Source organism: Semicossyphus pulcher, unplaced genomic scaffold (genome assembly GCF_022749685.1).
Source record: "Semicossyphus pulcher isolate SPU_LCO1_2020_fin unplaced genomic scaffold, fSemPul1.0.p SCAF_3, whole genome shotgun sequence".
Classification (NCBI taxonomy): Eukaryota; Metazoa; Chordata; class Actinopteri; order Labriformes; family Labridae; genus Semicossyphus; species Semicossyphus pulcher.
The window spans coordinates 8,861,221-8,928,540 of record NW_027211704.1 but is presented as its reverse complement, the minus strand read 5'-3'; the positions used below and the strand labels follow the sequence as shown (position 1 = coordinate 8,928,540).

The 67,320-nt window shown below is 41.1% G+C and overlaps 1 protein-coding gene across 1 annotated transcript; it reads right to left on the bottom strand.

The window, feature by feature from the left end:
• Positions 1-8,639: 8,639 nt before the first annotated feature.
• raly (RALY heterogeneous nuclear ribonucleoprotein) lies at positions 8,640-63,705 on the bottom strand. Its single transcript, XM_069678598.1, has 8 exons — positions 63,435-63,705; positions 58,064-58,136; positions 54,952-54,999; positions 45,227-45,390; positions 36,675-36,794; positions 31,003-31,214; positions 24,565-24,612; positions 8,640-8,707 (listed from the first exon to the last, which is right to left on the bottom strand). Exons 1-7 carry the CDS (start codon positions 63,688-63,690, stop codon positions 24,568-24,570), a joined length of 918 nt encoding a protein of 305 aa, XP_069534699.1. The 5' UTR covers positions 63,691-63,705; the 3' UTR covers positions 8,640-8,707; positions 24,565-24,567.
• Positions 63,706-67,320: the final 3,615 nt, after the last annotated feature.

Below are 67,320 nucleotides of genomic sequence, written 5' to 3'. Positions count from 1 at the left end.
GGATAAAACATTTCAATTCAAGTCCAGAGAGATGCTCCAGAAGCTCACCTGGTGGAGCTCACACCATCTGGACTGAGTCCTTCCTGCAGCTGCCAAGGTCAATTTCCGTCTGGGTCCTTTGCTGCTCGTCTCTCCCCCACCTTTCCTGTCTCTCTTTTCAGGCTTTACCTTTCAAATAAAGGCAGATGCTCGCCAAAAAATCAAGCCCAGAGAGACCAAGTTTCAAACCATTATTTGTGGGTCTAAATGGTACAGTAAGGATATGCAGAGGTCAGAGTTGAGTAATCTCTTAATTTTGGTATTATTAGACCTGAGTGCAGCTTTCGACACGGTTGATTGCAACATTCTACTGGACAGACTAGAAAACTACATTGGCCTATCAGGACCTGTTCTTCAGTGGTTCACATCCTACTTAAATGAAAGAACATTCTCCGTCTCACTTGGCAACTTCACATCTGAAGAATTCAGCATTCACTGCAGGGTGCCACAAGGGTCAGTTCTAGGTCCACTGTTATTCAGTCAGTACATGCTCCCTCTTGGTACCACCATGCAGAAACACAACGTTTCATACCATTCCTATACCGATGATACTCAGCTTTATGTCTCACTTTCCCACGACAACCACAGTCCTGTAATTGAGCTGGGCAGATGCATTGATGACATTAGCCACTGGATGTCTCAAAACGTTCTCCAACTCAACAAGGATAAAACAGAGATTTTGATTGTAGGACCACAAAGGCAAGAGCTCATCTCCAGGTCATCATGTCCTCTTCAGCACAGTGAGCATGTTGGGTGTTATAATTGATTTAAACCTCAACTTCCAGCACCACATAACAGCTATAACAAAGACTGCCTTCTACCGTTTAAAAAACATTTCCAAACTGAGGTGCCTCATGTCCCAATCCGACTCTGAACAACTAGTCCATGCATTCATCTCCGGCTGACTCGATTACTGTAATGCCCTCTATGCTGGACTCCCCGATAAGTCTATACACTGGCAGCAGCGTTCTGGATGAGCTGAAGCCTGAGTGCTACCCGGGACCAACATAAAAGGAACACATAACACTTGAATTGAAACATTTTCCTTGGCTTCGAGTCCAGTACAGAATTAACTTTAAAGTACTACTTCTTGTTTACAAAGCTCTAAATGGTAAGGCACCCCAATATCTTTCTGACCTGCTCACTGGCTATAGCCCAACTAGATCCCTCAGATCATCAGGTATGAGCCTCCTGCATGGATATAAAATTAAAACCAGAGCAGGTGAAGGTGCGTTCAGTAACTATGGTGACCTGAGATCTGTGGAAACTTTATGTTCTTTTAAAAGCAGACTTAAAACTTGGCTTTTCTCTCGTGCCTTTGACTGTTAGCGTGTTTTTGTTTGTGTTTGTGTGTGTGTGTGGATTCCCTTGTGTGTGCCTGATGTAAACGTGTGTGTGTGCTCTTATAGGGATAGGTCAGGGAGCATAAGGCCGATACTTTGAGTATATGTGTGTGTTGTATGGGTTAGTATAAGGTCATTTTCTTAATATGTTTTGAATTTTTAATTTGTGCTTCTGGATTAATTTGTTTATGTGTATTTTATTAATGTGTGTGTTTGTTTGTTCTTATCTTTATAAAGCACATTGAGTTTACGTCTGTATGAAATGTGCTTTACAAAGAAAATTGAATTTTATTGAATTAATGGTAACATTTCTTTTTCTTCAAGTTGAAGTTTTTATGCCAGTAATAAGTTTGCTAACAAAGATCTCGGGTCAAAGTCCCACCAGTCCACAGCAGTTCATTGTGGGCATCTAATAAGTTACAGGGGTACCCTAAAGTGTATTTAATGATATTAAAAGGTTAAGCTGAAGAAGAGCTGAATAGATAAAGCAGCTATAGAGACCAAAACTGTGTTCATATCTAAATTCAGCTGTAAAATTTGGCAGTTTAACATGGGGCCTAATGGGGACTGACTCACTTTTGGATCCAGCCTCAAGTGGCCACTCAGGGAACTGCATTTTTTGGCCCTTTTATAGTGGCTTTATTTCTCAGAGGTTGCCACATCTTTTCCAAATATGGTATTACATTGTTCGTGTCAATGTGTGTGACCAAGACATCGAGGTCTATCTATGTGCCACTTAGGAAGCAGCAGGTACAATCAGATTGGTCTGATTATGAGCTCTTCAGCCATTGCCTTAAGTGGGATCCTGTAGTTCCAAAAATACAACTCAACAGCTTTTTTCATTGGACACCCCCATGCCTGGTCAATATCTCCTTCAAAGTCAATACCTAGCAGACCTCACACCTAAGGTTGTCTGTTAAACATCTGCAGGTTGGACACCAGGGGTGAGACACCCAGATAACATCAAGGATCTTTTCAGAGACTTTATAGAGCTCCTCCAGACCAACATGTTCTCACTCGCCACACAAAAAGGTACCCTTGTTTAGTTTGTTACAGCTATATGTCTTCCCTGCAATCTTGTTGCCTCTCTGACAGGGAGTTTTGTGTCTTGATATTTTTGTCCTTAGTCTTTATTTGTTGTATTTGTTAATCATTTGGTTCTTTGTGTGTCTGTTAAAAAATTCCATGGACGAATGACTGTGTATCGTCTTCGGAAGATTGAGCATTTGATTAAACTGTCTAAAAAGGTTCAGAGATCTTTGTTACCTAACTCAGAGACACCTGACACATGTTGTGAAAGGCTGCCCTTTGGTTTAGTTTGGGCACCAAATTGTTTTTGGTAGTGTATTAAATAAATGTGTTGTTGTTTGCGGTTTTGAAAAACTTTTGAGTTAAAACAAGTTCAAGAATGTTTTTTTCGAAACCCAGAAAAAGCATGCCTGATTTGTGTCTTTTTTATTATTATATTTTTTAAGGTTCAGCACTTGCATAACCTCTGAGCTTAGGTTTGAGAAATTATAGGGGTATAAATCATTAGCAAATGCTGCAAGAAATGAAGCACAAAACGCAAAGTACTGATGAAGACACTGTACTGAAGATCAAAGAGTTCAAACTACTCTTTATGACACTGTGTGTCTAATAGAACTATTGACCAGGCAGAGAGCATGCTGTTTTCTTTTGGAACTGTTATTTTATTTACTGTTTCTGGGACTCACTGTGCAGCTTTGACGATCAGAAATGCATTCCTGATGCAGTTTGGAAAAATAAAAGAGGTGAGACGAGACGGAGAGGGGAAGTTTTCCAGAGCTCAAAAGTGCAAAGACATAAAGTGAGAGACGTTCGACTCGTGGACGAGGCCGAGAAGGAAATATTTATGAGCTGTGATCACAAAGGGCCTCAGACGAAGGGTCAGAAGTTCCAACATTTTATTTGGATTATTTACATGTGTGGTAAGAGGCCTCTGGCACCCTGTCAGGGCAGACAGAGGAGACAGCCTCGCCACCATCATCGCACAGTATGCACAAGTCATTAAAAATAACAGCATAGCTTATTAAACATCCGCATGTAGAAATCAGACAGGAACGAGAGGGGGGAAACGGGAAAGGTGAGGAGACAAGAGGAGAAACGGGAGGATAGGAGGACGAGGAGAGAGAGAGAGAGAAAGAGCATACATTCTCCTCTGAAGGTAAACAGCTCCGTCAACAATATAAATCTGATCATCTGACACGTCTCGCTCCAGCTCTCAAAAACATCATAGTTTTCCCTTTTTGTTGTAGGATGTAGCTCACCTTTACATAAACGCATTAACCTGCTGTGATGGCTGATTATTCATGGGAATATAACAAGTATATACAAGGATGTGTGATGTATGTTACAGTCTATGTAATGGTGAACTTCATAACACATTAAACACACATGAACCAAAAAGTTGTCTTGTTTTCAATCCCAAACCAGGAAAACTTTTAGTGGTGGCAGGCTGTGTTCTTGTAGGGATACTCTTATCTTGAAAATCCGCTCGTTTACAGACTCGGTTTTGATAAAGTTGTTGTGATTTAATTTAGCTATTTGTCTTCATCTTTCACAGGAGAGGTTCAGGAAGAGGAAATACAAGGACGGAAAAAAAGGAATTAAAAAAGAGGAATAAAGAATAAACAAATAAAAGAGAAGAGGAAAACAAGACGCAAAAGAAGTCTAAAAAAAGAAAAGGGGGCGGTAAAAGATGGAATAAAACAAGGAATAAGTTGTGATGAAGGGGTAATTCAAAAAGGGTAAAAGGGGACAGACAAATGAAAGTAGAGACAGGGAAACAAGGTATTTAAAAAAAGGAAGGATTAAAAAACAGGAAGTAAAGAAAAAAAAAAGGTTGGCAGAAAGGGAAGGTGGCAGGTAAATACCTTTGAAGTGAAAAAGGAAGGTTAGGATGAATTGGGGAGATACCGTCAAGGCAAGGAAGGAGAAAAAAGTTCAGAAGGTCAAAGGAGAGAGGGATGAGTGGAGAGTAACACAGCTCCTTTCATCTGTTTCTCTATTCTTACTCAGATAACATGATGGCAACACACCGACAACACACCGAGGACTTCAAAACGTACAATATCTTCTTTACCGCCCACTAACTGTGATACATAATTTAATCAATACATAAAGTTATGTTTTGATGGGTTGTTCCATAATTCCTGTTTTTTTAATCTGGGGGGTCTCAAACATTATCTTTAAAAGCCACCAAAACCTTTTTTTCTTCATGATTATCTTCAATCTTTGCACATTTAGTAATGAGTACTTCATGTTATACAAATATATTTTACATCATATTGTTAGGGGCTTTAACTTGTGGAAACGTTTTCTGAGTCACTGTAGTACAATCACATAAAACAAATGTAAAAAAAGAAAGAAAGAAAAACACATTTTCAGGAGGCCGATGTTTTCTGGTTGTTCATTTTCGAACAACAATGTTCATCACCAACAAGGAGCTAAATTTCACAGCATCAACCTAACAATCTTTAACACAGCTCTGAATAAAAACAGAGTTGTTTCAATCAGTGTTAAAATAACCTCACAGTTAATAACTTAATAAATAAAAATAAACATCTCTCACATCTTTGTGCCAGTGACTTTCAGAGTTTACTCAAATGATCTGTTCCTGGAATAAGTGCAGTATTTGATTAAAATAATCAGCAGTAATGTGAAGTTTAATCTTTTGTTTCAGTAGTCGAATCTCTACTGTGCAAATGACAGAAGCTAATTTGGAAAAATGTCTTTGGTAGTGAGAAACATCTGCTGCACGACCTTTTTAAATCCACACAGAGAATAATAATAAATAATAATAATAATTATAGCAGTAACTCTTGAGAGTAAAAATAACATTCCTGAACAGCAGTAACTCTCTTAACTCTTCTCGTGAGGATCGTTTGGCTGCAACTGCTTCTGATTCTGACTGAAAAACCAGAGATTTATCTTAGCGGGTCAAAGGTCACTCTGCGGGGCTCAGAGCGGTTAAATAATTATGTGTTGGATAAATGAGAGTGAAAGCCCCTTCCGAGTTTGACCTTTGTTGCTGTGTTTTAATGTTAGGTGGATTCACGTGTCATAAACCAGACATGATATCAGTCCATAACTCACTGTTAAAAAATGTACTATGTAATGAACTAATTACTGGAAAAACAAAAAAACCTTTTTATGACCCTATATTTTTCCTACCTTCTCAGTTCTGATTATAGATTTCCATAATAAATTAAAACCATTAAATAAGACTTTTACATAATTTAAATGGTATGATGAAAACAGGTTTTATTAACATGTCTAACATTGTAAAAAGATATATTGTTTGGAGGAGTTGTGCTGTTTTTTTAACATTAAATTGGAGCAGGGCAATTATTTCATATTTTAACAGATGTTCAGAATCAGTCCAAAACTTCTTTTGTAAAAGGTTGAATTAAAAGTAGAAATAGAAGTTTAAGGCTGTCGTGAAAACAGTGGAATATAATTAATTGTACTGAGAGATAAAACTTTTCCTGTCTTTCATTTATGAATAATTTAGCAGAATAATTACAATTAATCTTCCTGATATAACTGGCTTTTGTTCTTGTTCATGTTTGACCTGGGATCATAGTCACTACTGTGACACATTACATTTTAAATAACAGTTACTATCAGCTTTTTTAGCTGAATTTCGTAATGTGTTACTAAACAAAAATGTATTCTCTGGAACAAAAAATTAAATTAATTGAATTGAATTTATTTATTTTAATGTAAAGGGTGGTGCATTTTGGACTTTGCATTGCATCTGTAGACAGGTTTCATATTTTTGCGTGTTCATCTGAGCTGCTGTGTTTTCAATAATAATTCTAGTGCTATTGTAATTACTTTCAAATTATTTTCATTTAAATTTAACTAAAAAATGTAAGTTAGGAAATTATGGAGAAATTCCAAAACCTAAAGGTAAAGTTTTTTTTAAATCATATTTTTTATGATTTAATCTAAACTAGACATATTGTGTTTTATACACACTGCTGAGTTTGAAATGCCTGTTACTAGAGCTTGATTGAGCACAGTCAGATGACTCAGAGGACATTGTTATATTTAATAATACCAATAATAATGGTCTCAATGCGTTAACATTATGTTAACGCAGAAAAACAGAGCAACATGTAAATAACATGAGAAATCACCGGTCAGTGGTAACAGAGGCTTTGCATTAAAATCTGTGCAGATTTAAAGAGGATCTGTTTCCTTTTTAAATCAGGTAAACATCACGGCAATCATTTCTGCTGTTCTTAAAACTTAAAATGATCCACTTCTAAATAATTTTCCAGAGGCTTAAAATATAAATTATTCTTTCCGATATAACCCGTCAATATCCTTTTGTTTGTGTTCATGCTTAAACAGGAATCATCGTCACAACTGTGCACAGTCAATTTTAAACAGTTATTTTAAGCTACATTTCATTGTGTGATACTAAAACTAAACATTTTCTTTAACAGAAACAATCAGTAAATTTGTCGGTGGAAAATCTCGATATAAAGGGTGTTGCAATATATTTTTACCTGTAGACAGGTTTCACATTTGTGCATGTTCACCTGAGCTGCACTGTAATGACTGATGGACTCTATTATCATCTATAACTGGAGGCTGAATCAGAATTCTAGTTCAGCTGCCGTTTCTGTAAAATTTCACATCTCTTTTCATAAAGTTCCTACAAGTAAAAACACATATAAATATTTAAAAAGTCCATAACCTAAAATTGAAATGTCTAACATTTTGATCATAATTTGTTCTGATTAAATCTAAATTTGCCATATTGTAGAATATAATATAATATAAATATAAATAATATAAACACCAGTGTTCAGTTTGGAAATGCCTGTTCCTAAAGCTTGATTCAGCACAGTCAGTACTTTTTTAATTTAATAATGGTCTTAGTAATTAATATGTTTTAGAAAGTCTTCTTTACAAAAAGATGTTTTGCAAAAAAAAAAGAAGAAGCAAACTACAACTGACAACTAAAATATTATGAGCAACATGTACATAAAATGAGAAATCACCATTTATTGCTCAAAGAAGCTTAGCATTAATTTCTGTGCAGATTTAAAGAGGAACTGTTTTCTTTTTAAATCAAGTTCACATAACGGCAATTCATTTCTGCTGTTCTTAAACTTCAAAGTTAAATAAACCTTAATTAACCGGGGTAACTGCTGGGACTGGATTATGGAATATCAACATATTCAATCCATCCACAGAGTGAATGCAGCGTTCCCAGAGAAAAACTGATTTCCAGAATATTCAGGGCCCAGTTACACTGTTGTTATTTAGCAATGACCTGGATGGGGTTACCTCCACTTTCCTGGAATGAAAAACAAATTCAAAATCAAAGTGTATTGGGGCGCTGGTTTAGCTCAGCTGGTAGAGCAGGCAGCCCATGTATAGAAGCAACAGTCCTCGACCCACTAATCGCAGGTTTGCCTCCCGGTCTGCCGACCATTTGGTGCATGTCATCCCCCCACTCTCTGCTCCCCACATGTCCTGTTACTCTCCAGCTGTCCTACGTAATGAATTCAAAAGCCAAAAAAAATTATCTTTAAAAAAAAAAAGTGTATTTTGGGGAAAAAATGGTTGCAAAATAATTTTTCAATACAACACTAATGAGAGCACTGGGGACTAAATGTTTGTTAAAAATGCCGTAATTAAAGGAAAGAAAAAAACATCAGTATGACAGGTGATTACACATTTCTACCATACCGTATTCTTATCAACTTTTCTTCTCATTTTATGTTGAAAAATCGGTACATAAAAGTTTTCTAAAGAACAACCAGCTGTGCCTCAGCGTGTCCCCTGTACGTTCATGATCTTTTAAAATCATTACCAGCAGCAGAAGATGTCCTGATGAGCTGATTTCCCAATCATGGCTGCCGTTAACTGCACAACTCTTCCGTGTGTGTGTGTGTGTGTGTGGGTAAACCCCGGTAGCTTAAGATGCATCTGGACGGCGTCCTGCTGCTTTACTAGCGCTCTGTGGCTCTGACACAGCAATGAGTCTGGTCCGTCGCTGTATGTTTTCCTCTACTGTGTGTTAGTGTGTGTAACTCATCAGTTTATGATGTGTTCTGGCAGAACCCTGCTGTTTAAGTATCTTCCTGTGTCAAGTTTGTCTTCCCGCTCGTGTGTGTTTTTTATGATTGGATGTGTGAGTGAAAGTGAGAGTGTGTCTGTGTGTGTGTGTTCGGCTCCCTGCTGTTTGATGGCCCATCTGTGCTGTAATCCAGTTATCTGTCTCTCTCTCTCTGGCGCGCGCGCTGTCTGTCGTCTGTCTCGTCCTCCGAGGTTCACTCCACCTGAAACACAGAGGGCAGATCATGAGGAGCATTGCTAATAGATCACAGTAATCACTCACAAATCAAGATTAGAGAGACTTGTATGAACTCAGTAGTTTTTGTTACATAACTTCATCCAGACCTTTTACCTGATTTTTTTTAAATAGAAATTTTTAAGGTGCTAATTTGTTCTCTAAATACGACTACTTTTGGCAAATGTAGTCATTGGAGTGGCTTAAGAAAGAATAATTTTGTAAAATAATAATAAAAAATAAAATAAAAACACACACACACACACACACACACACACACACATACACATATGTATACATATAAATGTGGAAAGAAAAAAAATGTTCAGAAGTAAATACTATATTTAAGAATTTATTAATAAATACATAACAAATACATAAATCTACATACATTTTTTTAAAGAGAAATAACTTGAGGATATATAAAGAGAAAAGAGACTTTTATGAGCCTTTTTGATTATTATCATATTAGTTTGTGACTGTTTGTTTTACTTTGTTTGTTACTGTTTGTTTGGCTAAAATCATGTTAATAAAAGTATATTAATACTAAATACATTTAAAAATCATAATAGTAGATACTAAAACTTCCTGGCAATGCGTCCAATATTGCCACCCTTCAAACCATGCTACTGAACTTCTCTAACACCAGTAAAAACAATAAAACATTTGTAACTCTTGAGTTTCCTCGCTGACGGTCACTTTCCTTTTTAGACTGTTCTTTGGATTTTCACTTATTTTTGAAGTTGTATCTGTAGTCATCCATCTTTTCTTTGTTTGTTCAGCCATAGTAGATTACTGTTTACTCGCAACACTTGCAGAGAGCGGAAAAACAGCCGCTTAGCTCCGCCTACCCTCTCTGGCAGACCAACCACTGCTGGCTGATGGAAAACGCGTCACTAACTGGGCGCAGCTCGTGATCTTTTTCCGCGACACACACCCAGCCCATAATAATACTATATACTGCAAATTCAAAGGCTTTCATCAGTGGGCCATAGGCTCAATCACCATTGTGTTAACTCATTCGGTGATCGATAGTAACAGACATTAATTTACAAGAAAATCTTCGAGATTATCACTTTAAGGCTTATTTTCCAATCGGGCAAAGGGTTCAAACGCCCCAGGGCCCCTGAAAGCACCAGGATTACTGAGGGTCAAAGGGTCAAAGCTTGAGTAAGAGCTCAAAATAATTTGTAGTGATCATAAATATTTACCTCTAATTCACAACATAAACCTACACAGTTATGGCCTTGAGATGGGTGCTGCGTTAATACTTGATTTCAGGAAAGGGTCCCAAACTAATTTTAAAACATTGCTTCAGGTTTGTAGTCACTTGTTGCACATGAAACATCTGAAATATGTGTTTAATAAAATGACCCATACCAAAGGCCGTCAGCAAGAAGAACTGCTGCCTTGCAGATGGAGTCAGGTTAATAGAGGCCCAATCTGGGAACCCATCAGTTGTTTGACAACCGTATATCCTCTTGGAGCGTTTTCAGGGCATTTGGTGTAGCCATCAGTTATTTAAGCAAGCGATAAAAACTCCCTGTTGTGTGCGCTTGTCATTGTTTACAGTCCAACTACCAACTTGAGATGCATAAATTGAGTTGAAGCGGACAGATGAGGTTATAACCCAACTGTAAACACTTTTATGCATATGTCTTTATAGAGATTACGAAAAAGCTAAATGATTTTCAGTTGATAGCCAATGAGTCGGCAGTTTTCATTACAGCCGATGCTTCCACCTCACTCGATACACTGATTGTTTTCCTGCATACAACCGAAGCCCGCAGACACGATATATGACACTACAACTCGAACCAAACACAGAAACCACAATGTTTCTGACTCCCAAAATCTTGTTCCACGTCCACAGATTCTGTGTTCATCTGCAGAATCTTTTCATTAAGTCAAATAGGGGCCCGGTATCTCATTTGTATTGTCATAGGACAGGAACACAAACGAAATATAAAATGGAAATGAGCCTAACAGCCAAATTACAACAATAGCTCAGAGATAATCACATCTGGAGAGCACTGTGGCAGTACGCTAAGGATAAGCGCCACCAGAGCAGAACCGATCAAATATTTCCCCCGCAGCAGCAGCACCAACAACGAGAGCTCAGAGGGAGTCTGAACACAATATGTTTTTACCCAGCAGAACAGCCTGGTGGGCGCCAGGGCCTGCTCAGGGTTACTGACGTTAAGTTTCCTAAAATGTGGACAAGATTGCACAGAGATTCACTAAAAGATCACAACTACTGATGAGTGAAAAATATGAAAAGATCGGACAGCCATGGAAGCTCTGCGGGGGAAAAGCAGATGGCGTCTTCTGCTTTGCATGCACAATGTTGGACAAACCAGGAAAATTCACTCAGCAAAGAAGGCTTCAGCAGCTGGAAGAATTTAGGAGGTCAGCTTAAAGAGCATGAGTTCTCAAAGCCACATGCAGACAACTTGAGAGGCTGGCATGGTTTGAAAAGGCAGAACGGCGATCAATCAAGTCCAACAAGATTTGATGCAGCCTGAGGGGAAGCGCTGGGGGGGTGCAGAGGTGTCATCAGAAAAATCATCACCATCATTTGCCATCTAACCGTCAGGAATTAAGCTCCAATGGATAATTTAGACGTCTTGCATGACAGAATTAATCAAATATTTTAAGCCCGGGCTGAAAGCTTGATCCCTTCATGAATGACCACTTGCAAAGAATCCAGAACCAGGCTCAGATCTCAGCTGACATATGCTCATCAAGCTCATTGCACATGTCAGAGACACTGTAGCCGATGAGATAATCAAGGCCGGTAACCAAGCCCAAATATCCTCTGTCAGAATAGATTGCACTCCTGATATAATCCACGCAGAGCAGCTCTGTGTTGTAGTGGATAATATCAAACATCCATTGGTGCATCTGTCTGTGGACACCTTGGTGGTTTCTTGCTGTACGAGATTGAACAGGACAAGGCCTGGATGATAGGCTGCTGGAAGAACTGTAAAAGCACTACCTAAAATGTCTCAGACTCACGGCCAACCCTACGTCACTGAGAGCAACATGATGGAATACAATCAGGCTTTAGACAAGAACACTGGTTGAACAACATGACGGTGTTTGTACCAGCAGCAGTCACACTTCGAATCTTGTGGCAGCTGCAGCAAAACCTCTTGTGCTTATCGAAGCCCTACTACGACCCACTTTTGGGTCCTGACCCACCAGTTGAGAACCACGGATCTAGACAACCTGGTTTGGATTACAAAAAGCAGTTATGTAGCAGAGGTAAATTACAAACATAAGTCGCTATGTTCATTAAAAACATTATTAGGGCATTGTTTCTGTGGTGCTCAGATGTAATTTTAGCACGTGGGTACTAAGAAGTCATTTAAATGATCTGAGACCAAGACATTTCTGAAACACTTCTGCAGATGTAACAGGCCCAGGTACACTGGGCGTGCAGACAGATTATAATCCTCCAGAAATAATGAGCAGAGAAAACTTGCTGCCGTTCGTCTGGTCAGTCTTGCCAGAATTTATTAATAAACACACATTTGCTTTGTTTTCCCTTTTTTTCTACTTTTCAGTTATTCCAAAGTCTCTTGTTTCCATCTTAACAAATTCATAAAAAATAAACAAATTCCATAAAAAAAAGGACAGTAAAACACATTTTTCAATAATTCGATAGGGAAATAAATCCACATGCTAGACAATCAATATTATGACTTATTATGTAGGAATATAAACCCTTTTAAAAAAAATAAAATTAGTTCTGTACTTACAGTCCTGTTAAATGTTTGCACTTTAAAAGCAATGCTCTGTGTGTTTCCATTTATATGAATGACCTCAGACCAACACAACACATTTTAAACACAGAATTCCAATAAAACACTTTAAATGCATACCTAACCAAGTGCACGGGAACTGTAAACATAAACTTGGAGCGCTACATTCATCAGGAAGCTGGGGTCTAAGCCCAAAGAAAAATAGCATCCGCCACTACCAACGGCATCAACGAGGCCTTCTCTAAGGCGGAGCCTGAGTAGCTAGCATTAGCGCAACAAACTACAAAGGGAATCCTTAACAGAGCTGAAATATTTAAGAAACAATGCTGTGTTCTGCTTATTTATACACATTTGTACACATTACCAACCTGTGAAACAGGAGAAATAATGAGCACAGACAACTTGCTGCCGTTCGTCTGGTCAGTCTTGCCAGAATGACAAGCATCCGACAGCTTCTTCATCATGACAGTCCCGTTCAACATGCTCTCTGCTGCCCCCTGCTGTCAATACAAAAGCCTTGGATGACTTAGTTCAATCAGCATTACCCTAATGTAAACAGTGTTACTTATACAAAATAACAGAAAATGTGACCACATATTTTGAGGGGGGGGGGGTCACACAGAAACAGTTCAACATTATATATGTATATATGTATGTGTATATATATATTATTGTTGTTATTTGAATTCTTACTTCTTTATTTCTTATTATCATTGCTATTATTGTTTGCATTCATATTTTTTGGAGCTGTTGTCACAACTAAATGTCCCCCAGTGGGGGATCAATAAAGATGATCTTATCTTATAAAGTTAAAAGGAAAAATCACAATACTTGTGTCACTTTCTGACGGTTGGAAAACAAAGCTGTAGGTCATTCATTCTTTTGTCCAACCAATCACAGTCATCAAACATACATCCAACCAAGCTAAGCTACGTGGTGCTCGTGCTACATGCAAAACTGAGGCCAGTTGATCCTGGAGAACACATTCTCACAACGAACACTCAAATACTGCAACTTGGTCTGTGGCCAAAAATATGAAGATCAATCAGAATCAGAAAACTTTATTAATACCCGGGGGGGAATTCGGGGGTTGCACTTGCTCTTCTACAGAGTAGAAGCATAAAGAAATATAGGAAAATAGATAGAAATAGAAGAAGTAAGATATAATATATGGAGAAAGGTACCCCTGGGTACATATACCTTATCAGTTTGGCACATGGTTATACTTTAAAAATAAAGCGCTGTGCTAGTGTTTATAAGTAAGCAACAAACGTCTTTATGACTGGACTAGCAATAATCATTAACATGCTGTTAACGTTCCAAAACTACTTGGTTTAATAAGTATCAACATATGAGCCTAGTTTTGTAACTAACTAATATGTACACATATTACGTAACAAACACAGCGTATGACGTAACTAATGTACGAATGTAGCACAACCAAACCTGTCTCCTGGATGAAAGTCCTGTGTTGGTTGGATGCATCCGTCGGCCACAAAACCACAATCTGAGTGGACTTTTGCATTCTTTAAATAACCCACCGACTTCACTGAACACAAAAAAATGAGCTACAGGACAGCATCCAAGAACGACTAACGTTCCATTGACAAAGCTGCTTTTTTTAACAATTTGCTGGTGAGAACAAGCTTTTTCGGGGGATTGGGTGTCAGGGATCTTCAGGAAAATAATTCTCCAAAATGTGTAAAAAAAAAAAACGTCTCAAAAGTGCTCTTGGATGCCTCCATGGTAGAAAAAACATGATTAAGTTCCCGTCCAGTGTGAGAAGTATCAGGAGGTGTTATATAGGATGAGCTACATGTTTAACCATTAAATAATTAAGTCGTTTTTGTTCCCTGCGTGTTTGTGGAGTAGTCATTCTTCATCCACTCCTCTGCGCCCTGGAGCACATTTATTTCCTCAGCCCTGCCCCTCAGACAGCCTGAGTCCGCCGCTGCTTTGACGTATTTCTTCTTTATGACAACCATGCAGAAAGAGCCTTATTCCCATCAGCTCGTCCAACTGACAGAGCGGCGTAAACACAGATGCTCAGCACGCACAGTGATGCTGACACAGACCGACTGGCCAAAAGAATGCAGTGCACACTCAGTAGATCATCCGAGATGAAAGGCCGCTCTCATCCATCAATTTAATCGATGTACCACAAACACATAAACAAAAAGGGTGATTATAATGAAGTCTGACCCCTCACATTTGGCCCGCTGCCTCGGCCAGTCTCTGGCAAAAAACAAGGATGTTTCAAAGTAAGTTTAAGTTTAATACCCTCTGATAAACTCTCGCAGAAGATACCTGAACACAGGTAAACTAGTAGTAGGTAGTTTCTTTTCTTACATTGACAGCTGCTTGTTTTATGCGTCCCCATGATGTTCCCACGTGTGACCTTGATGACAGATTTTGGAGGCTGATTGATCCGTAATGTTGCTCTCTCCAACCCCGTTATTTCTGCAACTTTAATACAAGTTTCCTCCTTCAAATTGCTCATAATTGATCATCACAATTGGAAATGAGATAAAATCTAATAAAAGAAGAATCATTGAGACAAAAAAGAATAAAAATAGATGTGTGACGTGTCAGGGGGTTAAGCAATCGCTCCGATCAGCCTTTGTTTTCCATAAAGTTGTCCGTGTTTCCAGCAGATTTTGATGCTTGATAAAAGAGATAGTAGGCTCCCACATGAAACACTGGCTCAGGGCCGTCTTTCTGCACCATTGTGATTGTATAATAGTTAAAAGGGTTCCAAAAAAAGAGGCAAACTATTGTGGGTTTTGGTTTTGTTCAACAGAGCCTCCTTAAGCATCTGGATTCAAATGTTGATGCACCAACACCAACATGGCGTCTCCAAAATCTGCTAATGGATCACAACTGAAAAAGCGTAATAACTCTATTTTCTATCAGTCAGTGTTCTAGTCAAAGAATGCAGGTCGAGTCTTCAAGACACCATGTTCTTCCAAAGAATCCCATCAAGCTCGAACAGTCCTCCTGAGATGAATGTGGTGAAGCCCCTTGAGCAGAAGCATCCTGTGAACACTGTGTAACTGCAGCTCTGACATGTGTTTATAACTACCAACACACATGTCATCAACATGATTCACACTGCGTATTATCAACACAAAGTAGAATCCCAAAGAGCTGCCTTCGCTTTTAATTCTTCCAAACCCTCAGTCCAGTAGGAATGCACAGATGTCAGACACATTGAAAAACACTCCTTAAGACTTGTTCTTCAACATCATTTTTATATTTAGAAGTTTATTTCTAATACTGCACACAAACAACGAAACATCTGTTTTACATCAGTCCTGATCCTCGCAAGGAGTCCCAACTAACCAGAGATTTCACCCAGCGACGTTCTCGTCTGCCAGCTTCGGGTCATACAACTGCATTTTGAAGTTGCAAAAGTAAAAGTATTATAACCTAATGTTTAAGATTCAACCTGCAGGAGACCTCTCACCTTATTACAAAGACACTCTTAGATTTCAGCTCCTTGAACCTTTACTGCTGCACGGCTACAACCGCGATGATTTTTGCTGATAACTTAATAAATTAACCATCAAATCTTTGTTTTGTTTTGCCATTGTTAGCTTTGTACATTACAACAGTTTAATCTGTGAAATATTTGGAGGAAAAAAATCAAAGCTGGAAAAAAAACAGTTGCAAAAGGAATTCATTTTTCTTTGAATTTCCCCCGTAGTGATCGATAAAGGATTATCTTGTTGTCTGTTTTTTTTTGTGATCAAAAACTTTTTCATCTCTTTTCACTGATGAAAAAAGAATAATAAGAAAATCATCCAACAAAACACTGCAAAAACTTTTAGGTTCTAAACACAGAAGAAAAAAAAGAACGTCCCTGAGACGGTCATGAAAAGCTTCTTTGTGTAAAAACACGCCCTTCGAGATGAAATACCTTGTTTTAGAGAGTCTTAACATTGCAAAGCCAATGCTGATATAAATTAGTGCAGTTTGGACATCATATTTCATGCATTGTATCTAAAAACTAAAGCTTAACGCCCTTTTATCAACGTCCCAGACTAACTCCTGCCTCACACATCCACAGCCCAAGCCTGTCATCCACTTCCCAGCAATATTTATCACTTGTATTGTAGCCTCCTGGCAGAGGATGTTTTAGAGTGTATGCGTGTGGTTGTTTCCCTTTGTTGTTTTATTTTTAATTTTTATGTCCGTATGCTCGTGCTTTGAAGCCTTTGACAAGTTTCCACTCGAGTGGGCTGTAAAGACGTCTCTTCTGATCCAAGGTCACGCTGCAAACTGCAGGCTGAGAGTGCTGAGTCACGTTTACGAAATGAACACAAATATAAGTTTTAAAAAAGGGCCTCAGATGCACAAATATGTCTATGAATTACATTCTAAACAAGTAAGATATTAAGCAATAACATAAATGCATATTCAACGTGAGATAAATTGTGAAGTAATCCAAAGGAAGAGACTGAATAGACCAGCTCTGTACTGGGATGCCCCCTGGACCCTGTAGAGGTGGTAGGTGACAGGTGGATGATGGCAAAGCTGTCATGTCTCATGGAGCACAGTTCCCACCCCCTGCTCAGCACAGTGACAGCACTGGGGAGCGCCTTCAGCGACAGGCTGTGACGGGGAGATACCGCAAATCCTTCCTCCCCGCTGCAGTCAGGCTCTTCAACCTGCCTGCTCCCAGGAGAACAATAAAAACACACGCCCGAACTGAAAGTATTTCTGTGATGTTATTCTGCGCAGTACATGTAAAGAAGCACAATACTCATGTGCAATAATACTTGCAATGTGCAATAACATGTCCAACCATTTTTAAATTAGGCTGAAAAAACTTTATATATATATTATTAAATTGTAATGATAGAAATTATGATAGTGGTTGTAGTGAATTACACTTTTATGTTTTAGAGCAGCATGGCTCTTCGGCTGACATTGTGGATGTCTAGGTCACCCACATTCAGTTGTCTCTGACTACTGAATGGATTGTAAGGAAATTTGGTGCAGACATTGATGTTACCCCCCAGGCTAAGCTGTGATACCTTTGGAGAGGTTGTATCTTCCGTTATAATCTGATCAAAAATGTACTCGTCTATAGTTTAGGTAGATTAACGTCTTTACTGTCCTTAAAGGTTCAGTAAGTAACATTATTAAAACTAACTTTTTGTCACATTTGTTCAAACTGTCATTTTAAACATGCAGTAGTACATAAGAGAGATAATCATCACATTCCTCTGGCTCCTCCTACTGCTCCTGATGGCATTTGTAAGAATCCAACGCTCCTGAAACACAACAACCAATCAGAGTCGAGCAGTCTCTCAGGCTGCTGTCAATCACAGAGAGTCAGATGGGGGAGATATAACGGAGGAGGAATCGGATGGGGATGAGGTAGATGACTCGCATTTTCACCCAGATGATGAGTGTGCAAAATGTCAAACAAAAAAGATCTTCCTGAAATGTCTACGTGCAGTGTGAAGTGCTGATCGTGTGTAGTGTGCGCGTATGTGTGTGTGGCGTTTTGATGTAAATATTGATTTTCAGGTTTTCTTTATGTATTGTTCGTTCTATATTTTTCTTAAAATTAAAAAAATATATATATTGTTATTATTATTATTATTATAAATGTTGTGCTTGTGTGAACGTGTGGTGCGCATGTGTGAGCGACTGAGAGAAAGTGAGCGAGTGAGCGCTCCGGTCACAACTTAAGCCTGTTTATCCAAAATACGTATTTAAATTTAAATTTATGTTCTTCTACAGTAATCAAAATGTTAAATTGTGTTTATTATTCTGTTGTTTGTTTGTTGTATTTAATTGAGGAATTGTAATGTAGATTTTAAAATAAGCCTTTTTCAATCTGTTCATCAATCTGTTATAAAATGAAGCATTGTTACATTATTAAAACCCATAAACTTATTGTCTCAAGTCTTACTTATTATTGAAAAAATGTATGAAAATTAACAACCAATCTGCTTTAAGTATTTGCGTGTACTGATGCTTTTGCGGCAGGGGGTAAAAATGACCCCCCCCCGGCGGTTCTAGGAGGATTGGAATGTTAGCGGTTCTAGTGTTAAATGGTCTCCAGATATGAGGCAGGCTTCAGTTAGCATTTATGAGTACTTTAACTTATGAATATTAAAGCACGCTCAGCCTGAACATGAAGTGAGTCTGCAGCGAGCCTGTAAATAAAAAGTGAAAGCCGTGGACCACGGAGCAGAAGTGAACATTGTAGCGTGCCAGGGAGCCCGAGACAGTCCGATCATGAGACACACAGCACACTGTGACATAATGCTTCGCAGAGCGGAGGACGCCGCCCGGCCTAATGCGTCAACTGCACCGCCTTTGGTCTTTAATTAAATTGAAGGAAGAAACTCTGAGAGAATAAATCTCGCCTTTAAACTCCACAGGAGTCAGTCCTTGCGAGAGCTGAGACAGCTTATCAGACTGGAAACGTGATTAATGATGATTAAGATTTGTTTAAAATGTCAGATGTCTACATTACAGCTTTCAAACCAGATTAAAGTGATTGTATTTCAGTGCACAGCACAGTGGGGCCACACGACACTGACATATTACAGTAGTGACAACGTGCGTTAAAGTGTTCGCTGCACTTTTGGAAACTCTTTTATGGCCGCCTCGAGGGAGAGGCCACAGCAATCAACTTATCTGATGTGTCATTTGATTTGTGTCATAGTTACAGAGCTGCTTACATGAACCTCGAACCAGACTGGAACTTCAAAGCTCTTCCCTTACAGACACGTGAAACTACTGTGGGCAGTTTTTGGTATCATTACATCTCAAACGTTTCTCATTACAGAGCAGTAATATATCTCTCACATTATATTTAATGTCTTTTACAGAATGTGAACCCATTTCACAAACGCCCCTTATCTTGGGAAGACGTTAAATCAAACGCAGAAAAAAAAGAGTCTGCCCAGGTGAGGATATGGAGTCCATTTTTCATCATTAATACGTCACGGAGAGGGAAATGCTGAGAAGGAACTAAAGGCTGGTGCAGGTTTCATGTTAGTGGAGGTTGTAGATTTAATCTTCAAAGGTAAAACCCAAAGATCAGCTGATTTTTAAACACATAGCCCCTCGTTTTTTTGTTCTTAGAGACAATATTTTTGGGCCACAAAAGGCCCAAATTTTGTCTCCTTTTTGGTAGAGTGGTTCCTTTTGTCAACTTGCACCCAAAAGCATGCCATTGGGTATGCTAACAGCTAAATCTGGCCACAGTGCAAAAGACTATATACATTGATCAGCCATAACATGACCACCTGCCTAATATTGTGTAGGTCCCCTTTTTCTGCCAAAACAGCCCTGACCCGTCGAGGTATGGACTCCACTAGACCTCTGAAGGTGTGCTGAGGTATCTGGCACCACGACGTGAGCAGCAGATCCTTTAAGTCCTGTAAGTTGCGAGGTGGGGCCTCCATGGACCAGACTTGTTTGTCCAGCACATCCCGCAGACGCTCGATTGGATTGAGATCTGGAATTTGGAAAGCCAAGTCAACACCTTGAATTCATTGTCGTGTTCCTCAAACCATTCCTGAACCATGTTTGCAGTGTGGCAGGGCGCATTATCCTGCTGGAAGAGGCAACTGCTATTAGGGAATAGTCTTTCTATGAAGGGGTGTACTGTGTACTTCCTTAGGTAGGTGGTACGTGTCAAATTGTCAATTGTTTCAATTGTGATCAATCAATCGTTTGATCACAATTTGGTCCTTGTAAAAGTCGCTCACATCCTAACACTTGCTGATTTTTTCCTGCTTCCAAACTCATTCTCAAATTTTTTGCAACTAACTTGAGCTTTTGTTTCAGATGAAAAGCTTAATGAGGTAATTATATTTTATTTCCTCGTACAGTTCTTAAATCTGGAGATATTAATGAAAGCGATGACGTCCCGCTCCATTAAAGCAGCAGGTCTTCAGAGAACAGAGATAAATGTCACTCCGGGGAGCAATGTGAACTAATCTTTGTTTTAACTACGAGGATTACATTCACCAGCTGGAGTCTTCATCTGTGGACTGACTCTTTGTGCAGAGGCCAAGTTGCTTTTTTACTTTCTGTTTTTGTGTTCGTTTCTGCCCTCTTTGTTTCTGATAGCTGATCAGACGGAGAGATACTGCAATCATGTCCTGCTCAAAAACACTGAGTTATCTGTGAACATTATCGAACACAATCTGCTGAGGTCTTTACAATATCATACATCCATGTGAGGGTTTGCTTGGAGGAGCTTCCTGCCAGTTCCAGGAAACAGACACTCAGACAGCATTTAGATCCAGATGTAAGATTATTCTGAACAAAACAGCCCGCCTGAGGAGCAGCAGACATGTGAGCCCGAAGAGACGATTGCAGACTGCAGGGTGCAAACTTCTGCTTCAGTTATGAGCCTAATCTGCAACCTCAAGTTCCCCAACAGACCCTTTTCAAGAACCTGAGAACTTGACCAACATAAAACAATGTGAGAAAATATCGTGGGTCTGTCCATCCAAATGCAAGGAGGGGAACCCTCACAACATGTGCTGAACACATTCTCACTCCAAACTTGTCGAATACAACAGTTTGGTCATTGGCCCAGAGCTTCATAATGTGATGATCGAGGCACCCATCTAGCGTCAGTTTTAAATGAGCAGCGCTCCATGGTAAACTAAGCTTTATTAAATAGACAACATCCAGTACGACTGTAATAATAAAGGGAAGAAGTTTGCAATACTAAACAAGCAAAATCTTAAAAAACTATCAAAACAGTAGTCGAGTTAGCAATTAGAAATGTGCGAGATTCAGCTCCACTTCAAAATAAAGCAGTCAAAGTAAAGGAGAAGTTTGGTATTTTTTAACCTGGGCCCTATTTGTTTTACAAATCTGGGTGTCGAAATGATTCATAGGAACAAAAACTTTTTAAATCGGTCCAGTAGACGGCCTCCACCGTATCCGCGATACGGCCACGATGGCGGCAACATAATCCCCTGGGGCAATTGCGCTCGATCAAAGTACGTCCAAAAATAGCGCTTGTTTTTGCTACTGACAGGCTCAGATTGTTACTCCAGGTGTCCAACAACATAACGGAAATGATCCCAACAAAGATCGTCCTTCATAATGGCAGGTCTGTGGTTGGAGTCTGTGTGCAAGTGTTTAGCCCCAACACGTGAGAGAACCTACCAAGCAACTTTTAAACTCAAAATGACTTTTACAACATTTCAGGCTCACAATTTTAGCATCTATTAACACCTGAAGTTACCACAGCTCGACAGCTGCCAAAATATACTAGTGGCCAACTATTCAATTGTTGCTCCTCACTCTGGGCCTTTTTAGGTGAGCTCGAGTCCAAACGGGTGAAACAAAGCCGACGCTGCCTCAGATAACAAGCTGTCATTTTGTTCCTGGCCCTCACAGAAACCAATTGACAACACATGTGCAACACCGAGCATGACAAGATGATCATGGAGGAAAACTCTGCAGAATCTGAGGAGTAAATCTCCATTTCCACCGTAACGCCGGGCACTCTGCGCTCAATGAGAACCAGACTGTTGTTAAAGCCGTGGATGTTTTCTGTAGGTTTAACGAGGCATGTGGCGGCTGGTCTGTACATCTCGATACATACCATGCCGTGTGTGTTGTATATGTATGTATTTGCACACTCTCCACATTGTCAGAATTTTCCACATATTTTCTGACTTGTTTAACATTCAAGGTAATGTAATGAACCGTGGTAACACAGCGTCACTGCCTCCACAGAACTTGACGCAGAACAGAACTCGGTCATGTCTGCTACTTGGCAGAAGCTGCACAAAGGATTAGGGAGAAGGAGAGGCTCTCTGTCGACAGATGTGTCATGAGGAGTCTGAGTCAAAGATGCAAAGAACTTTTTCATCTATTGTAAACTTTGTGCAACATCTCATCCTAAAGATGCAGACTTTATTTTAAAAAAAAAAACTAGACCTGAAATGTTTGTGTAGCTTCAGGACAGTTTAAGGTTGTGCGTTTTTGTGAATATAAAACAAGCTGTTGCGGGGACGATGTTTAAGATGTCACAACATTTCTCATGTAGGCTTAGATGACATGCGTTAAAGGTTACAGGTGACTTTGGGGAGTTTGTCACACAACTTTGAGGAAAGCAATCTTATCAAAAAACCTGATGCTCCTCCAAGCATTGTGCAACTTTAACTGTTCCCATTCAGTGTGACTGTCATCAGATTGCAAGTGTCAAACATTACAGCAGTCAAGTCGAACGCTGGTGCTGTAGGTTTGAGAATCCTCAGCTGTCCTGCAGATGTTTACTTTGCCTGCAGAAATGTTTCTATGACACATTTCAAATGGAATATAATGTTTGCAACAGTCGCACAATGTGGATGAAATCAAGTACATGCAGAAAGTAGTGTTGCATGCAGAACAGGGACGCACACACCCTGACCTCAGCCTGAGACGGTCTGGCTTAGCCTCAGACCTTGGCGTGTATCTTGACGTGCACTTCTCCCAACACCACTACACCATTGCCTTTAAGCTAGAGAAACAGAATACTGGAAAGTTGTTCCAGCATTTTTGTCATGGTTGATCCAATGCCAAAAGCGCCTCCAACGCGGCCCAAAATGTGGTATCAGGTATCGCCAAGTCATTGCACAGAGCCTGTCAACATAATTTATGAGGCTCTTAAAAAATCTACTTGTTTCTTCTCCTCTCCAAAAAAGAAGCCTACACAGAAATTATTTATATAATGGCTGCCACGAGTAACTACTGTTTTAAGAGCGGAAAACAAGATCAGATGTTCTTGAGAAGATTGCAAACTGCAACAGCGCGATGCAGAGAATGTTACGTAAGAAGAAGAAGAAGAAGAAGAAGACATATCTTAATATTCCCAGAGGTCAAATTCAACTTTTTCACTCTGTTCGTAGAAACATGCCACACACACATTAACCCGAAATACACACATGCACAAACAGGACCCTATGGACATGCATTAATGGAGAGATCTCAGAGTGCGGGGGCTGCACATGCTCTTCCTCCGGCACCTCTCCAGCTACCAGCCCATATTAAAAGCTAGCACAATGTCCGGAAGAGTGTTTTCCTACCACACATTTTAAGTCTGTATTTTCTTTTGATTAAAGTTAATATAAATCATACCGGTAAAAACTGAAAATTGAGCAGTTTCATGTCAAAGATCAGGGTTTCTTCGATGCTCCAGAGCAGAAGCAGGACAGCAGGAGGGGCTGCAAGCTGAGACGCCGAGGTTAGCTCGACTTAGCTAGGTCATACATCAACGACAGCAGTCAAATCACACCACACAGGGTTAGTCGTATACAGTGTTTAATAATAATAAGTGTGCACTGGTTTCAGAGGGAAGTCTTCGGATAGGAATTGGCATCAGGAAGGAAGAAATGAAATCAGAACATCTCTTACACTTTCCCCTTCCTCATTCAACCACTGAGGTTCTCCAGTGGAGATACTCTGTTCACACAGCGTGATTAAAAGGGGTCAAGGCCCACCTCCCACAGGAAGCATGGCTCTCTGCAGTGAATCATCAGAGATTCAAAGAATTGAATTTGACTGATTTGGCATCTGGTTGATAATTTCATCTTCCCTGAAGTCGGGTTTACATTAGACGTAGGAGGCTGATTTACGCCCAATTGGGGCTCTTCAAAGAGGAACACATCCACACATGATCAGGCTGCCCCACATCATTTCAAACCTGTTTGATATAAATCAGTTATGCTGATGTCTGCTATGCCCCTCTTGAGTTATTATATTGTCTGGGTTGGAGCGCTGCTAACACAGCGCAAGACAAATCTAGCAAGAGGCTAACGTTTTTTATGAGAAGACTTCAAACGCGAGCACTTCAGTCACGCAGAGATTTCTTCATATCGGCAACAAACTTTTCTTTCAACTGAAAGACTTCACTCTGCAACAGGACGTTTAAGCTGGCAGGGAGATGAAATGTGGCAGGAACACAACTGTGAGGCATCTGAGGGAAGGGGCCGCAACAGTGAAGACAAAGTGGAACACACTGGTGTCTCAGCTCTGGAAATAATTCATGTAATGACTCTTCTGTCTGAGCTGCAACCCTGGTATATAAAGAAACACTCACCTCTCATGCATGAATGGAGTCCATCTCTGGTGATAGGCGACTGTTCTCCTAAAGCAAACAAGAGAAGAGAAGAGAAGAGTTCTATAAATGTTTCTTAAAGATTCAGCAGGGAACCATAATGTGTGTAATTGTCAAGTTATTTGGAGCTTTAGTTTCAATGCCTGCCTAAACTCGACCCTGGACAACTGCACACTTTTCCAGTTGTTTTCTGTTTCCTCCTTTGAGAGTGATTTTTCGTTTGTTAAAGTTTTCTAGTTTAGCGTCGATTTTGTGTTATTTTGTAAACTGTTTTCTTTCCTCCCTTTTGGAGCGATTTTGTGTTTAATAAGTATTAGATAGTTGTAGAGCCTCCTGTTTAGGTGAGCCTTTTTCTTTTGTCTTGTTGAACAGTAGTTTTGGTTTTCCTCCTTCGGGAGCGTTTTGATTTTTAGTCTAGCTTTTGTTTTCCTCCTTCGGGAGCGTTTTGATTTTTAGTCTAGCTTTTGTTTTCCTCCTTCGGGAGCGTTTTGATTTTTAGTCTAGCTTTTGTTTTCCTCCTTCGGGAGATTTATGTTTTAGGATCTTCCCTGTTTCTAGTGTGTTTTTTGTCTCTCCTTTTATTGGCGATTTTCCTTATTAGGAAGGTTATCTTCCGCGAGTTATCTTGCCAGGACTTAGTTATTAAGGGAGTTTTTCATAGCCCAATTGTTTGTCACTCTTCAAAGATGATCGGAAATCAATAAAGTGTGCTTGTACGTGATATCCTCTGCATCTGAGTCCTCATTTTAGTCCAGGCCTGACAATTTTGACTTTTGGTTTTCAAACGAAGAATCAGTCAGAATAAGCATTAAGTTGATAACCTTGAAAAAAAGGAAACATCAAATCATGTTAATTAAATCAGTCAATTCAATAAGATAAGGTAACATTCACAACTCTTAATTGAAAATCATCTTAATTAAATCATGTCGAGGCCATCCTCCATTTAGCATAATCAATTTCATGTCATGGTAAATATTAAATGTAGGCACTATTATAATCACATTTATGCCAATTGTAAATCATACTATTTATACTGTTTTTAAAGTTTAAAGTAATCTTTCACCAATTATTACAGAGCAGATCTACATTCAACTTAAAATTGCAGTTAATCAAATTACTTTCAGGAAATTTCACCAAAAATATCATGGCAGCTTTAAATGTCTAAATTACCGCATAACATTTGAAATATAATTAAGCCCATTGTGACAGCCCTCTTGGCTTCCTGTGTGGGGCTGTCTTTTCCTTTGTTAGGAGAGAACCAGGAAGTGCAATCGTCTAATCATTGCACCTGTGTCTGCTACTCCTCAGCTATATAAGCTGCTGGATTCAGCCAGTCTCGCACTCTCTTCCTGGGCATACGGTTTGTTGTTTGGGTTGGACTGTTTCCTGATTTAGTTTCCTTGGTTTCTCACATTACATTCACACTCATTCAACACACTGGACATTACTGATATTACTGATAAACACGTTTAACATTGGTAGTGTTCGACTTATCTTTGGTTAAATAAATCTTTGAGTTAAAAGTAATGTGTGGTCCTCTCCTTCTTGTCCCTCCCCTGAGCCGGGCTGTGACACCATCAAAGTGCAAATCACAAACACAACCGCCTTAAAAAACTAAACATCAACCACCAATTATTGTATTAAATGCTGAATAAAGCGATCAAACTTAACTTATTCTAATGCGGCACAATCATCCCAAATTCTGCACAACCCAGATTAATCAGAGTAACAATGAATGATTGAATGAATCCAACAGACCGCCTGCACAACATAACACCACATCAAACTTAAACAGATCATATTATCTACAGACAATCATACCAATAGCGTCTCTGTGGTCATCTAAGCATTGATATGACACATTTTTCACCTTCAAAAGAACCTGCCATGCTCCGCAAACAAAGAAAACTCGCACCTGCCCAGGTGAACCTCCGAATCAAACTGGCCTTTCTCTCTCTATCTGCACACCTGGAGCCAGAGCTGCCACACCCCTGCACCGGCTCAGCGCTGACCTCTTGTGCTCTACTTAATTATTTACAGGATTTTAAACTCTTAAATATAACAAACCAAGAAAAGAGAAAAAACACAGTCCATTGACTGATGACTGAACAGTCATTTATCAGTTTATCTGTTGTCTGTGGTCAGCTCTGGGCACATCACGCTAAGATTTAGAAGCTTGTTTTAATGTTGTACTTCTGTGTTCAATGTTTGCAAGTTGTATAAAAACAGGGGAGCTGATAAGTTAAAAAAAAAAAAAAAGTTAATTGATGAGCAACTGTAAGGACAATGAAAAGTCAAAAACAGGACACACGTCAAAACAACCTTTTATATGAACTCTTCGGTGACACACAGCTCACCCATAAGCTAACGTTAGCATTTGATTGTAAGGCAAAAACCCAAATACAAAGGATTAAACAGTGCCTTAGGACTACGGATGAAATTTAGCTATTGGGCTGGAGCCTATTACAGCTGTCGGGCGAAAGGCGGGGCACACCCTGAACTGGTCGCCAGTGAATCACAGGGCACATGAAGACAGACAACCTTTCACACTCACACCCACACCTACGGGCAATTTAGAGTCACCAATAAACCTAACGAGCATATCTTTGGACTGTGGGAGGAAGCCGGAGACCCCGGAGGGATGGAAAGAACAGGCAGACTCCGCACAGAAAGGCCAACTTTGCACAAACCGGGGTTTGAACCAGTGCCCCCTGTCCATCCATCCATCCATGATCAAAGGGAATTGCAGACAGCACTTTTCAGGTGTGCTACCTGGTAGTTTGGACATGGTACAACTCTACAGACAATAAGAGGACCACCTAAAGACAGAATCTAAAGACAACCTGAGTTTATCTGATTTTTAAAAAAAAGGGACAATGCACACTAATAAACATGAGCACTTGAATACATCATGTTAATATGCCAGATTTAGGCATTCAGGCTAATTTATATCTGCACTCCCTGACAGGTCGATGGCTTATAAAGAAAAACACATAAAACACATTAAAAAAAAACAGTTGAATATAAGTGAAAGGGAACATAAATGAACTCCACAGCCTTGATTGTGAAGTGATGTTTGATGTTTCAGTAACAAATTACATTTTAAACACAAACACATGTTAGATTAAAGGTTCAGGTTTCCACAGACTGTCCAGTGTTTCTGTTGGCTCTCAGCGTCCTCCCTGTCGGGGTTACACTCTCCCTGATTATCTGTCAGCTGAGGAAAGTGATTTGTTTCTGGCCCAGACTTCATGAGCCTGATTGCTGTCCCTGTGGTGAATAAAGTAACAGGGCTTGAATCTGTAAATGTCACGATTAACAGATCCAAACTAGTCATTCACAATTTTCCACAGCACTGATCACTTCTTTTTGGCCAGACTGTCCAAATCCAATCCACGCTCATTTATAAAGCTTGTTTTTTAAAGAACCGAAGTGCTGCACAATCTAATCAAAGCAAACACATAAAACTAAACAATAAAAGACATAAGAACAATAACTCAAAGTGATAGGAACAAAATATGGAGACTGCACTAAAGACCATGGAATATAAAAAGTGTTAAGAACAGGAAGTGTAGGGGACTAACATGCAGACAAATAAGGAATAAAAGTGTGTTTTAAGATGGTACTTTGAATCAGGGAGTATATCAGCAAGCCTCACATGCAGACACGATTTGTTTGAGGCTATGTGGGCTACGACTGCAAACGTCCTCTGTGCTTCAGCCTGGATCTTGGGACAATTCGAAGCAACTGACCAGAGAGACTTCAATAAAACGTCTGGGTTTTCAAAGGTCAGAGACCTAAGTGATAGCTTACCCACTTAATGATTTATAGGTAAAGAATAAAAGCCTAAAATATATCCATAAATGCAGAGGGAGCAAGTCAGAGGAGCTGCATCGTCTGGACCACCTGCAAGCAGGAGACAACCCAAAGATCTTCTATAAATCTTCAGAGGTGACTGCTCAGAGCTAAAAAAATAAATAAGCTAAATGATTTTGAAAAACGACTTGGAGCGATTAAATATTTAAAAGTTTGCTATGTAATTTTTTGTCGTGCTTCTCATGAATTAATGCACAAATCATTTCTGCTCTAAACTGGAATTTTAACTACATTCTAATAGCCTTCCCGTCAGGGACCTCCCTGGACCTGCGGCCTGCAGGATTTGTTCCTGCCACATTGAAAACAGACGTCGATATTGTTTTCTTATATTTGCTATTGTTCATATGTCATTGATCCACTATTCCTCTACAGCTAATAACCATGCTAATTTGACTGTCAGAACACCGCTGGCAGAAACAGGGAGGATTCTTATGAACTGTCATTTCAGTTTAATTTCCTTGCCGCATGTGGCAGAAATTTCATCGTGCAGAACATTTTTCTGGCCATGACTAATATTTTAAGCATTGTCTGTAAAAGTGAGTTTTTTCCCAGGTTACGAAACAGACTGAAATTACTCTAAATGATCAATAAAAGCAAAGCAGATCAGTGAAAAGATTGATTATTTCTATATAGTTATTTTTAATGCCTGAAACTGCTGGCGGGGGGGTAGGTGTCAGACGAAGCGATTAACTGCACGCTGCCTTTGTTTACGTTTTCCAGGGCAAAAATGTAATGCGAGTGATACATGTGACTGTTAAAGAAAGGAGGAGGAGATTTTTTAGTTGAAAACCACTTAAACATGTTCAGGACAAAATCAGCGAAGCGATAAGAGGGACGGCTTTGTCCAAAGGGGGCGCCAAAATCAACACAAACCAGAAGTTCCTCACAGGAGCTTTAACCAGACAAACACATCAGGAGAATCATGCAGCAGGCGCTCTCATTAACTGATTTATGTCTTATTTTATTATCATTTAATTTAAAGACCAAAGTTTTGAATGTTTCTATTATAGAGCGAGTCTGAAGAGAAACAATAACTTGATTTTATTTCACTGACTGAATTTCCTGAAGCGATGTCATTAAAAAAACACTAATTGTTTTTTTTTAAGACTTGCTCTATGATTATAAATTTAAAACTCTGGTCTTTAAAGGAAATTATAATACATTAACAGACACACATAAACAGGCCCTTCTGGAGTCTGCATGATGCTGAGTGAAGTTAAATTCCTTCATGTTTAGAGCTTTGACCCTGAGGTTGACATAACTGATATAAGGCTCTGACTATCTTTTTTAAAATGTTTTTCTTTGTTTTCAATTATTATTTATATCTTTTTGAAAGTTTTTAGAATTTGAGAAAAATGTCCTTTACAGCTGCCCAATTGCTTGTTTTGCCCGAGTAAAGCACAAAACCTATTTTACTTGTATATTCACAGACTGAATATGAGTTTAACAACAATAGTCGACCGCAGACTGAACTTTGAAGCAAACTGTGAAGCTGTGTGTAAAAAGGGCGCCAGCGCTCGTTCTCTTTCCACATCGACAGAATGCTGATTACCATATTTTATCAAGTCTGTTTTATCTTTTTGCTTGGTGTCATGGTTTGGAAACCTCTCGCTAAGACACAGAAACAGTAAGACTCAAATTGTGGTCCAGTAGGCTGATTGGAGAGTCACAGCTGAACCCAGACGGTTACAGAGGCTCAGTTTTAAATGACCACTCCCACCTATTAAATGGTGATTTTGGTACCAGCCGGTAAATCCAAGCAGTACAAAAAAAAGCTTTGTCCCAGCAGCCATCAGTGAGATCAATAAGTCAATGCAACTCAGCAAAATCCTGTATTATAGCTCGACTATTTATTTATAGATATCTGCACATTTTATCTTGTGTGTTGGTCTATTTTTCACCTTGATTTTATTTCCCTGATGGTATACTTTTATCCTGTTTTTACTAAGGGTTACCGTTTTAGTCTTGAGCACTGCCGTCACTTTGTCTGAAGTCTTGTGCTGTTGGTTGTGTGTGTAAAAGGAGGCCGACTCACTCGCTGTAAACAAATTTACCTACAGGTTCAAATAAAGTAATCTGAACCCACAAGCAAACTCCCACAAGAGGCAATTTAACAAATGAAAATATGTAAGCAACAATGAGCAATTAATAATATAAAGAAGTAAGAATTTAAAGGTTTTAAAAAAGGCCATGATTAAGGTTTAGGAAGATAAAACTGTCTTGTAGCAACATTCAGGTAAATTATGATGTGTTGAAATTGTTTAAATTAACCTGCTGTGCTCATTATTGGTTGATTCATTTTGGGTAATCAGCCCGTTTCAGGTTTCAGCACATTACTGCCTCTGCCATGAACTTAAATGTGGCCTTCTTCTAACATTTCTTCTCATACAGATTCATCAGACTGATCTTTGGGGAAATGAAAAATCAAGACAACATGGCAGGCTGCACTAAAATACTTCCTCATCATTTAATCGAAGTACGATGAGCCTCCACGTGGCCGAGCTCTCACGCGATATTTTTGCACACACACATATGTGTAAGTACCGGCATGTGGTTGTGGGAGTCTTCCTGTGTGTGCTCTCCCTCCTCCTCTTCCTCCTCTTCTTCCTCCTCCTCCTCCTCCTCCTCCTCCTCCTCCTCCTCCTCTTCAGCTTCACTGTTCTGTCTGTGCTCCTCCTCGTCCTCCAGCTCCGAGCTCGACTCCTCCCCTTCCTGCCACGCCTCCTCGCTCTTACAGTCCTCCGCCTTCCTCAGCTCTGCAGGAAAACACAGACAGAGAGACGCACAAAAAAACAGACATGAGAAAGCTGTGGCGAGGGCTTGTGATTATCAGCAGATCGAGGGGAGAACGTCAACTTAAAATGTATTGAGATTACACCTTTGACCTTTGATAACCAAACTGTAATCAGTTCATTGAGTCCAAACTGATGTTTGAGCCTAATTTTTTCTCTCCAAGCCTTCATGAGATGTTGCATTCCAAGAGAGGAAAGGGAGCTAGGGGCAGGAAAATGTTTTTCAAGGACATTATGATGTCACAGGGAAGTTGACCTTTGACCTCATGGGTAAATTTTTTTATTGCATAGTTATTTTATTCTATTAGACATCCATCCATCTATTATCTATACCACTTATCCTGCTCAGGGTCGCAGGGCATGGAGCCTATCCCAGCTGTCATTGGGCGAGAGGCGGGGTTACACCTGGACAGGTCACCTGTCAATCACAGGGCTGACACACAGAGACAGACTTTCACGCTCACATTCACACCTACAGAGTCACCAGCGAACCTAACGAGCATGTCTTTGGACTGTGGGAGGAAGCCGGAGCACCTGCATGCACGGGGAGAACATGCAAACTCCACACAGAAAGGCCCACTACGTCCGAACTGGGATTCGAACCAGGAACCGCGCAGCCCTTCTTTCAGACTTTAACGTAAAATTGCGTCATAATTAACACGCTAATTGCTCTATGGACAAAAACATTCGTACAAGGTCTTAGAGATAATCCTGGCGTTCCTGAGATATCCTGATCCCAAGAATGTTACGGGCATAACGGCCAGAAAAGTGTTTTTCAAGGACATTATGAATTCACAGTGAGGTTGACCTTTGACCGCCAGATTTTAATCAGTGTAGACTTTAGTCCAAATGGACCTTTGTGCCGCATTTGCAGGAAGACCCTCCAGTTGTGTTTGGGATATCGAATTGGGCAGAATGAAGTAGAATGGGACGGACGAATACAGACAAAACATTAGTCTTATAAAAATGGCGTTAGTGGTCTGAGCGATGTGAAACAGGTTAAACTCTTTTAAAACTTTTAAATGTGTTTGTGAGCGGTGGGAAAAGACTCTGCCACGATCACCTCTAGGAGTTTGGTGGATTTGCTTCTGATTATTGAGCAGAGATTTAATCCTCTGAAAATGAATAACTTCACCCTGAAGGAGGAACAGACTTAATATTTCTCTTGCTCGAAATGCTCTGTGGTTAGCCCTAATTAGCTGTAATGCTTTAACAATCCCTCATGGTAATTTGTCTCCATCAGAAGTGCAAACTCAGCGCCAGTGAGGTTTCCCTGGTGCCGCCTCTGCACGAGAACAGAGCAGATACTTGTGGATGTATACGTTTGAATTGCATCCAGCTGCGGAAGCTGTTATAGGACCTCTGTCCCAGCTTTACACTGCACAGACTGCCTCTGCTCCCTTTTCATCCTGTATCTCCTTACATGCACCGGATCTAATATGTGGGTTTAGCATTTATCCTGCTTAGACTAGTGTGAACATATACTTTGACCTTTAACTGCACTGAGGGGAAACATTTCCTTTACTCTTTATCATTTGTTGTAAAAAAAACAAAACAGCTTTACAGGTTTACATGTGAGGCGTGTGTATTCTCCAGAGAAGATCCGCTCCTTCCTTTCATGCACGACTCACTGCGTGTGTTCACGTGAACTCTCAGTCTGCGTGCTGTAAATCGCTTGGCAGGAACCTGTCGTATCAGGCATTAAAGATGAATATAAACACATTTTTTTCCTTCTGACTGATGTTTTTTGTTTTGCTTTGGTCGGTCATAGAGGCATCAGTATTACATTAAAAACTCCTCATATCATATTTACATTATTTTTTATTAGGAGGTGCAATGTTTGATGGAAGTTTGGTTTGTAATATATATAATATAATTATATAATATAATTTGTACCAATTCTTATTTATAAAGCCCTGATATTGCTTAAATTCGGCGTCACACTCTGTTCAGAATATAACACTCTATGTCTTTAGACGCTGAATAAAAAAATTATAAAAAGACCAAAACTCAGGAAAAGCAAACAAATGTATAATAATGTTATATCATAATATAATAATAATGTTTATTATGTGTCTCACTAAAATTGAACATTTGTTTTGTGGTCATTAGAAAAAAGGAGTGTATGTGCCAAAAAAAAAAAGTAATTAAAAGGTAAAAAGATAAAGAAAGATTTCATTTATTTGTGGTTATTTCATGAAGAAAAGTGAAATAAAATAAAAGTGTTTCCTGACACAGTAAAGTCCCTGGTGTTGTGTGCACATAATAGACCAATTTAATACTTTTAAAGTCTGGACAGTCAATGATTACAAACCTAATGATACTTTATAAAAATATATGGATCAGGAGGACGATGAAAGTTTGAGATTCTCCAAAAACTATCACAATACATGTATAAAATATGCTAAAATATACCCATTATACTGATGACAAAATGTTCTATAATGCTAGTTATAAGGGTTTATTGTAAACCTGTTGTTCAGAGCCGTGGTCCTCACATCTCCTCCCCTCTGACTGTAAAAATCCCCTCAGACCGTGAAGGCCCAGAAACCTCGCAGCCTGACGGCAGATGGGACGCACATCTCTTGGACTCTCTCTGTTCCTCCTTCGTGCTCACCTCGTTTGTTTTCAGCGTAATTACAGTCACCATTAGTGATATGAAATAACACGATCATTTATCTTTTTGAGTGACTCAATTTTCACTTTAAAGTTTGTTGAGTATTTTTTGATTTGCAGTAACTGCTCACATGACGAATCCTCAGTTCAGTTGTTATATAGGGGGTTATCTTTAAAACAATACGGCTGCATTTTATTTGGTTTCTTTCTGTTGTTAATAGAAACAGTTTTAACAAAAGCATGGCACAAGACATTCTGACTGCTTGGTGTAAATGAAATTTACACTTTTTGGATATGATTTTACATGTCGTATATTTCATAGTTATGTTGTGTAATTTACAGTTTATATTTATAATTGATATGTCTTATAAAAATGTATGTTTTTAGATATATATTTTTCCATATATTAACTGTGCAAGTATCCTGTGAAATCTTTATTTTGGTCTAATGCAACAGACCAACATTGTTTTTATTACAATTATGTGTGCAGTAATTCAGTCCAATTATCCAACCACACATGTATACACATCATAATTATTAGTGAAAGTTACTCAGATATGAAGTGTATATACTTTACCACTTTTATCTGATCGTATATTTAGATATACAGGTAATTAAAAAAACATTTGGAAAATCAAAGCTACAAAACATATAAAATGTTCCTTTTATTTCACTTTGACCTTCACCTTTTAATTACAAAAAAGTTAAGTTAAATTATTTTTTTTATTTTATTACTTTTTTCTTTCAGTCAATTTTTTTGTAAAACTAAATCAAACCTTTTTTATGTATAAGAAATTATAAAACAGACAATTTTATGATGATAAAGCCTCAACACGTCCGCCGGGCCTACAAATAACCTACACAAATAATAACCTGATGATCAGAAAATTCTGTTCCGTTTCCTCATGAACCTTATTACTTTTACATTAACAAGAAACCCTCACTTGACCACAAAGAATATAAAGCTACTTTTTGATGATTAAAATAGTCACATTATGTTCTTTCTTTATGGCCAGACACCCGTACTCAAACATAACTTACCTACAGCCCAGAATTGTTTCTGGTCACATTGGGGATAAAATTAGGAAAAGAAAACAAAGAAATTGCAGCTCTCAATGTTAAATTATTATTATTTTAAAGAGATTAAAATAACTGATTTAAATTTTTTTAAATACATGTAACAAACTTTTTATATTCTGACGGGTTGTGCCCTTTAACACAAAGGATTTAAGTAAATTCGAAACAGGAAAAACAGTGAATTAAAACATGGATGGGCCTCCTGCCTGGTTTCGTATTTAGGCTCCAAAGCCTTCATGAGCCCTCACCATTGCACAAAGACAGGCGATGTCACATGCAATTACTGTCACGGCTTTCACACTACACGCTCAGAAACCTGTGGGTCGACCTGCCTTCACCGTGTGCCTCTGACAGGTCATCACACACATGTGTATCTCAGCTCCCTGCTGCTTTATCCGCTGCCATCTATGTTGAAAGAAGCAAAAGTTCTGTGTTGGCAGCAGCTGCGGTCAGACTGCATGTCAGCACACGGGAACGTTACGGATTTATGCCCCGCTGCTTCTACTTAGTTTGTTTTTTATCTTGCTATAAAAAATTAAAATTAAATAAAACTCCAAGAGCAAGAACAGAGAGTACTGTCTTAGAACACGCTGTCAAAACAAGATTTTCCATCATGTGTGCGTGTGTGTCCTGAGTGGTTCTCTCTGGGGGCGAAGTCGAGGGGGTGGATGGTTTGATGAGAAGAAAATAAATAAATGAAGTTGGACAGACACTGTTGGAGGGAAACAATAAGAGAATACATGAGATAATACTGCATTTGCTGCCACGCTCATCCATCCATACCATTAATCCTGTTCAGGGTCATAATGTTTCCGCGGAGACGTGTAGACGGGGTAAACGGACTCCATGGTGACGCGTCACTAATGAGGTGAAATTCCTTGCAAAATGACGGACGTGCCAAAAACAGTGATACTTAACAGGACTTTTTATATGTTTACACATATATGTACAGTTACTCGTCTACTATGATGAGGAACAAAGGCGTCGGGGTAGAAAAAAATTCAAAAATTTCTGTTGTGTTTTTGCGTTTTCGTGTGGATGGGGATTTTTTATAACCGTGCTCGTTTGGACGGGGATTTCTTATAACCGTGCTCGTTTGGACGGGGATTTTTTTTAACCATGCTCATGTGGACGGGAGCTTTTTTATAACCGTGCTCGTTTGGACGGGAGCTTTTTTATAACCGTGCTCGTGTGGACGGGAGCTTTTTTATAACCGTGCTCGTGTGGACGGGGATTTTTTATAACCGTGCTCGTTTGGACAGGGATTTTTTTTAACTGTGCTCGTTTGGACGGGAGCTTTTTTATAACCGTGCTCGTTTGGACGGGAATTTTTTATAACCATGCTTGTGTGGACGGGAGCTTTTTTTAAACGAAGGAGGCAAAAATTGTTAATTAATTCAATAATAGCAGCAGATTTTTACCTTTTTCTTTGTTTGTTTTACGCAAAATACAAAAGTATTAATGCAACAGAAACAACAAATTTTGCTACGATGGTAGATTCATTTTATTCCTGCAGTTAGTCTCTTTTTACTGAAGCTTTAACATTATAGTGCATGTGTTTAAAATGGACTTTAAATGCACTTATAAAGGACTTTTCCAGCTGAACGGACACAGTGCAGAGAGTAAATTATCTTAATCAGAGTATATTGTTTACATAGGGTCTTATGTTCTCACCACTCACATTGTGATTGGACCTGTTCGTGTGTGTATGTGGGTGTGTGTTTGTGTCACCTGTTGCGGTGATGTGTGTGTCTTCTGTGATCTGTTCCAGTCTGCCCAGCAACGATTCGATGTTTGCTTTGATCTGAGTCAGCTCTGACTTGATCGCCTGAAGCTCCGTACCTCTCACCGCTGGCAGAGACACACACAGAGACATAAACAGAGAGACAGTGATGTTAGCATCTATATCTGGATAATATTTCTGCAGACACTTCTATCAGATAAAAGCTGATCCTGAGGAGAGAAAGAGGGTTTAGAGGGTCCAGGGTCAATAAGAGGTGAAATATGGAGCATGATACCACCCACAGCCTGAACACTGAACACACACAGTCAGAGGAGATTCATGGAGTGAGGCTCCAGAATTCTCACCTTCTCAGTTTCAGGAAAATCTGCCAAGAACAAGATGATGCTGATCGTTTAGACGTGTAAAAGAGAACATGATGGAAACTCCAGTGGGGGAAATAACCAGAAACATCAGGGATCAGTCTCTCTATTTACACCAGACGTTATAACACATAATGACACGTGGATGAACTTTAGCTCGATTGTTTTGTTCAATTTTTCTTAATCCTCGTCCTACAAAGACAAGTGTGTTTTACTCCCTTCTCCTTAGATTTTAGAGCTTTTAGTTTGTTTCATTCTCTGTTTTAAATGTGCATTGTTGGCCAGGGTCAGCCCTACACACGGGTCTGTATGTGACTGACTGACTGACTGACTGACGGTACTTTCACAGCCGTAGAGAGAGAGAGAGAGAGTTGCGACATCACAATGGTGGATCACGGAGCATATTGGACCTCCACTGACGCAACTCTCTGTCTAATGCGGTCAGCCACATACTAGGTTTTGACCTAGTCTTAGTTTTTATTGTAGAGCAACAGTGTTTTAAAAGTCTCTAAAAAATAAAGTTTAATATTATTGTTGTTATATTTACATAAAAGACACATGACCGGGGCCTTGAGGCAAAATGTTCATAACTTTTCTCTCCTGCAAACACTTGAGTGTATGTAAATCCTACTTTTTGGATCTGCATGGTGGCGCAGTTGTTCTTGTTCTTTGTCTGAAACGCAGTTCAGAGGTCACAATGTTACAGTTTAATTTAGCAGACGCTTTTGTCCAAAGCGGCGTACATCTACATTTAGATTTAGACACGTGATTATTAATTTTGTATGTTATTTCCGTAAATAAAGATATCATTCACTGCCCGCTCCGAATTTAAAAATGATCTACACGTCTGTTTTATCTCCAGTTGCTTCCTTTCTTGTATCATATCGTCATGTTGACAGATTCGTGTTTCTGCAGCTGAAATGTTTTTATTTCGCACTATGTGTCGATCAGACAGAAAGCTGAGCTGTGCAGAGAGCTGAGGAGCTGTGAGGGAAGGTCGGGGCGAGTGATGAGTACATTAATGGCAGCGGGGATCAAGCGGCCTGCAACACATCTGCTGGTTGTTATTGTTTTACTTCAATGACTCACAATTACTACCACATTTCACCAACTCTGTGTGTGTGTCACATTTCTTCTATCTCTTGTCTTCTTTTCTCTCGCCTCATTCTCTTAATGTATCCTCTCTTTCATTATTGTTTGCATCCAATTGCTCCTCCTCAGTTTTAATCATCCCCTCCACTTTTTTCCGCTCGTGTCCTCATTTTGCTCCCTTCCTCGTCTCGCTCGTCGTTTCATTTTATATCGCTTAATCTGCCCGTCTTTGTCCCGCTGACTTTCCCCTCCCTCCTGTCATTCATTATTTTCACTTCCTTCCATTTTTTCCCATGTTCCTGTTTTCTCACACTCCTCTCATCTGGATGTCTTTATAGCTTTGTCAATAGAAACGTCAGCGCTGGAAACCGTCCCTTTTTGAACCAAACCAGCTGACACTCAACAGTCTACTGCTGTTTTTTGTTTTTTTTGATGGCGCACTAAGAAGGTGTAATGGCATCCAAACACGCAAACAAACATTCTTTTGGTGAATCTGAACGACAAGCTGTATTAACAGCGTTTTGAATGTGTCTTTTGGACGAGGCCTCAGGTGGACGGGAACGCCTCTGACTCTGGATTACAGCATTGGACGAAGGGAAGTTAATCATGATCTTTTTCCCACAAAGCAGTTGTGTTGCCTTGACATAACTAAAGTTTGAATGTTACACAATCTGAACCATGTGATGAATATGTAATGAATACTGCAAAAGTCATACAATGTTAGATAAGACCAGACATCGCTTATCCATCCATCGATCCATCATCTATACTGCGGGTCGCAGGGGGGCTGGAGCCTATCCCAGCTGTCATTGGGCGAGACACGGGGTTACACCTGGAGAGGTCACCTGTCAATCATCGGGCTTCCACGCTCACATTAACACCTAAGGGCAATTTAAGAGTCACCAGTGAACCTAATGAGCATGTCTTTGGACTGTGGGAGGAAGCCGGAGTACACGGAGGGAACCCAACCTGCGAACGGCACACAAAAAAGGCCTCCTACGATACGAACCAGGAACCTTCTGCCGCTGAATCACCGTGCAGCACTACATCGCTTATCTATTATTGCAAAATGACCTGCTGTAATCTACAAGTATAACAAATTGTGCATATTTCTTACTGCTTTCTTGGCTGAGGAGCCCTCACGTGCAGATCTGACCCTAAACGGCTGCTATGTGGAAGTGAAGGGGCCACGATCCAAGCTGCTGTATTTGAGCGGGAATGTGTTGGGGATGTGTTTTCAACACACGAATCGTTTACTTCACAGTGCACAGTGCATTTACTTTTCAGTTTGACAAGAACCGCAGCAGCCAGGGAGTGAATGGTTTTTAGATTCCATGTTGGAACAAAAAGAGGCACTTTGGAAGATGCTGCTCTGACTGATCTTTGCCGATAAACTTGCTCGCTTGAAAGAGATTGTCACATTATATCTATTATAATAAATGGATTCTCGCAGCCATAAAATCAAGAAGAATAAATAAATCTACATCATTTTGCATCTTTGGAATTTCAAAACAGAATAGAAAATGTGGGTAAACGTTAAAACCAAATGCTATTGTGAAAACAGAAAAGATTCTGACTGACATCAGAAACCCATGCGGGCTCGTAATCAGCAGTCAACGTCTCTCCTTTAGAAGGAAGTGTGTAAGATTGACAAGACAATCCGTCTGCACAGATCCAGGTGTGATCCGAGTGGACGAGAGATCTTTCAGCCTGTTGGCCAGAATCTTACAGATGACCTTTTATCAACATGTTGCAATGCAATGACCGTTGCGCTGGTCTGCTTCCTCCTGTCGTTTAATAAAAGCCAGATGTATTAAAGCACTTTGGGTCAAGTTTGATTTTCTCTGAAATAAGGAGCAATTCTAAGGAGAAGCGGAGCGGAAGGCGCAGAGGAAGGGTTTAATGGTTGTTGACATGAATGAGTTTCAGAGTGTAGGGAGACAGTAAGTTGGTGGTCTGGGAGTTCTTCAAGCTGCTGCCTGAAGCTTCTCACAGATCTGAATAAACAAGATACATCACATTATCAATATACAGTACACATAAAAAGGTTCCTGCTATCTAGCCTCGTAACAATGTGGAACATTCAAGTGGCAGTAGCCGAGTGTTTGGCTCTAAAGGTAAAATATTGAAGTCTCTAGAGTCACTGTCCATGGAAAATGTGTTACACAATAGTGATTGAGCTGCACCAATTAGCAGCAAAGTCTGGTAGATCTGAATTTCTATTTTTGTTGTCTTTTTATCATATTTTGTCAACTACTGTTGGATTTTTCTGTGGGGAGAAGTGTTTTTTTTCAAGAGAAGAGCTTCTGTCATTGAAACGGAGCTAGTCTGGAGGATGCCACCCGATTCCAGCTGAGATAAAGAGGTGTTTTCGTGGTCGCCGTGCTGGTGCAGAGGTGAGGGCTTGGAAATGGAGATGTAGGCCCATTCTGCCATCAGTCATCATGGGAGGTGTCGACTCTCTGCCCGGCGGAGGTGATGAGCTGGAGATGTTAGTGAGGACTCAGAAAGTATACCGTGAGTGCAGTTTCCTGTGTTTCGCTGAAACCTGGTTGAATCAAAACATCTCAGACTCCAGCGTGGATCGACCTGGCTTCACTCTCATACGGTCAGACAGAGATGCTTAAGCTAGTGGCAAGAGCTTGCTGTCAAGGAGAAGATGTGTTGTCCAGATATTGAATTATTGGCAGTTTGTAAATTTGTAATAATCAAATTTGACTGATTGATTTGTTTGTCTTTCTGACAGAAGATGAAGCCATCAATTTCAATGGTGATGCTTATTTTATAAGGGATGCTACTGCAAACAAACTAACTGCCTCACAGAGATGTTTAATTTGTGTCTAACATGTTCCAGTCTTTTGTTCTTACACTCAGAGACTCCATTTCATGAACTTACCCACAAGTCCTCCGAACTTACATAATACACCCGAACGACATAATGAGTGCTCAGTCGATGACTTCCATGTGGGCTGATTTGGTTTCCTAAACTTGGTCAAATTAGGTTGTGTTTTGGCGCCTTCTAAAAGGACCCACACCAAAGGAACCTTGTTTAAATATATATCCAAAATGTCTGATCTGCCATCATTATGGTAAATTCTTGAGCAGCAATGATTACTCGATTAATCGATGGCTAAAAAATGATCGGCCAAACATTCCCAAAAAAACGTTTAGGGTTCTGAACTGTTTGGCTCTAGGATGTTGTTAAGAGCATTTTCCCCAACCTTCTGACATTTTATAGACCAAACGATTCATCTGTTAACCATAAAATAATTGGAATGTTAAATCATTAAACAAAATAATCATTATTTGCAGCCCTAAACTGATTCATTATCGGAAACTAACACAGCTGAGGTAACGTTGGAAATTGTGGTCCTGGTTTGATTGTTGGGGAACTGACATTGAGTGTTACTATGGAAGCAGACGGCATCCTTGTGAGCTACAAAGTTCTTTCTAGGAAACCAAAATTATTACATCTGTCTTTGATTCTGATTTAATGCAGACACGGCCATGTTTCAAACAAATTAACAATGATGACATTTATTTTGAAGAAGACAGTGTTGGTGAAGAGAAACAGAAGTAAGAAAGGTTTACTTCTGTTGAGGTTTGAGTTCAACTTTCTCAAAGGCATCATAACAGTAGACAAGTGCAATAAGATCTCTTTCTCTCTCCTTGGAGCTGCTTATCCAACAAGCAGGGCCACACAGTGCGGTTACAGACTGATGGAGTCCCAGAGATCCCACGTCTAAGTCTCCTTTATACTGAATGCCTGCCAGCTCCAGAGGTGCTTCTGCTTCTCTGCTGCACCTCTGACCTTTGACACTGCACAGGGGGCAGATGCACTTACATGCAGGGTGCAATTGTGGATAATTGAGGATAAGTTCTTTAAATTGACTAAATATGTAGCAATGTTCTTTTGACACTGAAGCCATCCGAGTATCACAGATAATCCCCCGCGAGACTTCTGAGAAAGCTTAACCCTGCACGTGTTAAAGCTTAGGTTCACACCATTACAGCCCGGTCTGTTTCCCATTTTCATGTTGGGATCTCCGTGCCAAAGTAGTCATGTCCGTTTAATTAAAAAGCATATTTCCTGTATGAATCTGTGATTATAAAATACATGCTCTTAGCTTTGGCAGCACCAAGGCTCATGCAGTGTTATGAACTCACACAGCCTGCCAAGTTGAGGTAATTGTATCTCATACTGTTATTGTTGCTGTTATGTTGGGGTGGCTGTGGCTCAGTACTTACAGATCATTGGTCACTCAGGCACTTGCCTTGTCTGCATCATTAACTTCAGCCGAAGTGGTATCAAAGTCTGAACAGAATTTGGATGATGTAATGACCCTTTGTTATTGTTTCCTTGCTCTTGGCCTCGGGGTTACAACTGAAGTAGATTTTGATCTAATCTGGTTTTGATACCGTCGTGTTGAAGAGCGAGCTGAGCCTGAAGGCAAAGCTTTCGATTTACCAGTCGATCTACGTTCCAACCCTTACCTGAGCTTTGGGTAATAACCAGAAGAATGAGATCGCCAATACAAGCAGCCGAAATGAGATTACCCCCTAGGGTGTGTGGGCTCAGCCTAAGAGATAGAGTAAGGAGCTTGGACAATCAGAAGGAGCTCGGTGTAGAGCCTCTACTTCTTTGCATTGAAAGGAGCCAGTTGAGGTGGTTCAGGCATCTGATTAGGATGCCTCCTTGGCGCCTTCTGTTTGAGGTTTTCCGGGCACATCCAAAATGGAGGATACGCCGGGGGAAGACCCAGAGCTTGCAAGAGGAATTTGTATATCCCGTCTGGCCTGGGAACACCTCAGAATCCCCCAGGAGGAGCTAGAAAACATGGCTGAGGAGAGGGACATCTGAGTCAACTTGTTTATCCTGCTGCCGTCGGCCCTGTAACAATGTGGATTCCACCCTGGCTATGGAAAAGTGGACCAAGTTTTTACCCTTGCAGGGTTGCTGGGGGGTCATGGGAGTTTGCTAATCCAGTTGACGTGTTTTGTGGAAACAGGGAAGGCCCTTGATTGTGTCCCCCAGGGAGTCCTGTGGGAGGTACTGCGAGAATATGGGATACCTGACCTGCTGCTATGCGTCATCAGTATGACTAAGGTGAGACCTGTGTCTGCATCCTTGGAACACATTTCCGGTGCGTGTTGGCCTCCACTAGGGCTGTCCCTTGTTACTGATTCTGTATGTGATTTTCATGGACAGGATCTCAAGGTGCAGCCGGGCGGAGGAGATTGGCCAGTTTGGGGACCTCAGAATTGCATCTCTGCTTTTTGCAGATGATGTGGTTCTGTTGGCTTCATCAAACTCCAGCAGGCACTGGGGCAGTTTGCTAGTTTAGTTTGCCAAGTGTGAAGCGGCTGGGATGAGAGTCAGCACCTCCAAGGCCGAGGCCATGGTTCTCTGTTGGAGAACGGTGGATTGCTCCTTCTGGGTGGGGAGAGAGTTCCCTGGAGCTTGTTTTGAGTGAGGGTTAAATGGAGCAGCAGCATTTAGGCTGTTGTACCAGACCATCCTGGTGAAGAGGGAACTGAGCAGTAAGCCGGAACTCTCGATTTACTAGTGGATCTACGCTCCAACCATCTATGGTCACGAGCTCTGGGTAGTGACCAAAAGAATGAGATCGTGGATTCAAGTGGGTGAAATAGGTTTCCTTGGCAGGGCAGCCTTTGAGAGTTCGTAGTAGGGCCGCTACACTATTCAGGCATCAGATTAGGATGCGGCGCTGGGCGCCTCCCTTTGGAGGTTTTCCAGGCACATCCAACTGAAAGGAGACACGGGGGTTTAACCAGAGCTTGCTGGAGTAATCATATATCTCATCTAGCCTGGGAATGCCTCATGTCCCCCAAGAGGCTGGTTGCCGGGCAGAAAGACGTGTGGGCTAACTAAACCATTTGCCACCGCAACCCAACCTCGCATATGTTTAAAGGACTGTCTGTAACCATTAACACAGCAGGCTTCACATTGCAGGGCTTGTGGTTTCACACTGAGCATTACAGTGTAGCAAGTATAAACTCTTTATTTTGAGCTTCTAAAAAAAGTAAGCATTGAGAAAAAGTGTGTTTTCTGTTTTGTTATTGTTTTTCAAACCATTGCCAATGCAAGTTCAGAGAGTACACAGAAAGACACTCAAATCAGTGACATGAAAACTGCTGTGTGATCTCTGAACAGGCCAACATTTGGTGAAATAAAGTGACAGTGACAGTGAAGCATCTGCATCTCCTTTCAGATCCACAGCTCAAACATGATGTGCGTCCTGAGTTTTGAACTCACCAACATGTAACACACAAACATGAAAATAGATGATGGGGTTTGGGTCACCAGGGTGGGGTTCGTCAGAGTCGAGAGGATGAGAGAGAAGAAAGAGGCTCAAACACACAAAGAGAGTTTGATGACAGGTGGTGATTTATTTTAGAATACTGGACTACCCCCAACAGGATGGTTCCTGTACAGTGTACTGATGTCCTTAAATTTGCTTGCCACAGCTTTACTTGTACATATACCAATTCAATTACTTATGATGCTTCAGCTAATAATGTAGTGTACTCTAGTGTACATTTTATTTCCATTAACCAGTCTTTAAACACTGCCACAGCCCATACCGTGTTCTGTTTATTGTCTACTTCATGTCAATTTTATATTTCCCTTTACATCTTTAAACATGTGTTGCTATTCTCTACTATTTACTCCTCTTTTTCGTTCCCTTTTTAGCGGACTGACGCGACATTTACTGAGCTTTTTTCTGATATGATTGGACACAGTTCTCTAGAATCTGTGATCAGAACCGAAGCAACCGGGTCTGCTATTTAGAAATAACAGACCACAGAGTGCTGTAGTCGACCAATCAGAATCGAAAATTCAACCAAGCAGAAATATTTGTATATAACATATTTAATACATACATATATAAAGAGTTACAGATTTTCAATTTGGAAATCTTTAACGATTTTGGAAACACAAATGCTGCTGTTTTAAACTTTCAGGAAAACAGATCATGACTCGAATGCTAAGAGACGAGAGACTCTCAACACAGACAGTCAGACAGACAACATGTGTATTGATATGTAAATACAGGGAAACTCACATCTCTGTTTGGTGCCGTTGCTGGTGGGGAGTACAGAGGCGTTGCGCGCGAGTAGTTTGACTGGCAGAGATTTGACCCGTCTTACAAGAGGCACCGCCACCCGTGGGCGTTTGACAGGTACCACCCGAGGGACCGGAGACACCCTGCCACGGTACTCGAACAACCTGAAGAGAGAGAAGAGGGAAGGAGGGAGGGAAGAAAGAAGGACAGAGGGGGACAGAGACAGAAAGAAAGGAGGAAGTTGGGGGAGAAGAAGAGTGGTTAGGGCGTTTAGGGAAATGAGAGAAGCCAGGTGTGAACAATGAGGAGGAAATGACATAAGGAGAGTAGGTGAAGGTAGGAATAAGTAAAAGGAGCAGAGGAAGGTTAAAAAGAAGGAGCTGAGATGAAATGAAACTGGAAATCCACCTTAATTAATTAATGTAGAGGTCAGAGATTGAAATAAGGCGCTTTAACTACTGATTCACATCAGCAAACAGGATTCGGAGGAACCTAGACTACAATTTTGACCAGCATAAATAGGAAAAGGAACATAATGTCCATACTGAATGAATTTGCACAACTTAGAAGTCAGCAGTGTCTGGATGATGTTTAGTGCCCTGCTGTGTTAGAATGAGTGAAAATAAACCACATTGCATGTCTTTATTCTAGCAGGAAAAGGATAAAACAGCAGACATCAACAAATCATGGGATCAAGTATTTGAGAGCTTTGTGCCGCGATCCAATGTTTGATTTGACTTTTTCCCTGCTGGAAGCGGCTCCTGAACTTTTTTCCCATTGTGGTGTATTTTGTGGGACCACTTAACAGCGCACTGATGTTTTCTGCATATTGGCATTTATGTACACTGAGCTGAACTTTTAAATCTCTACATGATCTTGATGTAAACATAAAATGTTCTTTCTGTAAAGATAGTTGACCTCACTGCCCCTCACGGCTGTAGATCCTTTCAAACACTACCCGCACAGTTCCTGCTTATTACAGGTATGAAGGTTTATTACAAAGGTTATCTAGCTGGAACACAAATAATGAAGAAAACAGACAATCTGTCTTCCTTTTAAGTTTATCCCTTGGGAGTATTTGACAAAAGCATCTTGAACAGATGACAACACATTGTGGACATAATCCAGCAAGTTGCCAATTTGGAGGTCACGTAAAACGCAATCAGCTGTACCAATGTGAAGTTCCTCTTTCCACTCAATAAACATTGGAATTAAGTTGCCACAAAGTTGCTCTGTGGTGTCATCTAAGTTCAAAGGACACTCGAGCATTATCATGGAAAATCATATTTTGATGTAGTAGTGTGAAACTGAATGCAGTTTGTTGACAAAACACAAACCTCTGTGGTTTTGAAATAGTTCACTCATCTCCGATTTATGCTAGGAAACAGATGTGTTGAACCCGACGTCTAAAGAGTTTCAAAGACAAAGTGTGCACATATTTTACTTTCACAAATACATCGTTTGTTGACAAAAAGCTCCGAAATGGCTTTTAGTGGCAAAAATGTCAGAATAAATCAGAATAAAGAGGCCACAGTGAATCACAATGATCTGGTTTCCAAAACAAAAATAATGCAAAAGCTTCAAACAAACTTGAATGTGGTGGATGGGTGTGCTTCTCCCTGTGACCCTGGGAGCTGTGTTGTCGGGGACAATTGTCCCTGTTACTGTCTCCCAAGACAAATTGGTCCCGGGGGAGGGTCCAGACTAAGAGCAATAAACAAGACCCCAAAGCATCTGCCAAATCGGAGCTGGAAGCAAACCGAAGATCAACCGCGAGTGTCTGGTGACCCAGCCTTGACCAGTAGGGCCCTGCAGGGTCAGCTCAAACACCTGCAAGGAGAGGAAAGGGGTTCAGGTGTATTGTAGGCCGGGCAGCAGTCAAAAGCTGGGGGCTTTGGCATGCTCATCCCTGGCCTTGCAGACTGGTCCTTGGAATGAGGATCATCATTCCTCTGATAGAACTTGTGGGAGATAGAGAAATACAAGCTACACATAGTTGGGCTCACATCCAAGCACAGCTGTGGTTTTGGAAACAAACAACTGGAAGGGGGTGGACTTTTCCTTTTTACATAGTTGCCCAGGATGAAAGGGACCAGGCCTTTGCAAACAGTGGTTTCAGCCTTCTTGGAGTATCTGTATGTCTGGGGTAAAAAGAGGAGCAGAGCTGTCAACTGATCATCACCTGGTGGAGTGTTGGATTGGTTGAATTGCTGGTACATCCCGGGGGGTAGTGGGAACATGGAATCACAGTGAGCCCTGTTCAAAGCCTCTATTGTGGAAGCAGCTGTAAGAAATGATGGCAGGAAGGAAGCCATCAGGCTGAAGAGCAGCAGTCAGAAACTGGTTGTCCAGGAGGTCTGTGGCTTCGGTGATCATGGAAACAAAAACCCAGGTGTGGGAGGAGTTTGAGGAGGCTTTAATTGGCCTCACTGGAGTTCTAGTAAACAGTCAGACGACTCAGGACGGTTAAGCAGGGCTTGACTCAGGCTGCCTTCAGTAGGAGAAGAGAACTGTTAACCTGGACTGGGGATATAGTTGAGTGGTGGAAGGAACACGCCTGAACCCAACCAACTGTTGACTGTTGCTAATAGTCAGGTAGTTTAAAAGTTGCTCAGTGGCAGGGCTCCAGATGTGAATGAGATTCACCTTTAGGTGCTGAGGGAATCTTTTGGCAAATGTCAGGGATATCGTTAAGCTTTCTTGGCTGACATGCCTCTTCAGCTTTGCATGGAGGTCTGGAACAAGGCCTGTGGAGTGGAAGACCTTTGACTGTTGTTTTTGAAAAAGGGGGACTATAAAATGTTCTCCAATTTTGGCAGTATCACTCGACTCAGCCTCCCAAAAAGGGAAAGTTCAATCCAGGGTGCTGGAAGGCAGGCAGGGTAATGTGGCTCTGTTGGCTTCATCAGACGGGGGCGAGCAGCAAGCTCTGGGGCAGTTTGCAGCGTGTGAAGCAGCTGGGGTGAGTTAGCACCTCCGAGTCTGAGGCTATGGTTCTCTGTCAGAAAGCAGATTGCTTCCTTCTTGTAAGGAGCCAGTTCCTGCCTCAGACAAATCAGTTGAAGTATCTTCTTCACACAAGAATGTAAAATGTATTGTGATGGCAGGTTTATACAGGGTCATTGAAAATCTTGAACAGATCACATTGTGGACAAAATCCAACAAGTTGTTTCTCAATGTGGAGGTCAGGCAAAACAATATAAGCTGTGCAACTTCAGATTGCTTTTTTTCCCACAGCAAAGTGGAAACCACAAAGCTGCTCTGTGCTGCAGTTTGTTGACAAAAGAAAAACCACCAACATACTTCACTTGTGAAATCACAGCGGGCCATATATGTACTTTAATTGTGCACAGTCAAACAATAAATCTTCATCACACTATGCCTTTCTCAGTACTATTTTTGTTGGCGGGTTGGAAAGTCACTGCTGTACTTTTGTCCTAAACATGGAACCAAGAGTCTGTGAACCCCAGGTTAGAGTGCATTTTGGGCCATGGCTAATTTAAAAGCTTTGTGCTTCAGTACTACGAGCTCAAACAAAGCCCAGTGCTGTGCTGTAAAAGGCCCACCTAAAAACATGTTAGACAGCTTTTTCCATTGGCACTACTTTCCTCAATCGTGGTGCTTTGTTATTCCTGTGAATAAGTGCGGTGGTAGAAGTAGCTCTCCAGGTTCATGGGCATGAACTTACTACCTAGTCTGGACGCTTTCTTAGCCACCAGTACGTGTTGTCTCCCACAAATCGCTGACCAAAACAACTGACATGCATCAAAACACGGTGCAAGGCATGCTTCGGTGCAGAACTCCGGCCTGTTTCTCAAAACTGTGGACACATTGCCAACTGCAATCCACTCTTCGCCACTCTTGTGCAGACTGCTACATGTGTTCCCACACTGTTAAAGATACAGGTGCTTTCCTTACATCAACATGCATCACCACAGGGATAACAGGAGACAGAAGTGGAGCCAGTGTGCTGCAGTTAAACCCTTCTACATCGTGGATACAGCCTTGATGGTAAAATGAGAATTTGTTTCTACCACTTGGACAAAACTGCCAGAGCAGACATGGTCCCTAACCCCCAGATTTACTGAGCAGATCATACATCGGTGGATTTATAGACTTTGATTTCTACTCAGATTGTATCAGGTCAGGCTGGGTTTGATGTAAGGAATAAGGAATGAACAGAAAAAGATGCAAAGAACATGACAGGAGGGGGGAAATGCTTCTTGACAGCTCTGAAGCTGACAAAAGCAACACTGCAAATGAACCGTACATGTCCGCTCAACACTGCAGAAACCACAAACACGTTTGTACATTTATTGCACTTCTGTAAGACAAAACTTAGTTGAAGGGAGGGAGTGAGGCAGCCAGATACCAGTGATGGCTATAAATCCATGTTAAAAAACTGCGGGACAGCTGGTCAGCATATTTCAACACCTACTTAGACAGACGTGTGCCCAGTAGAGCTCTGCAGGATTTCTCTGACTTAAGCAGGGCGGATTTAGGGCAATGGGTGACGAGGGGTGAAGGGTGCCAGTTTGTGGACAGAGCATCATGGGGTTAAATCCGAAACTGTTTTGTTTCGTCCGCAGGGAGCTCAGATATCTGGAAAGAGTGAAGAGCAGGGCAGACACTCCTTTGCATTGAAAAGAGGCAGTTAAAGGGGTTCAGACATTTGGTTAGGGTCATCCTGTGGAAGGTCATCCAGGCACGGAAAACTAAGAGGAGAAACCAGAAGGTGGTGGTGGGATTATATATCCCATCTGGTCTTTGAATCCCCAATGAGGAGCTGAGAAGATGATAAGGAGAGGGGTGCCTTTGTTCAGCCCACTACCACCGCAACCTGGACTGGGATGGGAGGGAAAGTAAATGATGTGTGGGGCAAAGTATCAGATGACTGTCACCTTTAAAGTGAAGGTGATTCCAAGGATTCTTCAACTCCATCCAAACACTTTTGGGTCGAACTGAAACCCTCAGTGGGAGTCGGGCTGTGCCACACAACATCAATCCAACGGTAGCAAATCCCTGCAGCCAGGTTCGACAATGCTTTTTGTCATCCCAGGTCATCTAACACCAAAACTCGGTCACGGCCCTTGGCGTCTCATAAAGAGGCGCATATTCGTCTCAGGTCATTTAAAAATAAATCAGGAGCTTTTAGGTTTATAGTGCTGTTAATCAGCTTTGATGGTATTTGGATGAGGTCAAATCCACATGTGAAAGTTCTGTTATTGTCCCCAAAATTTGCAGCAGGTCGTTGACCCAGTTTGTTTAATGGGTCTTCAGAAGTTAAGCCATGATTTGTTCGATTTAGGCCATGTGGCTGACCCGGTTGCCTCCTCTCTATGTTGGATAAATGATCCAATTGTTTGGATGAACATTAGATTTTCTTCTAAAGAAAGAAATGACTTGATTTGTCTTTCCTGCTTTCTTTCACAGAACTTTCACACTTTGGCAGTTGTTGGATTATGGGTTTATTGACTTGTGAAACTGATGAATCGAATGTGAAGGGTTATTTCCGATGTAAATGAAAGAGTCCAGGGATGAAACCATCGACCAGTAATTTTCCAATCCACATAATAACACAGGGCCTTGATTTGCTAAGGTCTGCAGGGACAATAACAGATCCACAGTAATGTCGCTGAAACCATCTTGAAGTGATGGTTCGGGATCTTGCTGGAGGTGCCAATTAAAATATATTTCTTCTGCATTGTTGTGGTTGCTTTCTTCCTCTTTGTCGGCTTTTCCGTTTGATATTTTACTGCACAACCTCATCACTTTAGAATTATAGTTCTGGGGAATATTAACACTTTAACTTTTTCTTTGATCTCTATTTAAATAGAACGGAAATCAGGACATTAGTTCTGACTGTGTGATGGAGACTATGTGGTCCAATAATGGTTTAAAGAACTGGTCAAGGGGCCAAGAATGTTCTCTCCTTTGATTTCTCTCAGATTATTTCTAAAATAAATACTTTTGTTATAAATGAATGTATACTTCTTTCTACAAATCAAAAATCTAATCTCTCTTACTTTGGGGTTGAACGTTGAACTTTTTACAGTTGAAAGGAGAATAAAACTCACACCACTTTGGTTTGGGTTGTGTAGCTTGGCAGGAGAGTGTGAAATGAATGGTGTGCAGTGGGATATATCCAGGCACTCTGGTGTCCACGCAATGAAACTTAGAGGTCATAGGGGTTTAAGGCAGTACCGCAGGACTGGAAAGAATGTTAGATCCAAAGGACAAGCCATGTGTTCCGCAAATCCACTGAGAATAAAACACCACGGCTGTTCCCAATGTTGCCTTTAAGCTAGGTATCTGGACTGGTGATTAGCAGAGACAAATGCTCTTCCTCTTCCAGAGAGATTGAGAAACCCTGATTTCCTTTCTTTTACTGCGGAAGGCTGCTTTATTTGAAGTGGTACAAACCTTAATGCAGCTTGACAGAAAGCTGTTTCTCTCCCACGAGTATGACCATCTTTGTTGAAACACAAAACGAGTGCAAAGGTTCAGATCCTCAGCGAACAATGACACCAAATGACCTCTGATTAATTCAAACACTAGATTGGAGACTGACATCTGGGATCATCTGGAAGCATCATCACTGATTCCTTTCAGATCGCTATCTCTTCAATGTATGTATGTACACTTCCTCCCCATAGGGATGCATTTTTCCATGCTACCAAAGTAAAAGTTTCAAAGGGCTGATCTCTCATGGAAATCCGTTGACACATCACCTGGTCCGAGGAGTACGGATGCAGCTTTTTCCTTGCGATAGCTTTGGTAATGACTTTCATCTGGTGTTGTCAGAGCAGTAATGGCTACCACACTGTGACATGACTGTAGAGGTCAATGTAAGTGGATTGACTTTGACCAGATGTTGCTCAGATTGGTTTTAACGAGGGGCAGGCAGAAAAAGAAATCAGCCCCCCGGGGCTTTTAATTCCCTGGTTGAATGTTTTGTGTACAGTCCAGTAAATCTTATTATGATGATGAAAGACACCGTGAACCGCACTGTTGTAAATGGCAAATTGACTGAATTAATTCAGTGCTGCTCCCAACATCCTGCAGCCCAATCTTACTGTAAACTCATCCAATAAATCGGCGTGGACGGCCCAGTGCTTCAAAATATGACACTGTAGGTACCCCTCTAGCGTGTTTCTGGAACTTGTCCTGTAGCTTATTGTTATCGCATTAAAACCTTCAGGTGATGTCGTATAAAGAGTGTGAAAGTAGCTTCGGGAGACAGTTGGAGTTTATAAAACAAACTTTCATCCATGAGGTTTTTGTGGGATCGTCCATGTCGACGTGTTTGTAAGAAGCTTTGGTGAAGCGCTCACTTATACAATGATTTTTGCCGCAGTTTGTATGACATGCCACATGAAAATCCACCAAATTATGTGAATGTGTGAAGAATCTGGTGGCCCAGGCAGACTGCAGCTAGATACCAGCTGGCTCGAAAACCTGCATGGAAAACAACAGCGTGTACCACCTTCAGACAGTCTAAAGCCACAGAGCTCTTCTTTTACCCTCCTTTGCCCTTCAAAGAAGTAAAGTAAATCTTAATAGTTTTTTAAAATCAGAAAATTTGATGCAGAAGCTTAAAGGTAAATTACAGCAAGTGACTTTAACAGCAGGCTTGTTTTCATCCAAAAGGGGGCGTGGCCATTTGTGTGTGGTCGGCGAACGGAAAGTTTGGCCGCTCTCATCTATCGCTCACTTGAGCACTTTATTTTGAAAGTCTTATCAAATGTTGCATATTTGTTATTGCTACCACGGCCCCTTAGCGCTGCGGTTGCAAAACTGATGCCAGACGGTCCCTGAGATCCTTTGGGATACTGACGCTTTATTTGAGAGCTTCTAATTATTTATTATTATTATTAATTATTTACAAAAAGCCAACATAAACTTTATAATTAGATGCTCACATAGGCAACATTTCATCAGTTTATTTCTAATTTCACTTGTTTGGTATCTTTGGAAACTCTGGAATCTGAACGAGGATTTATCCAAAGAAAGGTTACCGTGAGTCTTCAACTCTCACACACACACACACACACACACACACACACACCTGCAAAGACGCAGCTGGTGCCCCACCCCTGCCCACATTTCATCCGACCTGTCAAACTCCCCGACCGTCCCAAAAGAACCATCCGTCTGTTTTTCTTGATCCTCTTCACCGTGCAGCTGGAGTGGACCCATCAGGGCTCTGACTTATTCATTTATTAATTCATTTTTCTCAACAACACATTGAGAACTTTGACCTCACTGAGAGTTCATTCCTCAAAATAGTTCACGTGTTCTAAAAAATCCTCTCAATAAACTTCCTGACTGCTGGTTCATGTTGTGCTTTGACGGTTTGATTCATTTAAAAAATCATAAAAGTTAAAAAGTTATTGCCGAAAAATTGTCAGCGCCTACGCGAGAACACATATTTTCTTTGGACTTTGAGTGCGCTCTGCTCAGAATTAGAACACAGCCGGAGAGTTTGGATTCTTTCATGGTTATAATTACTGCCAAACCAGGAGAAGTTTGGTCTTTAATTGTTGTCATGTCTTGTCATGTTATCAGTTCGATATGTTTGCTGGAATCAGAGCAATCGTGTTTGATGTGTTAAAAACACACTCCTCTTTTCCCTCCACGTCAAACTGTTTCTATACATGTTCACATTCCACTCTAAGTGATTTAAACACCATCTTTTCGGCTTGGATTTGCTCAGTAGAGACATTTAAGCTCTCGTTGGACCTCTGAACAACAATTTGCCTCAGACCTCTGAGAGAGGAGGAAAGTTAACACGAAAAATGAAGCAGAAAAATGCTCAAAGAAACACAAGTATGACCCCTTCTCTTCAACTGCTGCAAATCACTCGTCTCAGGACGCTTGTGATAAAAGACAGGCTTTTATATATGAATGAAAATCAAATGGATGTAATGCAGTCCCAATTAGGCGAGTGATGATGACAGATGAGTGCTGCTCGTGTGATTTGATTGTTTGGTTTGTGTCATTGCAGCTTACATTTCATGTTCACATAATGTGGACACACGATAGTTTAGCTGTTTCTAGCAGATACCACAATTGTGAAACTGATGCATTGAAAAATAAGTTTCTTAACTTTCAGCTAAACTTTTTGTTATGGATAAAGTCTGTGGCAACATTTCACCAACGGCTGATAGCAACGATGTGCATGCTAACGTGATGGAGGTCACTGTTTGTATGATTATTTAATCAAAGAAAGGACAGAGCATGTGCATTGGCAGGAACTATTCTGTTTGTTTGAGGAGATTAGGAGCAAATTCTGTTGTACAATGTGCGATAATAAGTAAATAAAGTCATTGTATTGTCTTCTAAATGCTTCTGCTAAAAAGCTTCTTGCAAGTTAATAATCTGGACATCGCGATGCCAAACATGGAGCATAATGAGGACGACGAGGATGAAGAAGAGGACTGTCGAACAAGCTGCATTAAGATTGTAAGCTCGTGTCGTGAGCTGAAATTAAGCTACTTCTGCCTTCCTCATGCTAACGTTAGCTTCAGCTTCTCGATGCTAGCTAGCAGGAGTTGTATACACAGTAAGATCTGATTCATGCAGCAGTGCTGCAGTTGTTTTTGTATGTGCTTTTATATTCATTATTCCTAATGCACTGAATGCACGGTGCTCCCTCTCTTCATTTCTATTCTACACCTGTTATAATGTAATAATATCCCTGCTGCTGCTGCTGCTGCTCTTACCTGTCATAGAAGTCTTCTCTGTAGTAGTCGTAGTCAAACTCGTAGCCACTGTGGAAAGAGAGCGACACGACATGACTGAAGAGAAGAAATATGATAAAGGCCTTCTCAACTCGAGCATGAAACCACACTTTAAACAACATGTGGGTTGTTTGTTGAGGTTTATGGATGCATATTTACATAAAAAAATTAAAAAGAGCAACAAAGGCAACGATTCCGAATTGTCTGGCAGAAAGAAAAGAAACCACAAGACACGTTTTCGCAGCCCTTTGCCCTTTGAACTTTGAGTACACAGAGGTACTTAATCAGAAACATAAACATGAAATAAATAATGCTCTGCACTAAAACCTTCAGAAGAATAAAAAAATGTTGAATGAACTGACTTTGCAGTGTTTACTGGAAGTGACCGCTTATTGTTTTACACACAGAAGGAATCAATCAACTCTGCGTCTCCGTACCATTTATTTTCTTTCTAGCAGGCCCTTTTATTTTTAAAGCTTTTTCTGTCCTTAATAATCTGAATAAAATATCATAAATGAGCTTTTATTCCTTTATTTCCCTCTTTGTTTGTTTGCTTCATTGCTCTAACTGCCTGTCGAGTTCTGCCTGTTTTATCACTTTTATTACTTTTATCTGCATTTATTCTTGTTGACCTGCAATCTGTTCTGTAGGCTGTAATATTCCTGCCTTTGCTTTGTCTGCCAAAGCACTTTGCAAACATTATTATTATTTTCATTTAAAGCATGATAACTTAGATTTATATAGAGCCTTTCAAGAAACAAACAAAACAAACATAAGAACAAGGAGAGGAAGAAAAGTGAGCCGCAGAATAGTTGTTGTTATTGATTGTTGTGATTATAACAACACTTACAAGAACACTGCTCTCGTCAAAGTCAGAATCTCTTTTTTCAAGCATTTCATCAGATTTTCAGAACAGATAATGACCGAATGAAATTCTTTGTTATCGAACACATCAGCACAGCAGACGTGTTTCTGTAAACACACAGAACAAAGACAGAGCAGTTTTCATGTCCCTTTGAGATACTTCAACTTCTGTTGCATTCAAAAGTTTGTCCAAACAACGTACTTATTTTAGTCCATTCATTTCTTTCTTTAAGCGAGTAAATCTCATTTCTTGTAAAAGTTAATTTAGTAATTTAGGATTATTTAAACAGAAAATTTCTCTCTGTGGATTCCGAGTATGAAACCTTTTATCAAGATGAAAAAGAAAATGTGAAGGCAGTGCTGCGCTGGGTCAGAAAAACTGGTGGCGATGAGTGAAAAATAAGGTGAAGGACCAGGTGCTCGTCAAGGACAGGGCAGGTAATGAATAGAGACAAAGACAAAAGTGACTGTCCAGCTATCTGACGGTTAATAAATCCAAGGTGTGGAGAGGCAGTCAGAGTTTTCTTTGTCCTTATATCAAGATGACTGAAAGAGCAACATTCTCACTGTGTCACGTAAGTTATAGATCTCTAGTTTCAAATATATGTTATTGAATATTTTCAGTACTAAAAATGTTGTCTTTATATAAGATAATGTGTTTTAAGTCTGGCTGGACTTGTCTTAAGAAAAGTGCGGGTTCATACAAAGAATGTTACTCACTTGTGCAGGGAAAGGTTTTTGTTTCTCATTTTAAGATAAACCAAGATCGTCTTTATCGTTCCCCCACAGGGAAATGCACTCGTTAAGCAGCTCACAAAACAAATTAAAGGCAAATTACACATGATGTAAACATTTTTCATTGTAGATATGCAGGGGTTATTTTTTGCACAGATCAAAACACACATGGTGTGTAGCATAATGATTGACCAGTATAATGTGCTTTTTTCTCGCAGTGACTCTCAGACGTGTGCGTTGTTTTTTAAAGTTTAGTTGCGGGTAAATTTGGTGACTCACAGTACAGTAAGACTGATTACTTCCTAATGAATAAATGATTAAAACATATATTAAAGTGTCCAGTGTTAAAATGTGCATCTTACAGACAGTGTCGTGTATTTAATGATCTACAAACTGATCCGGCCTTTACCCGAGGAGGGCTGAAATGCTTAAGATAGAGGCGTGAGACGTCTGCAGATAAAAGTCCTCCAGGCCTCGGCCTCCTCCTCTTCAGGCTGCTGTTTTCCACTCAGTCAGATCTCAGTCCCACATCAGCACCTGTGTTTATTTTTGGACTCCAGCATATAAGTGGGTGTAAATTCTCTTGTTGGCTTTCTAATTGAGACCCCGTGCCTGGTTGCATAAATCCACTCAGGCTGAAGCTGCTCCTAAATTCTCCTTCAGGACGACTTCTGAAAGTTGCACCAGAAGGATTTCTTTAGGATGCTGTGTGGGAAAGTGTTTGATCTCTGAGTGTTTGCCCACAGCTAAGTGTTCCCGTATGCATCCATAGACGGTCCTGAGCAACCATTATCCCTGAGAAGATTTTAAAGGAGCCATTACGGTCAATTAAAAGTGGAATAACTTGTGGAACATAAGAAAGTGGCAGAGTTTATGGAGAGGAGGAAACACAAAACCTGTCCAGGACAGGGAAACACATCGGACACTCTGAGCAGCAGTTTACATTTGGACGTCAATCTGTCTTAAAAATCTCCTTGAACACCAATTTCCCACTTTAATTTTCAGTCAGTAACTTTGATTTGTTTTGTCAGGGTGAAATTTATTGTGCATTACATGCTTTCACTTTCCGTATTCTCGGAGGAGATCATCGTTCTCATCTTCTGTAATTTCTGGCTTTATTTTTCCTTCTTGCGCTCTCTTTGTTTTTTCCCATTTTGAAGCAGCTATTTCACACTGTCAAATCTGCTGTCAAGTAATGTTAGAGTCTGGAGACGTGGGTGAGGCGTAACCATGCTAAATGTAGAGCACATGTGCTGTATTATGACAGGAACAACCATGAAAGCTGTAGTGTAAACACGACCCGAGAGGCTTTGTGCGCTGCTCGCAACATGAACCTCTGAGCTGAGGGAAATGTTTGGCATGAAGGACCAAGAAGTTAAATTTCATGTAACCCTACTGGCCTTTAAAACATCAGAAACCTGAAATATGTCAAGATGTGCTTGGAAACAATGACAGACTGGTCACTAATCAATCAAGTGATCCCACGAGTGTGTACCTGTAGAGAGCAGCTGCTGATCGCTTCAGGACTTTGGGTCTGTTCGGCTTCGGCTCTCCGGCCATGTTGATATCTGAAGAGACAATATGAAGAAAATTAACAAAAATAAATAAATCAATTAAAACCGAATCCTGAGAAATGAGTAAGTATTTAGTAAAATATCTGTATGACAGAAAACACATAGAATATTTTTTATAAATATGAGCATAGAAATAGTTATGCAATATCAGTGAGATATTGCTCTTATACAACAGTTAAACAAGCAGTAAGTTGTAGTTCCTCAACTTAACTGAAACTGGACTGTTGTTGCCTAGCAACCCAAACATTCTCCTGCACTCTGTGTCTACAGGTGACCAAAGATCGCCTGTTTTTTATCATGTACATTTATCTGTTTGATTTAATTCATCATCCACCGGTGAAATAAGAGTCTGCTGTGTGAGGCTCAGAGGCACCAGCTCGATCAATGTAGACAAACACTCTCTGCTGTAATGTTAATTAACTATATCAGCTCATGGAATGCCTCTTATCCAATCAGATTACTTAGATTACTTGTTAACATCAGCGCACACAAAGCAAGCGGTCATGATTGAGCTGACTGGAGTGAAGAGGCCAATGAGCGATAAAGGGCCATATATGCAGAGCTTGTAGCAGGATGCTGGAGCAAAGGCAGGAGGGCCCACTGCGAGCCTGTTGAAGTTTGGTGCCGGGGCTTCGCTGGTCGCTCACTCCAGCGTACACTTAAACTCCTGGGAGTGAAAGGACAACAGAAAACATCCTGGAGGCTGCAGAAAAGGCTGATCGGACTGATCACCCCCGGCTGGGTCGGTGGGGTGTCTGATGATCTAAGACCTGAAACAACCAATGCCCCCGGGACTCATCACTGAGGATGTGTCTAAGTAGCACCAGCAGGTGTATATGTAGAACTTGCTCAGAACTAGCTGCTGTTTAATGATTAATAAAACCTCATACAATGAGATATTAATATATTGATGACAGCTACTGTATGCTGCAATTGCAAGTGTTGTACTTGATATTACAGCAGGAAAATTAAATTAAAAAGTACTTGCAAATTGTTGAGAGGATTTTATGAGGTAAATACTATGAGATGTTTTTTGCAGTGTGGATTCAAGCCCAGACACACGTGTAGAGAAGGTATTGCACATAAGGTGATTCCATTGAAACAGTCTCTACAGGTGGATGGTGTGATGCATCCTAACCTCCACAAGAGGGAGCTGTTGAGCCATTTTACAAGATCTATGTCTGACCACAGCGCCTTCTGTCACACAGTCAGCCGTACAGTGGAAACACACGGGTCAACTTGACATGTTGAAATACTCTTTCAGTTCATGTTGTGCTGTTTGTGGCGTTCCTCCTTTTTTATTCCATATAAAACGTACAACTCTTGCTTTAGTCTCAGGGCGGTGAGAGAGAGAAATACTTTATTAATGTTTTCACTCTGTTAGTACAAACATGCTACACACAAAGGCCCAAATTACACTCATGCACAAACAGGAACCAGAGGACATGCATTAATGGAGAGGTGTCAGAGTGAGTGGGCTGCACATGGATACGCGCCCGAGCAGTTGGGGATTCGGCGCCTTGCTCAAGCCCAGGAAAGGAACTGGCACCTCTCCAGCTACCATAGCAGGACTTGAACTATCCACCCTCCGGTTCCCGAGCCAAGTCCCTACAGACTGAGCTCCCGTCTAAACACTCATGGTGGCTCATGCTGATACTATGTGGGCCAGAATAAACATAAGATTTAAAATGTATCTTGTAGAACAATCAGGTCAGGACTGCTTAAAAAAAGATCTGTGTTTCTGTCAGTCCTGATTACGAGCAAAACTCAGCTCGGGGAGCGCTCTTATTAAGGTCCTGAGTGACATCAACCTGGACTTAGATAGCTGACAAACTCAGTTTTAGTATTGTAAGATCTCCATCAAAGCTGTCAACCACGTAATAATCACTACACAGGTGGACCTCTCTGCACAGTGACTGAACTTCTTCTAAAATTCAACATAATTGCATTCCAACTGTGTGATTTGTAACAAACACACGTTTAAACCTCAATAAAGCAGATAAACTTCTGAATCAGACCCACAAAAGAGCTGATTACTACTCTGTGTGTGTTTTATTCATCAGTAAGAGTTCACTTGTATGTTTTGTTTCCAGCCGGCAAACGTGGGTGTAAAGTTAATAGCTGCTCTGAGCTCACAAAAGGAAACAACCTGTGATTCATCCTCACAGCCACTCGCCTCAGCTCTCCTCCTGCTGAGGGTCTCTGGGGGCTGCAGCCTCTGAGGAAGCTGCATGCAACTAAATATAAAGGTTTTATTCATTTACGCTCTATATTATTTTAGTTTGAATGAACATTGTAAACATTGTGCTGCATCACAGAGAGAAAAATGAGCCTTTAAATGATCATTCTACACACAAAGCCTCCACAGGACAAAGTCTGATCATTTCAATAGCAATATGTTTACTTCAGCAAAAAAAGAACACAGACTTAAGTCATCGTTTTGATCAATACAATTATTTACAAATCAATATGTTGTGTCGGATTATTGATTTCTTTAGGTGCTGTGTGATAAGCGGGATAATGAACAGCACACAGGTTGTTATTGTAAGACCCCTCTGCTTAGCTTTAAGTTTAAGTTCAGCATGACTTTCGGACGTAGTGGGCCCTTCTGTGTGGAGTGTGCATGTTCTCCCCGTGCATGCGTGGGTTCCCTCCGGCTTCCTCCCACAGTCCAAAGAGCTCGTTAGGTTCATTGGTGACTTTAAATTGCCCATAAGTGTGAGTGTGAGCGTGAAAGGTTGTCTGTCTCTATGTGTCGGCCCTGTGATTGGCTGGTGCCCTGTCCAGGTGTAACCCCGCCTCTTGCCCAATGACAGCTGGGATAGGCTCCACGACCCCCCCCCCTGTGACCCTGAAGAGGATAAGCGGTATAGATGATGGATGGATGACTGTAACCGAAGATACATCTATACAGGAGTTGTAGCAACACATTAAAGATCCTGTAGGGAGTTTATAAAACAAAAAAATGTCCCAATCAGGCCACCGTACCAGTCAGTTACAAAATGATTTTGGGGGGTTTTATATGAAGGATTATGTACAGAAAAATATACTAAAGTCATGAAGTGTTTTTGTTCCCCTAAACAACTTTATGAAGCACTTTAGTGTCACTAAAAACAGCAAGTAAACAATGGATGTTCAAACGTAAATGATGACGCAGCTTCATGCCCTTGAAAAGCGCTGAAAGATGAAGAGAAGCAGAGGAAGAAGAGAGGATGATAAAAGGATGGAGGGATGAGGAGAGGAAGTGAGTTTCAGCAGCTACAGGCTGAAGATTCAAGCCTGTTAGCTCCACCGTGAAGGGGAAACTTTTGTGTGTGTGTGTGTGTGTGTGTGTGTGTGTGTGTGAGTATTTGAGGCAGTGATCCAGAACTCTGACCACAGCCAGGTATGGAGATGGCAGAGCACACACGCACACACACACACACACACACACACACACACACACACACACACACACACACACACTCACCTTCATCCAACCACACTGTTATTGACCCTTCCCTTTTTAACCTAAGGAAAAACAGTGCACACACACACACACACACACACACACACACACACACACACACACACACACTCCACCTGCTGCTCCATATGCCTCAGTGACTCGACTCCACCTCCTGCAGGGTCTTGTTATTCAAAGAGGAAGTCCCTGAACGCAGCATGCACACAAACATACTTTATCGACGCCTCCAGAGTCTCTCCTTCAAAAACACATCACTCTTCTGATTGGTTAAAGGTGCTATATTTAACGTACAGAAAATCCTCTTCCTAGCGACACGCTCGGCCGTTGAGGGAACTGCAGTCGACCTTCTTGTATCCGGGGTTTTTGCCGAGGACACACGAAACTGAGCATGCTCAATCGCGGAAGGAATGAAGCGCTTGTGCTGTGAGAGAAAAAAACGCTGCACCTGGTGAGAGAACGCTGCACGCGGGTTTTGTTCCTATGACAACAAGAAGTTGTGGGTGTGTAGTTTTCCCCCTGACGTCGATCACATTCCTGTTTGGTCAGACGGGATCACTAGATAAAACTTATTTTTGTTTTTTATTCTTGTGTATAGTTTGTGTTGGCAGTGGTGCTCGCGAACATCCTCATCGTCACATCCTCTTGTTTCGCGGAAAAAATGTCCCGAGTTGTTCCCACAGGCTGTTAGAGACGCTGGAGGAAGTTCGGGAAGGTCTCAATCAGTTCCTCTACTATCCCTTCACACATTAGCAATAAAAAATGATATTTGATTGAATAATACAGTTTATGAATCAGCCGTCCTCTTGTTGTCTCAATTCAGAGCTCTCAGGTTTGGTGTTCTGACGCCTGGGACATGAAGCACGCCGGGGAGAGGGCTTGTTAGCTGCTGGACCTTATTAACTCTGGACAAACTCATGTATGACAGCTCAGCTGCTTCCTTTCTCTTTGCTCACTATGTCGCTGTCTATGATCTCTTTTATGTGAAGCAGTCTGTTTGTAACGAGAAGTGCGATAATAAAGCAATCTTTTTTGAGTCATGTCCGCTTTTCAACCAAAACATGAAAGTGTCTCATAATAACTCAGATTTATCAGAGTAAAGCGGGGTAATTAGAGAGCTGTGTGAGTTTTAAATAGAGAAAAGAAAAGGTCAGCAAACTGGTACAGTAAAAGAAACACACACACACAGCAACTTGAACCCAGATCACACGCAGTAAGGCACACTTCATATATCTCCTCTTTCTCACACACACACGCTCTCAGCTCTTCCCTTCCTGCTCTGCCGGGGGAGCAGACAGACGGAGGATACACTCGCTGTACTCCGCTCCGATTCCCCCTCTGATACTCGGATGCACAGAACACAGAGGAAATGTAGGAGAGAGAGAGAGATGGCGTATGTAAACACTGGAGAAGGGAAGAGATGTGATGATGCTCAGGAGTCGTGTGAGGTTTCAGAGGTGTGCGCGTATGCTCGGAAGAAAATCAGAAAGAAAACCAACTCAGCATTCGTCTGTGTTTCTGTTGTTTTTATTATTGTGCTGAACGTAGCGTGATTTCAGCATCTTTAGGATTTGTTACGTGTAGTTCTGTGAGTGAGAACAGCCCGCTTTGTAGCTGCAGGTGTGACGGAGGGCGGAGCAGACAGACAAACATTCGACCTCGGCCTATAAAAATTAACCCCTGTACCTTCCTGCGGAGGTGTAGGCGTGTTAGTTTGTTATTTAACCACTGAGAAACAATCAGAATTTAACGTCTCATCTCTCTGTTTCACTGCTTTATTTGGGTTTCTTCCCCTGCTTTCTCAGCCAAAGTAGACCGTATCGACTCACCCAGCGTCTGTCCGGCCAGCACCCTGCCGTTCTCCCCAATCACGGCCCCCCTGGCGTGCCTCTCGCTGGCGTACTGGACGAAGGCGTAGCCCTTGTGCACGGAGCATCCCAGCACCCGGCCGTACTTGGAGAAGATGGTCTCCACGTCTGACTTCTTCACCACCGCCGTGTTCAGGTTGCCGATGAACACCCGCGAGTTGATGGACTTCGGATCTGTCTTGTTGGTCACATTGCTAGTCTGGACCTTCAGCGACATGCTGGAGAGACGGGCGGACGGGGCAACTGATGGATGGAGGAAGATGGAGGGAGACACGTGGAAAGAGCGGGATCTGAGGAGAATACAGAAGAGAGAATATACCTGGTGTTAGTCACATGATTAATAAGGAAGCAACCCACCCACTTCCTCGCTTACTGAGACGTTCAACCCCTGCTGAAGTTTGAAACTCATTAAGTTCAACTCAAAGGGACACAACAGATGTAGTCATATACAAATGTCTCATCAGGGGAGTTACAGCAGAGGAAGGCACCGCCGCTTCATCACATGAGACAATCGATCACAGAGCGGGATTTAAAAATCAAATGTAGGTCTCGCTATGCGCGGATTCCCTCCGTCCACATAAGTAATGAACACAAGCTGAGAGGGCAAAAGGAGAGGGAGAAAAGGACGAGGAGAAGGAAGGGGAGAATAAGTGAGGGATGAGAAAGGAGGTGATGAAGGCTGGATAGCAAGAGGAAGTAGAATGACATTTAGCTTTAAACGTAACACAACAGAAGACATCATGGAACAGAAGTTATATTACTCATCAAATGACTTTTATACCCTTAAGTCACAGTTTGAGACTCATTAACAATCACTGAGTGAGTTAATGTTAATCAGTGTTTGCCCACCTCGTTTGTTCGGCTTGTGAGACCTTAAACCTGAAGCAATATTTACCCTGCAGGTTCTGACCTGAGCTGTTAGCCAAAGAGAACTTCACGTCTAAGATTGATTGATTTCGGGATTTTAGAGGCACGAAGAGGAGACAGTGTCCTGTAGTTGAAGAGGAAAAATGATGGGAAAAATAATTTTATCAACAAAACTTTGACCCTCACTAGCAAGGACCACACCGTCAACAGGAGGTGAGTTAACAATTTATTGATGAATGATGATGATGCTTAAACTTGGAAAGGTCAAAGAGCGTTTTAGGGAAGCTTTACTGGGAATATGCGAAGCACCCGGCCACAACGAACCCCTCAGGGCCCTGCGCATGGGAGGACAGAAAGAAACAGACAAAGCGCAAGGGTTGGAGGGAGAGGTTCAGAATGAGAGAGTGAAAGAGGTGGAGAGGGGCAGGCTTGAATTTATGGGAATGCCGGAAGAGGCGCTGTTCAGGAAACTTTGGCATCAACAAAAAGGCTGCAGTTAGGTTAGCTTTAGACACCAAAGTACTTGGTTATGTTTAGGAAAAGATCTAAAATATAAATCCATCCATCCGTTATCTATACCGCTTATCCTGTTCAGGGTCAGGGCTGGAGCCTATCCCAGCTGTCACTGGGCGAGAGGCGGGGTTACACCTGGACTGATCGCCTGTCAATCACAGGGCAAAACATAGAGACAGACAACCTTTCACGCTCAAACATCGGGGCGATTGTAGAGTCACCAATGAACCAATGAACGAGCATGTCTTTGGACTGTGGGAGGAGGCCGGAGTACCCGGAGGGAACCCAAGCATGTACGGGGAGAACTTGCAGACTCCACACAGAAAGGCCCACTACGTTTGAACAGGGATTCAAACCAGGGAGCTTCCAGCTGTGAGGCCTCAGCGCTAACCACTGCACCACTGTGCAGCCCTAAAATAAAGGCGGATGGCTCTAATTCATTGGGATCAGATTACAGAACCCCTGAATCTGAGTAGATTTTTATTGTTGGCTATAATTCAGCACCATTTAGCTGACATGTGTTACAATATAACATCAGAATCTGCAGGAAGTACAGTTGTGGTTGCAGACGTGCCAGAAGGAAAGTTACAAGGGGCACAAATTTCAAGTGATCATCTCTGTTTGGTGTGTGGTCTCCTGATGGTTTAATCTTTGGGTTACGTATAAGATTAGGAAAATAAACAATGTCTTAGGTTGTGTTTTGGCAATTCCATCCACAAAGTGCAGACCTGACCATCCTGAGAAAGCAATCAGAGGTAGACGACCTCAGGCGAGGAGTCCGACCTCCCGATGAAGAGCTGAAGTCCTCTCAGTCTGACTCTCAGGTTTTCCACAAGCTGCAGAAAAGCTCCGGGGGATTGTGTCTCATTTAAAATATGTTTCAGCTCAGCTTTAGTTCTAGTTGACATTTACGGAGCGCTGACAGAGTCGTGTTAATGAGTGAATGACTCATTTAACTGCTGACAGCACAGCAGTGGGAGTAGAGTCTGACAGGAGAGTCAGCAGAGAGGAGATGGAACAACATGTGGTTCGTTCTGTCAACATTTCATCACAGAGGGACAGCACTGAGGAGGAGTTACTTTGATACATATTTTAAACATTTTTCCTCCTTATTTAGAGCGGCTTATTCCCGATTCTTTCTAAGGTATGTCGTCCTCTGGAGGGTAAGGACAGCCCTGCATTCCTAGCTCGCCTCCTCCATGTTAACAGATGGGACATGGGTCAAACTATGAATTTAAAATACACGTCTCAAACATGGTTTCTGTCATTATAGTTCGTTCTCATCATGCTGATTTAAGTTAAAGTGTTATATGATGCTATAAAAAGGGGGTGTGACCTCATGATTGACAGCTCTGTTGACAAATCGGGCTCCTGCAGAGTTCTGTTCCCGAGCAGCAGAGTAGAGGAGGAACGACGAAAAGAGACGTGACTAACAGTGAACTTTCCAGAAGTGTAAATATCTGCTTCCGACCAACACAAGAAGCTGTTCTGCTGCAGACTGAGCCCACCTGAGGGCTCCAACACATCAAGGCCGTGAGGTAAATGTGTGTTTCAGGGAGAGGAAGGGGCGGTACTTAATGCTGCAGCTCCACCAGCCGATCTCTACTGCACACGCTCGATACACATGAGGAAGACGGCAGCGCCTGCTCCAGGGCTTTCAGGCTTCACTTTTGTACAACGAGAGGAGGTGGAGACGCGTCGGCCATCTTTATATACAGTCAGTGGTCTGAATGAAGCAGCTCAGACCAAAGGGAGGACGACACGTTCTCATATCAGTAACAAATTGCTCTGATCATTTCTTTGTAAATGATTATATGACTGTGATTTTAGATTTCCTGAAGAAACAAACTTAAGTGCAGTATAAAGTTGTCTTTCAGTTTCCAGTCAGTGGAGAATCGCTGTTTCAAACTTTGCCTGAGCAACTTTAAAAATGACATGAAATTGAACTCAAATACAAAAACTTACATAACTTATATGAAACTTCACAGTGTCTCTCCCCACAGAGAAGAAACCTGACAGGAGCTCCAACCAAAGCGCTGCTTGAAGTGGAAATGTCAGTACTTCCACTGCTCACATGTCTGCGTAGCGTCAAGTCATATCAGCAGTCATCAAGTATTACCTTCACTGTCTCTACAGTCAATGAAAGAGAACAGATTTAAAGACCCGATTACCTGATGTTGTTCATGGCAAAGTTTATTTGTTGTTATTTTGTAGTGATGAGGAAGAGAGGAGGGAGTGGACTCTTACAGCCCACACTGCTGACTGTGAGTGTGTGTGTGTGTGTGTGTGTGTGTGTGTGTTACAGGAAGAAGAGTTCTCAGCTTCTAAACAAAAGTTTAAAGTTTAAAAAGTCAAGTTACAGCAACTTTCTTCCTGTGTGTGTGTGTGTGTGTGTGTGTGTGTGTGTTTGTGCGTGTGTGTGAGATTTGATCATCTCTAGACCTTCTCTCTGACCTCCCGGTGACAA

Coding starts and splice junctions, on each gene's coding strand:
- raly (XM_069678598.1), bottom strand. CDS start 63,690: ATGTCGCTGAAGGTCCAGACTAGCAATGTGACCAACAAGACAGATCCG. Junction 45,391..54,951: donor AGAGAAGACTTCTATGACAG/GTAAGAGCAGCA, acceptor CTCTCTCTTCAG/GTTGTTCGAGTACCGTGGCA. Junction 24,613..31,002: donor ACTCCCACAACCACATGCCG/GTACTTACACAT, acceptor TGTTTGCTTTAG/GAGAACAGTCGCCTATCACC.